The following is a 72,089-nucleotide window of genomic DNA, read 5'->3' on the forward strand; positions in this document are numbered from 1 at the left end:
ACAACGCAATTTTCTTGTCTTGTTTTCCCGTGTTTTGACCCTTGCCAAGTTTGTCTTTTGTCTTAGTCTGCCGCCTGCCTTTCGACCTCTCGCCTGATACTTTAACCACGATTCTGGACTGCCTTTATACAGTACATCTGTTTGTGTTGACCATTGCTTGGCTGACTACCCAATAAACTTGCATGTGGATCCTCACCTCAGTTGTCTCTGTCACTCCCTGTATTACACTGTTAAAGTTGTAATGGCTTCCAATTTGTAAATTCCACGTAGTGGTTCAGCATCAATAAATTATCCCATTTGCAATTACAGCCTGTTATTATGTATTAATGTGTTGTTTATGTTTGCACATTTAGTGACTTGTAAGACTTTTTTTAGTCTAAAATGTCCTGTCTAATTATTTAATTATGACTATCGCCATTGTCGAGTGCTGTATACTGAGTGTCAATATCTGTGCGTGCCTGGTTGTCAACTCATAATTAAAGTTCACTCGAGATAACAACCACTCATCTCGACATAATAGTATCGCAAACACAACACCCCCTTAATTGTTTGTATAAGAATTGTGTACATATGTACTTAGAAGTGCAATATTGATTTATGCAATGAAGTTATGATGAGGTGTCATCTCTATGCCTAGCTTATCTTCAATCTTTAATGCCGTCACATCAACTGGCAGCAAATTAATTAAAAAATGAAAATCCCAGCAGTTATTTACAGTGCTCTCACAATAAACCAACTTTGAGTTCGGATTGATTCCCTCGAAGCATACTGCATGTTGAGATTAAAGTCTTAATGCCAGATATGGGTGAAAGTTTTGTTGCTGGATCTATAATGGCGCGCATGTGAAAGGCTTGAGGCTGAAAGTAATGTGCTCATGTCACTGTGTCGAGTTTCTCTCCTTGTTCCCTGTGGAGACCAAGTTCACTTGAGGCCCCTCAGCCAATGGCTAATTACGATAAATTTTGTTGAATGACCTTATTGACTAAGTGTTGCTCAGAGCGAGGAGCTGTGTTCCGATGCTTTGGGTCATTTGAGAGCTCATTATATAGTCGCTAGTCTTAATGGCATAGCCTCTGGGTATAACACTAAGGAAGACATTTTATTATAAGGGTCCATATTGACTGATTAAGTTTGATGTGTCTTAACTTTTGACATGGCAGTCAAAAACATGTTTCTTAAAGTATCCCGTTATGCTTTTAGACTTTCAACTTCCTTTAGTGCGTGAAGTTGCTTTTTTAATGTAAAAGAAATCTGAAAAGTTACAAAGTCAACCCCAACGAGAGTTATTGTTTATATTATAAACATAATGTCTGAATCATTTCTCCTTCATTAAATATTTTTAGTTCTCTTCTAGGTTTGTACAAGACCTTGGGAGGATTTCTGGTTATGTTAAGAGTGTTTGGTTTCATAGATCTAATATACTGTACTGATGCACATCTGATTTCTTCCCAAATGTTTACATTTAGACATAGCCACATTATTGGATTTTGTACATTGTTTAGTGTTGTTTTTTGTTTAATTCTGTATAACTTTTTGGTAACACTTTTGCTTAAGTATCAATTGTCACCTTTAACTAGTGGCTTATTACCTGTCTATTATTATGATATTGGATATTTGTACTTTAAAAGTACGTACTGTACTTTTGCATGATCGTATTTTACAAGGCATCTCTGGCGCAGCTTAGATCTCTAATCAAATACCTAAACCCAATACCTAAACCCAACTGACAACTATTAATAAGCAACAAATTCTGAGTTTATTGAGCTGAAAGTCATAGTTAATTTTTTTGTTAATAGCGATAATTGTACCTTCAAATAAAGCGTGACAAATATTTTCTGTGACTGTTGATGTAAAAGAGAGATCAGTTTTACTGTTTACTGAGTTTTTTTTTTTGTGTGCTCAATCCTTGCTGATATTTTGTTTGTTGGTAATGAAGTATCCAAGGCATAAACTTTAGATGCTCCACTATCTTTTTGAAAAGGGGAGCAGCAAGCCATTTGCATTTATTGAGACACATGAAAATGCATTATATTTGCATGCAGATTTAACATTTTTGAATTTACTGAATTTGCAGCATTCAGTAACAGTCTACATTCACTAGTGATCCTTAAAGTATTTTGAGCTGAAACTTTCCAGAAACATTTTGTGGATATCTGAGACTCATATCTCACAAAAAGAGGCGCAACAATGAACAAGCCTGGAGTGTTTGGATTTTTGCATGTAGGTCAACTTATGTTTATACCAAAAAAGTAACCTTAACTTATATTCTAAAAAGCAGTTCCCTGCATCCTTAATTTTTTTTTTTTATATTAAATTACATTTTTAAAATTTAAAGTCATTAAAAAGTTTTTGTTTTTTTTACTTATGCATGTACCAAATTACACAACTTTGATTACATATCTGAATGCTTTACTGAATTTAAATGCCTACAGTAAATGATTTTTAGTATTCTTTCTTAATAGATTTGCTTGTTCATGAGATGATTTACAGCATTGCAGCATATTACATACTGTTTCTTTCTTGAAAGTGAAAGGAAATAATTTTAAGATGGCAAATATTGCCCATTCAAAAGCAATATTTGAACTGAAATTAGCGAGTTTAAGCTTCTTGTACAATAAGGTAATGTTCAGACAAAACAAAACTCCCGCAAAGAAACTTGACATAGAAGAACATAACCCACTGCCAACCAGCGTTTCTGAAGTGTTATTGCATAGCAGCACAAACAGCATGCTGAAGCATGTGATTGCACAGCTACCGATAAGCTACTCAATGCAGATGTATAAATCAGCCTTTAAAGTCTGAGACTGATTTATTCTTCTGTGGCCACTGTGCAGACACATGATCCCTGGTCAAGTAAGATGATGTACCCATTCTTAAACCTTACTTTGCACTAAATTATCGATGATTGTAAGCTGCGCCAGAGATGCCTTGAGACGGCTAATTTACCATTACATACCAATTATTGTTTACATTAAAATATTTGTTTACAGAAGATGCAAGAAATGCACAGTTTAAAACATTATTTTATTTAAAAGATACTGCTTATTTTCTACTTTTAATATGAAAAGCACTGAAAATAATGTATTTTATAAGTTATTTATTTTCACTTTTTTATAAGAAAAAAATTGACTGTTGGTTTTAGGCAGTGTGTGGTTTAATTTCAATTGTTCAATGTTGATGTTCAATAAATAATCATAGATAGTAGATAGTGTGTGTGAACCTGCGAGTTCTGAAAGAGATCAAGCCATAAGAAAAACACAAAAGTAATGCAAAGTAACTTCGAAAGTAAAGGCAACTAGTTACTTTTTTGGCGAGTGACTCAGTATTGCAATGCATTACTTTCAAAAGTAACTTTCCCCAACACTGAAGTGCACCATACAAAATAAAATGTAAGCTTAAACATTCAGACCTTGAGTTAACAGGCCCACTTTAAAAGGAGCAACCAAGTTTTTTCAACCTTGTTATACTTTTGTCCTTTGCAGAACCCACAATCACTCTGTAAATTACACAAAAGGTGCTGAAACGTGTGTTGGCCTTTGTTGATGTGGTTCAACTTACATCCCAGAGCGATTGATCGCAGACACAGTCTCATTTCAATCAATACACAGGAGCTTTACAGCCTTTAGCACTGCATTGCAATTTCATCGATTCCTCTTGAATTCCACAAAGGTTAAGGAGAAGAGAATCGTTCTACAGTCAGAAAGCGGCCGCGAAGTTGCATCTAATAAGCAATTTTGGCAGGAGACTTTGGGTGGTCTGTCATGAGCGCTTCAAAACTAAGAGTATTGTCATGATTATCACAATCAAACCCAGAGCTTTCAGAACTGTCACATCATCATGGATACAGCGGTTGACTCCTAACGCTGAGATCACTATGGTTCAATATACTGTATTCAGAATTTCAACATATTTCAAGTGGTCTTTGATTTTTTTTCTCTGCTCTCTTCTGTGTGAGCACACAAATGAGCCATTCAGATGGAACACGCTTTGTAAACTTTTGTGAAAGTTTGAAGTGGATGACAGAAGATCAGACAACTTTGATGTCTGCTGCTGTTTCCCATCTGTCACTGGTTCCTTTTTGTGAATTGGTGTTTTCTTTGAGGCTTGTTTGTTTGTTGTTTGGCGCGGCTCTACTGTACATTATTTGACATTCTTACTGGATGAGCTTTATTTTTTTTCTGTAACACTCATTACTAGCATTCAGTTTATTCTACTTGTGTAGCTTGTGAAGGCATTCATCCAGGGGCTTTGCTATATACCAACCTTGCTCCAGTCACATTAGGGCAATTTCCTGGACAAAAAACTGTACTGACGCAGTTTCAATTCACTAGAACCTCTATGTTAAGCAGCTTTGACACAATCTACATTGTAAAAGCACTATACACGTTAGGATGAATTAAATTTCCATAAACCTTATATAGAATTATCCATGGGATTTATTTTTTTCCACAAACAGCGAAAATGTACTAATCATGAGACTGTTTACTTCAAGAGGTCAAAGTAAAAAGTGAATGCTAAATGTGAGTGGTTTAATAAGTTTTACATTCACACTTTTTGATTTTTCAATGTAAAAATTTCTTTCTTTTTTCTGTGCATTTGTAGTTTTATCATTTCAAGAATAAACATCGACATTTTAGAGACGGTGGATAACCTGGACATTCATAACATTCATGCACAATTGTCCTGTCTCAAATCTAAATCCATTACTGTTGTGATTAAAGTGAAAATGAAAGAAAGTGTCAATGTAGACTAGGGCTGCACAATACATCATTTTAGCATCGATATCGCAATGTGCGTATTACAGTATAGCTGAATTCTAGCTGACCAGGAGCTACAGAACACATGTGAATTGTAGAGTCACTGCTATGATTAACCAAATAAAGGTTTATCATTTGCATGTGTTTTTAAGGCCTGTAGATGAGCATTTCAAGAGTTTAGAACATTTAAACACAAAATAATGTTGGTTTTTGGAGGTGTAACAAAGATTTATTTTATTCAATTATTTATAATGATTTATACAATTCATGCAAAAAAAAAAAATCTTCGATTTTATTTATTTATTTTATTTTAAAAAACAACATTTCAAAACAAAATTGTTTTACTTGTCCCATTTGCAGATAATTTTGCTTATTTTAAGAAAAAAAACTTTATTATGAAAACAATATTTTACATGAATTTTTCATAAGTTTTTAGATATTTGGACTAGAAATGAGGCAAAGAAAGAATTTCTGTACCTGAATATTGTTAAAATTCCCAGAAAAACGGTCAAATAGAGCTATTAAAACCATCTTATGAAACTGTACTCATATAACAATATTTAACCCAGAAAAATGAAATATTGCAATATCAGATTTTACCAATATCGTGCAACTCTAATGTAGACCGTGCATTAAAATAAATATTTTACAATAAGTCATGACAACAAATGTTTGTATGTTAATATAATTGTAGTAACTTTATCAGCTTTCAACGATATTTTTTTATAGAAAGTTTAACTTAATGTTACAGGAGGTGATCTGCCTAAATGCTAACCGGTTAGCATAATATGTTTGAAACACAATCTCTCCTCTGCCGTCCAAAGCCACGCCTCCGGAAATCACAAACGCACACATGAAAGATGACAGACACCCACTAGATCATGTCATTCGCCAGTTAGAAAATTTTTATAGTACTTTATAATACTACAATTCCAAATGCAAAACTGTATTATATCTAACACGTTTTAAGTTGTGTAGTTAGCAAGCAATACTTGTCATAATGTGCAATATTTCATGCATGTAAGGATCACTGACCTCACTCTCTCACACGCTTGTCCTAAAGCGACTACTGTATGCTTGGTGCTTGACTGGCGGGGTGCAGGAATTACACTAAGCCATACTTGCATGCTATTTTTAGACTGAATGTTCAGAGTAGCATGGTAAACAATATTGGGAGTGCTTCACAGGTTGTCATTTGTTCAAAAAAGAACCAATGTGAATATAAAAGCAACTTCACCTCAGTAAAGCAGGCTAGGCAGAATAGCGCTATTTTCTGATGTTTTCTTGTGAAACCAAATAAAATCTACATTATCGATGCTGTAAAAGGTCCCTTATGAAACAGTCACATCAATCTTTCGCCGGAAGATTTCAGTGGCTGAACAACACTTCTGTGCATGTAACCCATGCGTAACAACAAAATCTACATCAGCTTTGCATGACTAAAATAGTTTTAAAACATAGCATTACCTGTCTAAAAGAAATACTTCAGCCATGGTGTCATCCTTCCTCCAGCGTGCAAAAGTAACTCAAATATTGGTTCAGGATTTTTGTAAAGTTTTGATTCAGCATTTGTTTTTACCGCTGTCACTCATGTTTATGTGACTGCAGCATGCATGCACGTGCAAATGGCGGATCTGCGTGAACAGAGGTGCGCAGTTTTACAAATCTACATTTGTTGACAGACAGTTTGGGCTACTTATCAGAATTATGGGAGTTATCGACCCAACAATTTTTAATTGAATTAACATTTTTTTTGTCTTTTGTCTCACCCAGAATATAAAAATACATATAAATACATTTAGATCATTTACTTTAATCATTACTATTGGAATGTGAAGAGACTTTCAACCAAAACAACAAAAAAATGTGTCTGAAGACACTCATCTACTGCACCTTCAGTTGTTTCAGTCAGTTTGAGTAGAAATGTTCATCTGATTCAACAAAAAAATATAAGGCAGCATTATTATTATTATATATTTTTTCAGTGCATGCTGTATCAAATAATTACTTTTAGCCCTGAGGATGGCAACCAATCAAACAAGTTTCTGTTGAGCTTATGAACTCAATGGCTAATCATAAGCAATTAGATTAGTCACAGATGAAAATGTCAGAGTTTCACTCAGACACTGAAATCTGGACTCTCTTATCAAAAACAATAAACCAGAACTAGAAAGTGCAGATATGATAAGACCTTCATTTTGTAGCTTCAGTGATTTGAACAGTAGTTTTTGTGAAAGTGCAAGTTGTACTAAAATAAATGCTTTGTCTCAACAATAAATGTTCTTCCCTAAATGATATTGACAACAGAAATGGTTTTCAAGGGTCGGCCAAAGTAGCTGTTGGTCACAGACAGCAAATGAAGACATCACTCAAAGCTGTTATAGATCTACATAGATCAGTTACCAGAAATGAAACTGCTGTTTTCTGGCGACTCATTTCAGCAGTTCAGAATTGATTCTTATAGGAGGCAATAACCCTTTTTGTTGTGTATTTTGATTTTTTAAGTCTTTTATGTTCACAAACGGCTACATTACACACTGCATGAAGCCTAATATTTGAACAAGCGTATTAGGGGCACTTTAAGTAACAGTTTATCATCTAAAAGTCCTCTCAGTATTTAAACACAGGATTTGTACCTCCTAAAAAAAAAATTCAGTGCAATACCAAATGTGCCGGTTATGTCAAATGAATCATCCCCCGCTGGGAATAAAAACATGGTCAAACTGCTGCAATGTCTGTCACCTGTATGCTGGACATGGCGGGGGGGGGTGAAAGGGAGAGTGATTTTCTAGCCGGATCATAGCGTGATCACGCCGGGCAGAACAGACGGCTGGCGAAGGACCCGTAATGAGGCTGCCAAAGGTGCAGGTGTATAATGAGAGCTTCTTCATGCCAGACCTGTGCAGAGAACGCCAGGCAAGAAAGGCAATTAGAGAGAGACAGCTCAGCGCTATCTTTCCTCTGCAGCACTATAGGATTTCCGTCCATTTCCATTTCATCCTTCTCTCTCTCTCTCACCTACTCCTACACTTTCTGCCTTTTTTTTATAGTCTCTCATTCTCCAGGTCTCACGTAGCCAGACCTTTGAACTGACTGTGTAAGTTGTGGTTCACAGTGGAGGTTATTCTGGCCAAGAACCACTTAATCAGACAGGAAGGGTCTGCATGAGCTGTATACAGTAACAAGTGACCAACACGTTTCTTTTGTTCTTACGTTTAATGAATCAATAGAAAATGTACATCTTTTCATACAATTTCATGTATTTCTGCTCTGACATTCCGCACTGAAACACTTAAAGGGATTGAAAATGTATTCACTCTTCATGAGATTCTTTTTTTCTGTTACACATCAAAGAAGATAATTTGAAGAATGCTGGAAAAAAAATTCAACATTGACTTACATGTATGCTATAGACTACTGCATTCTTATATTCCAATATAATAAAAAACAGAAGTATATAATATAAACAGAAGAAAAAACAAACAGATTTGGAACAACTTCACTGAAAAAAAAAAAAAAATCATTAGATTCACTAAATTTTGATTAAAAAAATATTTGGGCTGAATTTAAACAAAATAATTAAATTTAGTAATTTTGAACTTAATTTGTTTGTTTAATTTTGGCTTATATAAATTGTTTGCAACAATTTGCAATGAACCATTTTTTTTCAGTGAAGAGGGTGACCAAATAATGATAGGATTTTATTTAATTTTTCCCCTTTAAGCTGTGCTTTAGATACTTTCAGGCCCTATCATACACAGGTGCAATAGGCGCAAGATGTGTTTGGTGCAATTTGTTGCTATTTTTAGACCATCACAACTTTAATTTTAGTTGAATTTTAACTTTAATTTTAGTTAGACAGTTTGCTTTTTTATAATGTTGTTATTATTAGTAGTATTATTTAATATATGCATATTTATTTTAATAATATATTTGTTTTAATCAAAACAAGTTTCGATTTGTCCACCTGTTGGGTTTTGGAGATGTATGCATCATCATATGGGGCATAAAAAAAGGATGTGTGTTTGGATATAACTCAGCTTTTGGACAACACTTCATTATTATTGTTCATTTATTCGTTTGCTGGAAATTAGAACTGAATTTAGAAATAGTTTTGAAACAAATATTTGTGCTTAACAAATGAAACTAAATATGTAGGCTAGGGATGTCTTCAGTGAAGTGATTTTCCACCTTTTCCTTACTCCACCAAAGTAAACGAGAAAAGTAAAGAGGCCAAATGGAGGAGGCTCGTCCTTTATCCTCACGCTGCAGATGGTCTGTTTAACTGTTTTCTCGCTAGTGACAACAGTTTTTCCACTTACAAAGTCCATTATGTAAATAGTAAATGTACCATGACGCAACACAACTGACTCGTAAAGGGAATGGGAGATAAGACTCTGATTGGTTTAATGCACGTTATGCTCAAAACACACCCATAACTTATTAAGAGAATAAGCACAACCCTGTTAGACCATGCGCCGGGGTGCAAAACATATTTTCTGTCCTTAAAATAGCAAAAGTGGATTCGGACACGCCCTTAATGCGTTTGCACCATACGCTTTAGATGTTGTGCTTAGATCATTAAAAAAGAGCCCTAGGTATTTTTGAGATCTGATGCAACTAATAATAATTACAACTGTGGCAAAATAAGTAACCAATACAACAAAGGAACAGAAAAATGGAAATAGCATGAGGATTTCTTCTCTTAGTTAGTCCACTGCAATATATAAATGTACATTTTTATACTCAGTCAAGAGCAGCAAGTGATTTTCTGCCGGTTCTTTAGTTCAACCAAAAATTTTAATTACCTCACTATTTACTCCTTCTAGTTATAAACCCTTATGCATTTCTTTCTTTTGTGAAACACAAAAGATGTTTTGAAAAATGCTGGTCGCAAGCACCCATCGACTTCTACAGCGACTTCCAAGACAATAGGTTCCAGCAATCAGCTTTTTATAAAGTATTTTCCTGTTTTTAACAGAAGAAAAAACTTAAAGAATTTGTGAAAAAGTGAAAGGTGAGTAAATGATGACAGAGCTTTTTCTTTGGTGAATTATCCCTTTTAAATAACACCAAACTTAAGTCTATGACCCAAAGCATTTAAGATGATGATGAAAAGTCAGAAATGTATTTTTTATCTGAGCCGAAATTATTTAAATTATTTTTTATATGAGCAAAATTCACAGCCAATATAACTATTGCATAAATTTAATTTAGTACCATAAAATCTCCTAATACATCTAAAAGTACAAAATATTAAATAATAACAATAAAAAAAACAGTATTGATATAATGTACATTTGTTTTATTGGAAAAAAAAGAGAATTCGATTTACCTATAGTCAGTCCATAAAAGTATGAAGTCAACACTTTAGCATGCTGTGTTCAGCATCTCAAGTCTGTTGTGTTTTTCTTTCAGCATCACCACCCATCTTTATCATTTCCCGACTTCTCCAGCTTTTCCATGTTTTCTCCACTTTTTGCACACAAACATCAGCAAATCACCTGTATCACACTCCCCTCTCCAGTACAAATAGAAGCTAATGCTCTTCAGAAGATTCCTTCGGTCCTCTTTGTTTTGCAGCGGAGGCCTCGTCTTCTCCTAATGAGCAGTGACAGGCCTTCACCTCTCCTCCGCAGGTCAGTCTGTGCTCGTGTTTCTCACCTCGCTCTCCAAACAGCAGGCTTCTGAACCCAGCACAGGCGCCGTCGAGCCTCTCTCATTAGCGGCAGGTTTTCGTGCAGCGTGCGGCAGATCCCAGGTCAGTGGAGTCCTGCTGTTCACCCTGACAGCTCCATTGATTATTCTCTTTGCTTGGTGCCTCTGCTTTAGCCACATGTCATCATGTAAAATGTCTCACTTTATGCATCCGACTTCTAATTGGGAGTGTGAATCCAAGATGACGCCCGTGTTATGATTATGAACATGTACGAAGTTGGAACTGCTATTCTGAATGAAGTGCACAGTGCATTTGTGTAGGCTTTCATATGGAAGCACCTGGGTGATAATTAGCGCTTAGTCAGAGTCTGCTTTGTTGCGCTGACGGAATCTCTACATTGTGGGTTTTATTATATTTCTGGAACTTTGAGCATTGTATGTATAAACAGTAAATGAGCACAGCTGTGGGTTGCCAGATATACTTGGAGAAGTCATTGTTTAATAAAGCGTGATGCTGTTTGAGCAAGTTGCAGTAGCACAAAGACTGAACAAGTTGAGTTGTCATCATTCTTAGTTCATTGATAATCTCTAAAGGGCAGTTTGGCTAGAGGCTTCTGTGATCCAAACTGTAGAATAATAATAATGATGATGGGGAAAAAGGTTGGCAAGATAGAAACGTCTTTGGCAGTTTTGATGCTCTTTTTATGGATGTAATTTTGTGTTAATTGCTGTGAAATTATTGAAGCATCATTTAACTATTGGAAAATCTGCAGAAATCCTAATATAAGAAATCTTGTTATTGGATGCAATAGGGCTGGCCGTTATCGGTAAACGTCTGTAAGTGTTAAAACAATATCTGAATTTATTTACCAAACACCATTGTCAATTTAAAAATGTGCCGTATAAAGTTTCGATAGTTTATAAAAATGTGTCTGCAGAGTCCTTAGAAGAATTGGCAATAAGCTCAGGGTTATTTTCAATCGAGGCGCACGGGTTGCGCGTGAAAATAGGGAGAGACACTCCAATGGTGTGCAAGCAGCGCGCACGTGATGTGCTTGTATTTTTCAGGAACACTTAAATTGAAAACATCTAATCTTTTCAGAATATCGCGTGCGCACCGTGATTTCATGTAACTAGAACTAACTGACCTGCTTCAGACTTGATTCAATTGTATTATATTGTATGGAATATACACATTTCAGTAATAATGGCAGACCAATTACCTCAGACAAACACAGCACATCCAAAAACAGCAGTGCTTTTTAATTCTCTTCATAAACAAATTGTGTATCAGAACCACAACAATGGTTTGTTCCCTTGTCCTCCTCTGAGAAAATGGTTTATTGTCGCCTAGTTATGAGAGACACCAGGGGAGCATGAGCGCAAAGCACATTAAAAATGGTCAATGAATCCATGCGCTCATGCTTTTCACGTGCTTTTAGACGTAATATGTAAACGGATGGCGGCTTATCAGTGCAGTGGGTAGCACTGTCGCCTCACAGCAAGAAGGTCACTGTCAGTTGCCATTTCTGTATGGAGTTTGCATTCTCTCCGTGTTGACGCAGGTTTCCTCCGAGTGCTCCGGTTTATCCTACAAGTCCAAAGACTTGCGCTATAGATGAATTGGGTAGGCTAAATTGTCTGTAGTGTGTGTGAGTAGGAGTGTATGGGTGTTTCCCAGTCATAGGTTGCAACTGAAAGGGTATCCTCTGCGTCAAACATATGCTAGATAAGTTGGCGGTTCATTCCGCTGGGGTGACCCCTAATTAATTAAGGGACTAAGCTGAAAAGAGAATGAATGAATGAATGAAGGTAAACAGACTCGGGTTGTGTTTCGTCATCGCCACCTCAGGTCAAAATAACAACACACGCAAATGAGTGCCATGGCCATCAGCAGTGAGGAGATTGTAAATAAAAAAAGTTGTAAAGGTGTTGCCAGAGTGGCTTTTTGGTTTCTTTTCTTGTGCATCCCAGCCACTAGCACCTCATCTGGAAGAGTTTTGAGCATAGTGGTAATGTAGTCATTCAACTTGTAATGTTGCAATATGTATTTGAATACTGATGGTTTTGAAAGCTCAGGTTTGATTATCAGAATTAGTTTTTGTTGAAAATGTTGGAGGTTTGCTGTATCATTGGTATTGACATCTTAAAGATGTTGATCTACTTTAAAGTTTGCTTTGGTTATTCAGCTTTACACTTTACCATTACACACACTTTGTAATATTTTATTTTACAAGTTTAAGAGTCTCTTTAACACTTTTGTTTGTTTTAAGACATAAGAGACGATGGATTTTTGTTTAAGTTTTTTGTTTTTGTTAAAACTATTTGCCTAATGTGGGTAAATTAAAATAAAGAGGTAAAATAAATGTAAAAATCCTAATAGTCCTAAATGGATTTTAAAAGAATAGTTAATAATTATCGATACTAATGATAATCATATGAAACATTATATCGTGATAATTTTTATTTTTTTTGCTGTATGCAACTTGATTTCAATTGTAACTTTTTATTTGTTTACTGTAAAATACTGATTATGAAATGTGAATAAATAATACTAGTTTATTGAAAAGCAATACAAATATTGAATCAGATATTGTATTGTATTTTACATTCATGCATTATTTATTTTTATTGGTAAGCTTTTTATATTATTATATTATATTATATTATATTATATTATATTATATGATATTATATTATATTATATTATATTATATTGATTTTTTTTATATATGATGGGTTTATTGCCAGATCATATATTTGTTTGTTTATGTATTTATTTAAACATCTTTTTTCTGAAAAGTTGTTTCTGAATGAAGTATTATAATGGCCCTCATAACTTCGAAAATGCTAAAGAGACATAAGCTTATACACATAAGGCAATAAGGCATTTCTGTGGTTTTGAAATGTAGCATTTGTTGTTATGACTCAATATGCCAAGCAACATTTCCCAAATAATCTAAAAATGCGGAATCCAGATCCCACACACCACTGGGTAATTTGACATTCACCCGAGGCTGTCATTTTCACATTAACACTAACTAACAATACAGAAAGCTTGCATATGTTTCCTCAGCTAATAACGCTACAGTAGAATGGCGTCAGTGGACATACTGGCGTCTGTTGGCTGGCTGGTGAAGTGCGTTGAGTTGGCATCAGGGGTTCTGACAGCGCATCTGCCCACTCTGTGTCTGGAGCTGGAGCTTGTCAATGGGAATCAGGGTAAACACCTCACTTAGTCTCAAACACAGATGCTGGTAAAACCTCTAGGTAGTTGGTCTGTTTTTTAAAAAAAAGAACAAACTTTGTAATACAAAAGTGTACACTGAAAAATTTTGAGTTTTCGTCTTGTTTCTTGTCCAATTAACTAAACAAATCTTAAAGCAAGCAGCATTTTCTAGACAAGTACAAAATATTGTCTTGTTTTTAGACATAAACTGTCAAAATCAAGCAAGTTTTTCCTTAAAACAAGCAAAATAATCTGCTTATGGGGTAAGCAAAACAATTTTATTTCAAAATAAATACCAGATTATTTTGTTTTCCCCATTGGCAGATTATTTAGCTTGTTATAAGGGAAAACTCACTTAATTTTGATGCAATATTTCTAAAAACAAGACAATGTTTTGTACTTGTCTAAAAATGTTTCTTGAAGTATTTTCTTAGAGTTTTTGTCTTGTTTCTAAGTAAGAAAAGGATTTTTTTTGCAGTGTAGAATGCAACATTTATGTTACGAACCCCAATTTATAAAGCTCGTCTATGGAGGAGTCAGCAAAAGAAAAATGACATGCAAGTCAGGGAATACAATTCTTTATTTATTTAGAGACAAAATACCTGTCTTTACAAAAAAAAGAACTCTATTGACAACAGAAAAAAAATATATATATAAATATCATTAACTTATTGACAACTTTATTTCAATCAAAATAATTAAATAAACAAACAAACTTAACATAGATCAACATAGAATAAAAAATCAAAACAATACAAAAATCAGCATGGCTCCTCAGTGGCGGCTGCACAGGACTCTCAAACCTTCATCAGGACAGCAAGATACATAGAGAATCTGAGCTAGTACGGATTATGCTTGTGACAGAGCAAAAAAGGACTGGCCAAACACACGCTGGAAACAAAGAGCCTAAAAGGTGAAAAAGTGTGGTTTGGTCATCTACATAAATGTCAATTCAATTACTCATCTATTTGTTGGCATTGCTGGTTAGTAACTGATTGTGGGTAAAAACCGAGTCAGATATTGAAGTCTGCATCTAATCAAGTTCGCATTTTATATACAGTGCTTGGCATATATGAGTACACCCCATTTTGAAAATAAATATTTTTATCCATTTCTCAGTCAATATGGATTATATATATATTGGTGCATTTGAACAAAACAGATTTATTAAACAGATATATTTTTTTAAATAATATTTTAGTCACAGAACATCTATAGAAATGGAAAGCTAATACAAATAAATTCATACAAAATATATATTAAAAAAAAAAATTCAACATTTCAATAAAATGGTATATATTTATTGTTTTTCTTGAGCTTTGCTATTTTTGAAAATTTTATTAATTATTTTTCCCTAACACATCAATTTGGGCTACTAATTTTTGACCCGTGTAAGTTATTTTGTTAGATTAGCTCCAGATTTGGCTTCAGTACTGACTAAACTAATGTATATGCACAAATAAAATATTGTAAAGCATCCTACAGAAAATATGAATTTAAATGAGTGATTTGTGAGGGGTGTACTCATATATGCTGAGCACTGTACATAAAACCTGTTTTAAATGCAAGTGTCTACTTTTTCAAATAAAGTTTATGAGATTGAAATGTCAAATTAAAAGTGAAATAATGTACACTTAAAAAATTGCATTTGCTTTTTATTCAAACTGCTTATTTAAAATGAGCTAAAACAACACAATTCTTGATTTTTTTTCAGGACAACTTAATTGTTTTAAATTCAATCCACTTAAATAACTTAAATAACTTAAATAAAACTAATAATAACTTAATTACTTCATGTTGTTCAAACAAAGCAGTTTTTACTCTGTTCCTTCAACATTCAGTCTACTAAATATTGTCAAATTAAATCTTATCATGATTTGTGCTTATTAAAATATATAAAAAATTTTGCAGTGGCGCAGTAGGTAGTGCTGTCGCCTCACAGCAAGGAGGTCGCTGGTTCGAGCCTCGGCTGGGTCAGTTGGCATTTCTGTGTGGAGCTTGCATGTTCTTCCTGCATTCGTGTCGGTTTCCTCCTGGTGCTCCGGTTTCCCCCACAGTCCAAAGACATGCGGTACAGGTAAATTGGGTTGGCTAAATTGTCCGTAGAGTGTGAGTGAGTGTGTATTGATGTTTCCCAGAGATGGGTTGCAGCTGAAAGGGCATCCGCTGCGTAAAACATATGCTGGATAAGTTGGCGGTTCATTCCGCTGTGGCGACCCCAGATTAATAAAGAGACTAAGCCGAAAAGAAAATGAATGAATGAATAGTTAAGTTACCAAAATATTTTTTTTACAAACATTTTAAACTACTAAATTTATTAATTTAATTAATTAATTTAACATTAATAAAACAAAAGGTTGAAGTCAGAATTATTCGCCCCCTGTTTATTTTTTTCCCCAATTTCTGTTTAAAGGAGAGAAGATTTTTTCCTTAACATAATAGTTTTAATAACTCATTTCTAATAACTGATTTATTTTAACATGATGACAGTAAATAATATTTTACTAGATATTTTTCAAAATCCTAGTATTCAGCCTAAAGTGACATTTAAAGGCTTAACTAGGTTAATTAGGTTAACTAGGCAGGTTAGGGTAATTAGGCAAGTTATTGTATAACGATGATTTGTTCTGTAGACTATCGAAAAAAGATATTGCTCAAAGGGGCTAATAATTTTGACCTTAAAATGGATAAAAAAAAAATTTAAAACTGCTTTTATTCTAGCCGAAATAAAACAAATAAGACCTTCTCCAGAAGGAAAAATATTATCAGACATACTGTTAAAATTTCCTTGCTCTGATAAACATCATTTGGGAAATATTTAAAAAAGAAAAAACTTCAAAGGGGGATAATAATTCTGACTTCAACTGTATGTTTGATAAAGTATTTAACTTTTTAATTTTGATTGCTCTTTTATCATCATTCATTCCTTTTTATATCTGTTAATTATTAATGTTTTGTCAAGTTTTTGTCAATTTGGGGTTACTTATATCTGCCATAATACAAAACACTCCTGATCTTCTGAAGTAATCCAATAAGAGTTAGAATGTTACTTAAATCGTGTAATTCCTTGCTAACTACAGTTTGGTTAATTAATTCGTCATGTTCTGAATGTGGACATGATTATATAATCAGCAATACACTACAATTTGTAGTAATCTACTTAACAGTCACTAATAAAGTGAACATTTTACATATGAATGGATGTCAAGGCAAGTTCAATCTTCAACATGCCTTCTTAGTGATTGCAATTGATTACAAATATCAGAGACAGGACATAATGAGATTTAGCTGTAATCTAGCTGCCACTTAATGATGCTAATGATGCAATGCTAATGGAAAAACCTGCGACTCAAGGTGAGCAATCTGTTGCTTCCTCCATCTGGCACCTTCATTTCCCCTTCATCGCTCTCTTTATCTCCAGCTTTCCCGCTCTTTTACCCTCTTTTCAAAGCGACTGAGGCAAAAGGGAAGTGCTGGGCTTTGTCAGCACCCCTGCTGCCCGTTTGACCAGCGGTGAGGTGGGCAGTCCTCCAGTTTGGATTGATGGACACTGGGTGGGTTTTGTGGGCTCAGGTGCAGACGCAGCAGCAGATGTTACAGGTTTTGTTTCAGTTCTCACCGCTGTGCCAAAAAGCCTGTTGTCTGCCTGAGTGTCTGGGCTATATTTAACACCTCTGGGGTTAATTAATAAGCTTCTATTAATAAAAATGAGAGCAGTTCCAGATCCTCCTCTCTCATTTCTTCTGTCTCCCTTTTTTTTTTTTTTGGAAGTGAGCAACAGCTTTGCTCCTGCCCTGTAGCCATTCCTCTATTCATTATTGATGTGGCGGATGCTGCTTTCTCACTCTTTTCTCTAAGAATTTTATCACTTGCTTGGTTGTGCACGCTTTCTGCTTTTGGGTCATTCTATAAAATGGTGGCTGTTTGTGTTTTATATATGCATGTTGTTAAAAATACTTTATGGGGTGTAGGTCAGATGGAAATTACAAGTCTGCCATCATTTACTGTACAATGACGTTTTCATATAAAGGTTTTACAGTCAATTATAAGGAATGGGAACTGGAGCTTTAAGTCTCTTAAAGTTCAAAACCAACTGTTGTCATCTTAATCAGTCAATTTTATCCAAATTGGCTTTGCAAAGAAAAGATTGAATTCCAATTAGTTTTAATGTAAATAATGAGGAATTAAAAAGAACCACATTTAACTTAAACTGGATTAAGTCAAATGTGATTCTCATCAATTCCTTGTTATTTAATTGAGTTTAAATGTTGAACTTGTTAAACACTTATTTATTAAATGTAGTTTTAAATTGTATATAGTTTTAAATACATTTTGTACTACAGTCATTATTGCTTTTATTACTATTACCACTTATAATACTAATATTAATAATACTAATAATAATAATAATAATAATAATAATGATGATGATAATAATTAATATTAGAGTGATTTCTGGAGGATCATTTGACTTAAGACTGAAGTAATGAAGCTGAATATTCATCATTGAAATCACTGGAATAAATGATTAAATTGAATTATAAAGTACTTTTGAACAGTTATTTTATAGCGCAATAATATTTTACAATTTCACAATTTGTTCTGTAATTTTGATTAAATAAATGCAGCTTTGGTGAGCAGGAGAAGATTACTTTAAACATTTAAAAATCCTACTGACCCCAAACTTTTGACTGGTAGTATGTGTATATATATATATATATATATATATATATATATATATATATATATATATATATATATATATATATATATATATATAATGTGTTTGCGACGGCTATACCTGCAAAATGCGCCTGCAGCTTTTGAGTGGTGATTTAACTATTGACTTGGTTAGTTAAAATATCAACATGCAATTTTCAACATGGCCAGCTTTGCCTTTTCAAAATACTAGATGACAGTACTGTATGTGGACCGTATACACAGGTAATGTGTGTGATGTCATGTGTTCAATTAAAACGTAATATTGTTTGATTGTTATGGTTTCCTCCATAATAAACGTGCTTTTGCACTATACTGTATGTTTTAAAAAAGATGTCTACCATACATGGTGAGAAACATAGCCCAAAGGCTGCAAATATTAAGCAAATATAAGAATTAAGTTCTTTAGCCTTTTTAGTGCCCTATTAAATTGTGTTGGTCTGAAAAGGACGTTTGATTTCTAAACCCTTTAGTTTTTATTTAGTTATTATTTTATATTTTTCTGTCTGTCCACATCCTGTCCCTTTGTGCCCCTAAACACATTTTCGTAATCACTTTTGCCCTATTCACACGGGGCTTCAGCGTCAACGCTTGACAGAGGGTGTGTCTGAAGTTGGGGTTGACTAGATCGTCATTTTAAACTGACTGTATATCTGTATTCTCATATTGAACTTTTTTGTAGGCTGTGTAGGTTTTGTGTCTGTGTAAACTGCAAAAATACAACGGTGTGATGTCATTCATTACGTTAGTGTTAACACATCTTCAATTACTGGCCCAGCATCCATAATACGTCCGTCCTTTTGTTTTAAGTGGTTACCAATCTATGTGAACTGGGGTTGTTTTGACATCACTGTTGTCTTTATTTGAAACTTTTCTGTTTTTAGTGTCTTGTGTAAACATACCTTTACAAAACAGACCAAATGTATTGCATGCAGATTTTTTGGACCGTTTATTTCCAAGATCCATCTTGCAGTACTAGAATTGTGCAAACTCTCTAAATTACTGGATTATACTGTTACCTTTCTGAATGTATAATTTAGCCTAAGATAAATTAAGATATTAATTTAGCCTCAGATAGCAGAATGCAATTATTTATGTTTATTCAAAAGTTTAAATCCTGTACTTACAGTATTCATAGATGAAATCCTAAAGGGGTCATTCTCTCTCTGAACCGTCTCTCTCTCATCCAATACTAGATGTGTGTACATTGACGCATGCACAAAGCTAACAAAGGTTTAAAGGAATGAAAACCAAGCTTTGGTGTGCCAGGCATCCCGTGGAGTCCTTCGAACCATGTAACAAAAGAGCACAAAAGAGGAACCACGGAGCCAGAAATGTAATCCACTAGAAGAGCCATGCATCAAATAAAATGCAAATGCTGATTATCGAGCTACAATATGAGTCACAAGTTTACGCTACACAAAAAAACATGTCCTCAGACTCATTGTTTAAGGCTTTTAATGGAGTTCACAGTCACTTTTTTGACATCACTGACATGCTGAAAGAGATTTGGTACTAATTTGTAGCTTGGTATGAAGTCAATGGAAATCGTTTGGAGAGAGGCGTTGTGCAGTATGCCGTTTATTGTGGCATTAATCTTCCACAGCAATTGATCCAGCGTGGAAAGCGCAGGCGAATCAGCAGATGTGAAATAACATCAACTGAGACATTTACATAATGGAGAAAAACACACTCACCTTAATGCTGTTGTGCCATTATTTATTTATTTTTGGATATTGAAATGTGGTTCTACAAAAGCAGGACATGTTACATTTGCTCAAGTCTCACACCAAGTAACGTTTTGAGTAATGAATAATTTTCACAATACTTTGGACATGGGATGCCATTGACAAATTGTGCAAGCAAAGCAGCAGATTATAAACAGGACTCCCTGTGTACTGGGGGCTTGAATGGAAAATTTCCGCTGTGTTGGAAGAAGAGTGAATGCATGACTTAACCCCAGCGCTCGTTTCAGCTCCCCAGGAGATAAAAGCAAGCCTTCCTCTCACGGTTTGAAGAAGCATCAATAAACCGCCTGCAGCCTGCTGAACTACTGTAGCAGAACGCCAAAGTACTCTTAAGTTTCTCCTGCTTTAAGAAATACACTCCCCTTCGCTTCCGGGGACATGCACCGTTCACTTTGAGCCAGTTAGTCTCTCTAATGATCATTACAGGAATATATTTGTTGTCAGCAACATTTTGAAATGAACAGTGGACATTTAAGTTAATGGGTCGAGTTAAACATTTGAGAAAACTGCCAATATGTATTCATTGGTGTTCATTTGGTTTTGACCTCTATTCCCATTTGGTTTGGCCCAATTAGTTAAATGGCCAATTTTGCTCGCACTGATGCAATCCCTCAAGACTTCAACGTAAATTATAGAGTGGCAAAACTGGGAAATCATTATGCATGCATTGAATGCATTTGCTATTCCTCAGGCATTTCTACAGAGCGCAGCTTAACCTTTAAAACTGTAAGGTACTGTATTTCATGCTGTTGTTGTGGGCTGGTCGCAGAACATTTGCACAGTAATGCTAAATCCCATTTGTTTTGACAGCGATCAAGGCAAACTATCTAATGCTCTGCACTATAAAGAGATGGGAATAATTTTGGGGGCTTTCAAGAGAGTTCAGATGAATTTTCACACCATCTGTGTGGCTTGGCTGAAAAGTCTAATGCAAAATTGATTCTTTTATGTGTATTTTTGTCTTGCTTCATCACTAAAATATATTTACGTGACTGCAATAATAAATATTTACTCCAGAAAACAAATTATACACGATATCAAGATTTTTATTATGAACTGACACCTTGTGTACTAAATATAAAAGGTTTATTTATGTGGTTTTGGTATAAATATTACTAATGATGGAATAATTATAATACTAGCCTGATTTAGCCGTTTATGTATATGCATATATATATATATATATATATATATATATATATATATATATATAATTTTTAAATTTATTTTTATTTTTTATTATTATTATTATTATTTTTTAATTTATTTATTTTTTCTAAAAAGAAAAGGGCGCAGTAGTGATCAAAGCTGATTGTGCAGTGTTTATTTTAGGGCTAATACCTTATTGATAACTTTTTCATTAACATGTTAACTTGCTAACCAAGTTAGACATTTCATACTAAGCTATAAATTATAGTTCCACGTTAGAGATGCGCTAAAATAAAAATTCTGGCCAAAACAGATAACTAATTTCTGGATGCACTTGCCTAAAAACCAAAAATGTTTTGTAATGTAAAAATGATTATTATTTATAATTGTATTGAATAATATAATTTAAACTACTTTTTTATGTACTGTAACTCAATATTATAGATCAGGCCTGTAGCCAGCCTTGTGAAAGGGGGGGGGGGGGGGGGGATCTCTTTCTCTAAAAGTGGACCTTTTTTTGCGTTTTTCCCTCTACATTTTCTATTTGATTAAGAACTTTAAATACAGCATTTTGGTGAAATTATATGATATATATTGTGCTGTCTTCTGGAGTCTTGGGCGTGCTTTTTGCAGTAACAAAAATAATGAGTCCAAACACATGTTGTTTTATTTTTATTTTTATGCGGATTTCCTACAGGTTTTCTTAACATGCACAGGTCAGATTTTCTCTAAGTCATTCGTCTAAAAAATATTAGACCTGTCTAGTTTCATCTGGAATGCATCCCAGACCACTTTCTGAAGTGATTTGAGCGATCAGAATAAAACGAATTAAGTGACCAGGTGTAAACGGCCTCAAAAACTCAAAGTAGGTATCACTGCAGCCTTGAGACTTCCAAGTGGGAGGGATTACACCACAAGTAGGTTGGGTGACCTCTAAGTGGGAGGGACCACAAGTAGGTTGGGTTTAGGTGGTGTTGCTTGAGCAGATATTAATAAAACACATCAGTTTACTGTGAGGTTAGGGTTTGGGTAGGTGTAGACATTCATAATGCACAATATTGGACTCTGTCATGTACAAGACAATAAACAAATCAAAACTCCAGGTTTGTACAGCCCACTTGGAGCTCAAGTCCAACCCACTTGGAGCTGGCTCCGACTTCCTTTTATACCTTTCTCAAAAACACGGACGTGACTAGATTAGCTCCTTTTGCTGTAAAGTGACAGCGTTAAACATTACTGCTTGGTGAGTTATGTCATGTGACTTGGGTCACATTATTGTGGTTGTAATTTAAAAATAAATTTTAAAAATACATAAAATAATTATCAGGACAAATTCTGGACTTTTGGCCGTGGGGGTGGGTCAATCGAACCACCCGAACCCCCCCTGGTTACAGCATGTAGATTATACTGACTGCACAAGCCAATAAAACAACCACATTTTTTGGGACAGTGAACAAGTTTTGATGCGTCATTTGACTAGCATTGCCATGACAGCACAGTAGTGCCACTGCAAGCAGCAAGAATTTTAACTACAGTACATAGTAAGTTGTTTTGGTGAGTGTGTATCAAAAATGCCTTTCCAGCTGATAATGTTTGGCATTCAAAATTCATGCATCTTTATTCCAAATCTCTCTTAACATGTCTGTGCTGTGAAATAAAACAATTGTGAACTCCATTAAAAGCCTTAAACAATGAGTCAGATGCCACTTTTTTATGTAGCGTAAACTTATGACTCATATTGTAGCTCAACAATCAGCATTATATCATCCATGCTAATGCCCTCCACTTGGGATCATCAGTTGTCTTTAAAACAATGTTTAAACAAGATGGCAGTGATACAGTCGAGACTGGCAAAAAAATGGAACTAAATAGATCTTTTGGCAATTCACGAAGCACAAGTACAGTGTAATGAAATATGGTCTTTCATGTGTTTTATCAACACTGGAGACGTATCGGTGCAATTACGGCACAGTCAACCATATCTGGAGAATTTCTTTTAATAAACAGCGGAGGTGTCGATTGGCAGCCGGCGTGTGAAATGTTAATTGAATGGAGCCGAGTGTCGTAGACAGAGAAGGCTGAATATTAACTGAGACTGAAGCCTTGATGATGATCAACATTATCATCATCTTGGAAAACGGAGCCATTCGCTCATTAGTGATGCGTGATAAAGTTCCCAATCAATATGCAGATGAGAGGCACTTCAAATTGCATGGCTGTCTTGCTGTCACCTCCTCTCCTCCCACTTTGAGCGATGGGACGGTTCAGGCCTCGCTGTCAGTCGCCGAGATGCATATCTGTGGCACAGTCACTTCTCTCATTACTGTAGTTCCTGTCAGCTCCGCTTAAAAGAGCCCGTGGAAGCTCCTCACGGCGTCTGCCACCGCAATCCTTAGGGGACTCGGGCAAGATTCTGGGCACTTTATTTTGATTCCCGCGTTTCAAAAAGCCTGTCACTACCGATAATCTCGACTTGTGAGAAGAGTTTAGAAGGTCGCTGAGAGATTTGCACAGTTTCAGAAGTTTGGGTTCCGCTCTCAAGAGAAAACACGTTATCTATTGAAGTAATTATCAGAAGAACATCTTTGGATAATAGACAGATTGAGCTCGTTTTAATTATGATGTTGGATGGGATTTAGATAAGAATGATTAGTTTTTAAGCCACGCCCACATCTGCTGCGTTTGAACAGGTTTATGTAGGCAATTCACGTTTAGAAAGAGACAGTGTTCGAAGCAACTCAGTACAAACATTGATTCTGGTTATCTGTGTTTTTGTTTTGCTTTGCCATTAAGGAAATGACTACATGACTAAAACTAAAAATGACTACAAATGAAAACATGACGAAAACATTCTAAATTTACTTTAAACCAAACTATAAGTGGTACTATGACTTCCTTTCATACCACTTCCTTTCCTTTGTATAAAGCATGTAAAGTATTTAACATTTATTTTTGGGTTTATTGTAAATATTTACAAATGCTCAGGCACACTGTAAAACCCAAACAGTCAACTTTATCAAATGAAATGAGTGTAGTTAACTCAAAATTGACTGAAAGTTAATTCTACTCATTTGAAAAGAGTTTTCAACTTAGTGTTGAAGGTAATGAGTTAATTAAATACCTCATTACTTTAAATAAAGTTCACAGTACTCATTTGGATTAGTTTTTGAACTTAAATGATTTGTTGCAATCGGTTTCCTCAAATGGTTTGAGTTACCTTAACTTTTTAGGTTTTACAGTGCAGTATTTTGCAGTCATACTAAAAAAAACCCACTAAATTTTGTTATCTATAATCCATATTAATAAATCTGGTATACAGTGGTCCCTTGCCATAACCCAGTTCACCTTTCGTGGTCTTGCAGTTTCACCGTGTTTTTTTTTTTTGTGTGCAATTTGACATGCTTTTTTTTATTTTACAGTGCATTGTTCTGCATCCTAATTAGCGCATTGTGTCCTAGATTCTGATTGGCTGTAGACTTGGCATTGGATGATGACTGTTTTCAAGGTATACTGCAGTTTGAAAAAGTCAAGGTTTTAAAACCGCCAACGTTTTTTGCTATTCTATTCCTAAGGTATGTGTGCGCTTTTTTTTTTTTTTTTTTAATTTTAAGTTTTTGAGGACAACGATGTCTCCAGCAGAAAAGATATCCAAGATGCCATTTTAAATTGTAATGAAATCTGTGTTTTGGAAACTAATAAAGACAGCAGAAGTCAAAGATTCATTTGAATTATTTAGCCTGACATGTTTACTGCTCCAAATATGCTTATTTTATTTATTTACCCAGACATTTAAAAAGAACATATTTTAGAGCAGTAATCACTATACCAATAAACTGTGATATTTTTATACAAAGTTTTCATACCGTCAGAATCATATACTGGCCCATGCCTACTGTAGACCATTGTCAATCAATCTTCTCAGTGCTGTTTCTCTTGTACAGTACAAAATGCATTCAGCTTGCCAAATTGACATAAATGTTCGATCGCTGACAGTGTGACTCTGAAGTGCTGTACTGTATGTTTGCAAATTTTCTCCCCAACAAACCTCACAATGTTGACAAAACGTTCTGCACCTTCGGTAGCACCCAAAAGGCAGAGGAAGATGCTAGCCATAGCACAAAAAGGACTTCTGGAAATGCTAGGAAGGTGGAAGGTAGAAGTTATGCGAGTGTTTAAACAAGAGAGAAACGTGTGAAAATGTTAATGCCTGTCTGAGAAAAGTGCAAAAAGAGTGTAGTGAGGGGTTTTACAACCCTAATACTATATAATAATTGTAAAAAATGTACTACTTCATAGATTTCACCTATTCCAGGTTATTTTTAACAAGGAACACCTGTAGTAGTCTCACAACATACTTTCACATCTGTCACTCGATGACACTCGAATACCCTGTCAGAGAAGTCTAGTGGCTGGGAATTACCTGTTTGGGGGTGGGGTAAAAAACAGAATTGGGATTGGGGCTTAATGCTTGCCTTATTTAATACTGTAGATTTATAGCAGTTTGAATTTTTTCCCTGTAAAATCAAGGCATAAACTCAATCAAAGCTGTTGATGCACTGTTTGTTTTTTAGTTAAAACAATATTGAAAACGGTTTTATTTAAATGTTACATTAACTGGCATCCCTCTATTTGAACTCAAATCCCTCAAAAAATGGTATATACCCAAACTAAAATGAATACAGGTTATTAAAAAATATATCTTTTATTATTCATTTATTAATTCAATAAATTACCTGTCAACCCTCCCGTTTTTCCCAGGATACTCCCGTATTTAAAGTTCTATCCCACTATCATCACGTCTAGGTATTTTCCTGTATTTCTCCCGAATTTTCATTCTTTCTCTGAAGGGTGGCAAATAAACAATAAAGAGCGAGCCTCCCCATACGCAACCCATACCGCCGAACCACCAGGGGCCGCTCCTTGCTCTTAAATGTGAGTCTGTTCTGTGCTTGCACTTTGTTTAGGCATGAAAACACTTTGAAATAAATATAAAAATGGCGGGATTCCCTTTCCTTTTCATTACAGGTGCCGTCTCCCCTTCATATGCAATCCTCAAAACAGTTATATAGCAGTGCATAACTGTCAGCTGACGTGCTCCATAGTGATAAATAGACACTGTTTCCCAAATGGATTCTGTACACGCAAGCAGAGCGAAAGTCTGGGTTTTGGGTGCGTGTTTGAACAGACATATACACATAATTAATAATAATAATAATATCTAAAGATGTCGATCTTGGTAGGTTTTTTTTTAAACACAACTAATTTCATCCTAAATGAGCATAAAAAGTTAGGAAAGCAATCGAAAGCTTTCATTATAATGTTAGATGTGTGTGTTTTTAAAGTGACACCTGTTATTTAATGTAATCAAACGAAAAATCCAAACAAATTAGATTCATGTGTTGCTCTTTAATCAGAAAGTTATACCGTGAAGAAACGGCTAATAAGATTTGATAGCTTGATTCAATTCCATTATAATAGCTGGTAATTTTAATGAGCTAAACTGTTTGCTAATGTATTTGCTACTAATGTATACTATTTAATTTTTCTTTTGTAAATAATATTAATAAAACATATTACTGACATTTTAACTGTTTATTTATAATGAAACTGCTCCAAATGAACATATTTAGTAATTTGGGTTTTTTTTTAAAGGGGAGGGGGGGATATACGCCTTATTTTCATGTATATCCCGTATTTCAATGTTGACAGGTATGGTCGCCAAAGTGGAATTAACGGCCAATTTACAGCATATGTTTTTACACAGTGTATACCCTTCCATCAGCAACCCATCACTGGGAAACACCCCTACACTCTTATTCACACATACACTATGGACAATTTAGCTCACCCAATTCACCTATGCAACATGTCTTTGGACTTGTGGGGGAAACCCTGGAGAACATCCAAACTCCACACAGAAATGCCAACTGACCCAGCCGAGGCTCGAACCAGCAACCTTCTCGCTGTGAGGCGACAGCGCTACCTACTGCGCCAACACACCGCCCCATATTTCATTATATGTGGATGATTTAAAAATTGTTTGATCTGACATATGTTGAAAACTAAGCAGAATAATGCATTTTGTTAATGAATCACAATATATTAAATGCCACATAGAAATACATTTATAAGTAACAATGATGAATTCTTTAAGCCACGCCCACATCTGCAGCTTTATTCATAGTCTGTGCTGGCTGGTCACGTTTAGATGAAGATTGGTGTCCATTTATTATGTCTGTGAAATAAAGTGGCATCATTTTTGTCCTTTAGTCAAAGTTGAGATTTTACTTTAGCAAGGACTTACTGTGGAGCATTATTAATGATGTGATGGCCCTGTCCCGTGTGCTTTTTTGACCCTGGCGTCCAGCAGAAGTGAGCCTGCTGTACTGGTGACTGATGACCCCTGTGGAGGCGACACTGGTTAAAAGCATTGACAAGGACACTTCAATGAAGCATCTGCCAGTAAAACTGCCAGTGTCACCCTGTGACATAAAAATAAAGGCTGTAATTACTCTTTCTGGCTGCTGTCATGTTAAGTTTTAATTAGTTATCTGAATAATTTATTTCAGTACAAACAATCTTGCTTTCATCCATTTTAAGATCATAGTCGTGATACCTTTTTCTGGGTAGATTTTCTGTGTCTAGTGGTTTATATTTTGTTAGTTTTCATACATGTTTGTAGTTGTATTAATCATTTTCTTCTTTATAAGTAGTTTTACTCTTTACATTTTGCTAAAGAATAATGTTTAACATCAGCTTCCTAGTGCCCTGCTACTGGGACATGCTATCTAAAGAAACCAATGTGTTATAGATAGAACTGTGCTTTTTTTTTAGAATAAACACATTTACAAGGTATGTGAAAAACGTAACAGATTAACATATGTAGCAAATTAGCTACACGGTAATGGAACTATGAATACTTTAATGAAGCTGTTTGTAATTAATTCAGATTAGCTGTATGCACTCTCTTGAGGTTTCAGTGTTAAATTTCTTTTACTTCTAAGAAATGTTAATTTCCTGGTTGTGCAAAGTCACTTTCTTACTGTACAGTACTCCTGTACAAAGTATTCAGATATGACCGTAGCGACATGCAAAACTCAAATGTGATGCAAGTATGACTCTCATTCTTTTAAGATTTTTCTTTCTTTAAAGGTTCAAGACCCCTTGGACTACTTTTTTAAGATTTTTACAGATCTGTGTGTGTTGAGCATCAGTTAAGACAATGTTAGCACCTGTCAACTTTAATTGTGGGGAAAACTGGTTCATTTTTAGCTTTTGTCAGCTAATTCCATCTTCTGGGTTTAAAATAATTTTTGGGTTGAGATCAAAATCGGTGACGTAGCGCTCATCTGCTAGGGGATTAATGATGCATCGGTTTCTCATTATTATTCATAGCGGAGTTTTCTTATCCTATGAGAAGACCCTGCTTCTTTATTATTCATGAGAGGACATGCTTTCCGAAGGCAAGGCAGACCTACCAAGCTGTGAGACCCAATGACTGGGTGAGACCACGTCCGCACACGGCACTTAGTATTTAGCCGTTCATGAATGGTCGTATGTGTTTGTTTCCATGTGGTTTGTTAAATTTTTTTCCCAGTGATGCTGTGAGGGCCGATACAGCAAAGCTGTTGTTTGGCAGCAAGCATTTTTGTTAGAAGAGCTGTACTAGAATTTGAGAATGGCAGACTTTGTCTTTTATCAGTTGAGTTTGTTACCATTCAGACACGTCACCTATCTATGCTGCTGTGTTCGCCTATTTTTAAAATCCTCTGGATTTTTAAAGTCCTCCTCATCTAGAGTGTTTATGTAAATATGATTATCTTTATGATAAAAAAAATTATTGTGGTTATGTGTATATGAAATTACAAATAACATGTGTAACAGGGCATTAAATTACTTACGATTTCTTTTTTTTTCGCATTTTAACTTCGTAAACCATAAAATAATGGCACTCCTCATGGTTTATCTCATTTTGTGAGTTGTTCAATCCCCTGTTTCTCCCCTGCTCTGCTGGCCATGCCCACTCCTCCCTCTGCTCGCATCGCTCCACGCCCATCATAAAGCATTTTTTGAAACAATTCTGAGGTAGACTTGAACTGTAAGAGCGGGGTTTCATTGGCCTTTAAACTAAACACTGGGCTTCTAGCATGCACAGATTTATTTAAAGCTGAATTGTTATGAAGTATAGATTTATAGTCTAAAAGAAACTCACTTTTATTACAAAATTCAAACAGTTTGTGAAAATGTGTAAAAGCGATTGGGGCATTTTCATTCCTGTAAGTTGTTTGATTAGTTCTGAGACCAGGATTAAAAACGGTTTCTTCTTTGGTTTGGTTGATTTATTTTCACAGTGCAATATTTCCCATGGGACCAATATGTTTCCCATCCAAGAAAACTCTCATTGGTCAGACCGCACATACAGTAAGTTCCAGGATTCAATTCAGTCATTCATCAATCAGTCGATCAAATGCGCTGCAGGCTTATTGAGGCTTTGTAGATGCATTACTTATCATTTTTGAGCAAAAATCAAGGCTTCATTTAAATTTTATTATGTTTTAGACAGCTGTTCTGATGTATGTTCCGTCAACCAAATTTAATTGTGCCAATTCACTTCTTATTTGCTTCAGCATAACCCACAATTAATTTTGAGAGGCATTAGAAAAACAAACACTGTTATTTATCTCTCAGTATATAAATAATAACTTATTATGTATTGTGGTAGCCTGTATTATTGGCCACTTGGATTGGAGTTCTTTCGTATCATTAGTGAACCACTCCAGGGTTTGTTGTCGATTGTTTTGGCGTGAATGCATTTGAAATGTTCACATATGCCCAAAATGATACCGGAGAAACACACCAGGTTACAAATGAGACTGCTTTGAAAGAACACTCAGTGTATCAATAATAAGACTAAGTTTAATATATGCACGCCTTACCTGTTTGAAAAAGAGTCCTGATGCAGTTTGATGAGGCTTTAGTTGATCTTCTCTTAAGAAAGAGCCAGATTGAGTCAGAGGATCTTTGATGAATGGATAGATTAAGCTGGAATCTGGCACAAGCTTTGGGTATGTTGAAAAAGGGCTGGACGATATGGCAAAAATTAATATCATGATATATTTCCTAATTTCGGTCGATACGATATAATTCCGATTTAGTTTATGTGTGTTTGTGTGTTGATTTGGGTGTATGCAAGGATCGAGTTTATATGTATGTGCGTGTGTTAATGTGGGAGTATATGTAAGGATCGAGTTTATATGTATGTGCGTGTATGCATGCATTAAGTTTATATATATATGCGCAAGTTTCATACATGTTTTGAACATAGAATAGATTGATATGCGAGTAATTTATAGGTGTATATGCACCTGTTGATAAGCAAAGTTTGATTTAAATCCTACATGGCGGCTCATGGCTTGTGTTTGCGACACCGCTGGTTTCAGTGTCGGGGAGGTTGGCTTAAACTTTTATGATGCCTCATCTTGTGGCTCTCAGTAGGTTTTGTTGGGTGGAACAGATTTGATGTGTTCCCTCTGCTAGTCAGTACCACTCTCCGGCACATTTTGCGGAGCACCGAAACTATAAGTTTCTCAGAACTTAAAAAACCGAACCACTTCTACACCACTGCATTAGTCTTTCCTCTCTCATCAACTAATTTGTCTGCATTCTTACTTGTGGAAGCTTGTTTATTCACATCTGTATTCGGCACTCTCATTTTGTAGCGAAAACTTTCCTGCGACAGAGCGAACTACTGAGCGCTGGTAGCAGTGTGTCTGTGATGTATGTCATCATGCAAGTGACATCACGCTCTTTTTGACTGCTGAGCACTGAAAGTCATTCAGTGACAAATGATACCCCGATATATATATAGATAGATAGATAGATAGATAGATAGATAGATAGATAGATAGATAGATAGATAGATAGATAGATAGATAGATAGATAGATAGATAGATAGATAGATAGATAGATAGATAGATAGATAGATAGATAGATAGATAGATAGACAGACAGATAGATATTAAAATTTATATCGAAAAAACGGAAATGGGTTTTAAAATCATATCACCGTTATTAAAAAAATCTATTGCAATATATATTGATATAGAATTATTGTCCAGCCCTATGTTGAAAACATTTAGCTCAGCATCCTTTGTCTGATTCATTTCTGAATCCTAGAACCCTGGACTTGTGTAATCTGTGATATTTAAAGTGTGAGGATGTCACACACCAAGGAGGCTAGTGAGTTATAAAACACAGTGTACTTTCCAAGAGCAGGTTTTTTTGCATTTGAACTGTGATAAGGTGTTCTTGGAAAAGTTAAACATTCATAAATACTAATACAGTAGGAAACAGAGTTAGACAAACAATGTCAATGAACTTTCTGAGCATTAAAACTTTTAGTACACAGATATACATTTGATTTTGTTTAACTATAGCAAGCAAAATTATACTGAAACATTCATTAATAGATAAGTAAAACACTATAAAAGGAAAAATGGGTGACATGGTTTCTATTTCATAGTGAATCAGATAATGTAAGTCAGGTTAAACATTCTTTATCCTGTGTTTTGACACACAGACACACACACATCCACAAAAACACTAACCATTGATTTAAATAGTTGGGAAAAATTTTTTATGGAAGACAATGATTACCATTTTCAAACATTTTTAAAATAATTTTCTTTAGTGTTCAACAGAAGAAAGAAACTCAAACAGACTTGTGACAAGTGAATGGTGAGTAAATGATAACAGAATTTAGCATTTTGGGTGAACTATCCCTTTAATTTCTAAAAGTAAAAGTAGTTGTCATGGGTTTCATGAAAGACGAGTGAGCGAGGACTCAAATGCAACATAAGATGGCTTTTATTTGCTAAAAACAAAACAAAAAGACTACAAAAACCATCCAGAGGGGGAAAAACATAACTAAACAAAAAGGCACAAACGTAACTGGGCTCGCAAGACAAGACTGGAGCAGGAACACAGGAGGGTATAGACAACAAACTGGCACAGGACAGCAGACATGGGGAGACTATAAGCAGAAATAATGAAGAAACAAACAGGTGAACATAATAAACTAATAATGGGTTAACAAGGAGGGTGGGACTAGACACTAGACAGGAGAGCACTTGACACAAAGGCTGTTTCTCAATATGCATTCTTCAGCGGTCATGCGTTCTCGTGTAACGTCATCATCAGCTGCCAAAGTTCAGTTCCAATACTCAAGACTGCAAGGACGGAGGATGCGTGAAACTTCCCGGATGTGTTCTTGATATCGAGGACACACCGATGCAGACTTGAGCACTGATCTTGCACTAGAAGTCCCAGAAGTCATTGCTACTGGAGGTGGGAAGCGCAGCATTTTATTTAGATTTATTATTAAAGTTCAGAGATATCACTTATTTACCTCAGGAGTTTCCCTAAATGAAACGGTAAAAGTAAACATTACCATGGAAATCTTAATAAAGGAATAAACACATTAAGGGTTTTTGTTTGCTTGTGCAACATATATTTATAATGTTTTTATGCATAGTATATATTTTGAAAAGGGGAAAAACAATAAGTCGTTGTATGAATTCTGTGATGTTTAAATAATTCTCCATAAAAAAAACGCGTAAAGGTCACGTGACCATCAGGAAGAACGCAGCATCTCATTTCTCAAATGACGCGTTCTCTGTTCTCGTGGTCTCCCAAGTTCATTCTTCCGAGGACACCTGGCAAGACCGGTCTCCACAAGCATGCAAGTTCGTTCTCTGCGTTCTTGGAATTGAGAAACAGCCAAATAAACAACTCAAGCTATGTGCTCACATAAAATGAGACTAGAACACGCAGCCAATGAGAGAACTCATCACATAAGACAATAAAGCATGTGGCGCATGTAAACATGTACCACTTGCTAAACACATCACCACAGAAGACTGAATGCAAGACATGAATACACGATAAATAAAAACTCACCATGCACTCACACATGCAACGTGCTTGCTTCATCCGTGTGCCAACCAAAACTAACTAAACTGAGACGCTGAGAATGAAACACCACGCTGCAGACAGAACAAACACCAGGACAAGTGCGCACATCCCAAGTGCACGACCCAGACCTCGCGCACCCGCATCAATCGGGAACGCGCATGGCCCAATCGCGGCCAAGACAGTGCTCATACAAAAGACACACAATGACAGAAAATAAGTGCTCGACCCGAGAAAACTTGAACCAAACACCACATACAATACAGGACTAGTGTCTGGACTCTGCCACTAAAACAAGAATGAACAAGACCGGAGTGGCAGAATCCTGACAGTAGTATAATTGTTTCTATTCCACTGCAGTTAAATTCCTTCACAAAGAAAACCGAAAATCTGCCTCATCAACTCTAAAAACAAGTGACTAAAGGCAGACAGGCAGAAGTACATGAGTGGCTCTCCACAGTTCTCACTTCCCACTGATCTGCTGGAAGTGGACTTGTCTAGGGGGTCTGGACTGTTTCCCAGCTTCAGTTAAGGCAGGATCTGGGGAAAGAACAATGTCACATTACTATGTTATATCCAAGCAAGGCCACAAGGGGAAAGGTTCGTTGACACCAGCCCTCGCTCTCCTGCAGTGTTGGCAGTCCGTCAGCAGAAAATCACCCAGTGTCCTTCACATTGCAACAACAAAGGCAAAAAAATAAGAGATGTGGCCTACATTAGCAAAGACCCCATAAGTAACTTGGCACATCCAAGACATGCTCCATATTGCATATCGTCATTTTTCCTGTGTCATTGAACTCCATTAGGAAGAGAAATCTGGACTCATATATCACAGCAGGTGTTCTGACTGATAGGACCGCAGCAGGAAATGTGCCCACTTTAGAGCTATGCCATTTACATGAAAGATTTTTTTGTGTGTGTGTTTATGTGTGCATTATCTGGAATGTGCATGAGTCAGCGATATATTCAGAATGAAGAAAGCTTCTTAGAGATTTATAAATAGGTGCCAATCAAGATGAAGTTGCAAACTACCTTAAAAAAAACTATTTTCTAGGGCAACATGGTGGCGCAGTGGGTAGCACAATCGCATCACAGCAAAAAGGTCGCTGGTTCGAGTTCCAGCTAGGTCAGTTGGCATTTCTGTGTGGAGTTTGCATGTTCTCTCTGTGTTTGCGTGGGTTTCCTCCAGGTGCTCCATTTTCCCTCACAGTCTAAAGACATGTGGTATAGGTGAATTGAGCAAACCTAATTGGCCGTAGTGTATGTGTGTGAATGAGAATGTATGGATGTTTCCCAGTACTGGGATGCAGCATGAAAGGGCATCCACTGTGTAAAACATATGCTGGATAAGTTGGCCATTCATTCCTCTGTGGCAACCCTTGATGAATAAAGCGACTAAGCTAAATGAATGAATTAATGAATATTTTTTTTTATGAGGGACACAAAATCATACACATTTTAAACCTTGTAACACACACATACACACACATATAACTATTAAAAAAACAAACATGTTTGGGTTTGGGCAGCAGGTGTTTATTTGTTTATTACTTAAATTGTATAAGTGTCAAATTTTTTCACATAATTTTAACTGCCAACAAACTGCATATTTCAACACTTAGGAAAATCCCTAAGACTTTCATTTTAATAAAACACCTAACACCTTAATATGCCATGAATATAATTTTTAACACTGTGGGCCCTATTATGCATTAAGGCACAATTTTGACTTGCGATATGTTGCTATTTTCAGACTAGAGCTACCGTAATTTTTACATTTTGCACCACATTGTTTAAATAGGAAATCCATTTGTGCCACTTTGGACTCATGGGTGTTCTGGTCTAAAAAGAAGGATTGTTAAGGCGCATTGTTGGCACGTTAATATTTTGAGGAACTGAAATAGACTGTGCCATTGACCAACTAAAAGCTGGTCCAAAGTCCAGACGCGGATGGTCTGTTTAACCGTTTTCTTGCTAGTGAAGCATTCAGATTTTCCACTTACAATGTCCAACACGTAAATTACAATTGCACCATTGCACGATGCGACTGACTCTTAAAGGGAATAAGAGATGAGACTCTGATTGGTTTAATGCATGCTATGCTCAAAACATCAGAACTCATTAAGAGAATAAGCACAACCCTGTTAGACCATGCACAGGGGCGCAAAGCATATTTTTTCATCCTTAAAATAGGAAAAGTGGATTTAGACATGTCCTTAATGCTTTTGCACCTTGCGTTTTAGACTTTGCACTTTGATTTTTAAAATAGAGGGTCTTTAAAGATGTAAAGTCGAAACACTAAATACCATACTTTTACTTTTTCAACTACAAATGTGTTTTAAAACTTCTTATGTTTTCTTTGTATTTCAAAAAACGGTTTTATTTAAATAAATGTTTTATTTATATAAGGCAGACGAGAGATACAGTAGGAAGTCTCATCTCGACCCACACTGTATATGGCCAGAAGAAAAATGCTGTATAGGGTTGAATGCCTCATAAAATCAGCTCTATGTTGCTATAAACCACCAGAACTCGTTAAATAGCTCTAGAGCTCTATATCCGCTGGCCAATTCTGGGTAATGTGAATCAGTAAAAAGCATCTTTTTATCTGAAACAAAAACTTAGTCTTAACCCCCCAAAAAACAGGTGCATAAGCTGAAATGCAGATGGAAGATAAACAAGTAATAAAACGCTAAGCAGAGGAAAAAGTACAGAGTGTACCTATACTGTAATTTCACATCAGGTTGACTCTTCAAGGACTTTTTTGTATCGTAAAAACTTCTTGCCTCTTTACTAACTAACTTTAAAATAACATTCTTGCTAAAAAAACAAAGGTTGCAGAACAGTAAATAAATTAACTTCAAAATGAGCTATCAATGTACAGATCAACTTCATGAAGTGTATCACACACAAAAAATAGTACAGCTTAGTGTCGTGGCTTGATTTTCTTTTCTTATATTCTCCTGACAGAGGCTTGGTGTACTGTAACGGATTACCATCCTGGTGATGCTAAGCAGCACGTTAGCAAAACAGCTGACTCACTGAAATGTACATAAGCATGTGATATACCCATTACACTGTATATTTGCACATCTAAAGACTCAATCCTCAGGCGACAAGGTTTTTTTTATTTTTTTGTGTGTGTGCTTGGAGGTGCCACAATGCTGGGTAAAATGAAAGGAGTTACACAAACTGACAGATGACCTCAACATATATATAACACCCACACACAGTGATTCTCTAGAGAATTGAATAGAAAGAAGCATCTAAAAAACCTCTGCTGACAAACTTAAAACATAATATAGTAAGTAAACTCATACAGTAGATCAGCTGTTTGATGAGAAGAGTTGAGGCAGCCAATAGCCCCTTTTAAACAGTGATACCGGTAAATATCCAGAAAATTTCCAAAACGACTTTACCGGTAAAGTCACACAGCCAAGAACGTTCCGGACTTTTTCCAGAAAAGACCATTCACACATCAATTCCAAAATACAGGTAAATTCTGACATCAATAACCAGAAATAGCCGCTAAACAGCTATGCATATATTTGTAAGTTAGACATTTCACGCCAGCATGTTCAAGTAGATATCTCAAGCCAGCACGTTTTAAATGTGAACGTGCTCTTTCCAGCAATTTTCCTTCTGCATTCACACATGCAATGCTACAACTTTTCTTTCCGGAAAATCTCCGGAACGAATTTACCGGTATTTTCAGAAAGGGCCTATTCACACATGATCCCTTTGCGGAAAACTGCCAGTAATTTTCCGGTAAAGTTTGTATGTGTGAAAGAGGCTAATGAAAATGAAATAAAATACACATTATCATCTTTAACTTGCTTATTCGCCAAAAAACTCCAATTCCATGATTCTTCTCTGTGTTCCTCAAAAGGTGCCATAATCTATTTAATAAACCAAAGTGCAATACAAATGCTAATTTAAAAAACTATCAACTTTTAGCCTAAAATAATGGACTGTGGAGGATAAATCATCATAGTATGAAGGTAAGACCTCATTAGCATAGCAGATGTTTTCTCAGTCTCCTTTGTCTTGTTGCCAGATGAATCCTCACTGAATAATTAAGCCAGTGGAACAAAGAGCCTTTATTGTGGAATATATGATGTGTTTTGTCAGCCAGTTTCAGATGGCAGGAGAAAAACTGTGCTGCATCAAAAAATGTAAAATTGAATAAAAAATAAAAATCAGAAAGCCATGTTTTAGATAATCTGCTACACTATACATTGCCTTCTCTAGCTGTGCATTTTATTTACATTTACATTTAATCATTCGGCAGAAGTTTTTATCTAAACTCCACTGTAAAACCCAATAGTCAACTTTGTCAACTTTGAGTGTAGTTAACTCAAAATTGACTGAAAGTTAATCCTACTAATTTGAAAAGAGTTTTGAACTCAGTGTTGAAGAGAATGAGTTAATGAAATATCTCATTACTTCAACTTAAATGGAGTAAGGTCACAGTACTCATATAGATTAGTTTTTTAACTCAAATAGTTTGTTGCAATCGGTTTCCTCAAATGCTTTGAGTTGACTTAACTTATTGGATTTTACAGTACTCAGTTGGTTTGAGTTCTCTTCATTTATTGGGTTTTACTGTGCTCAAATTGCTTCATTTACTCAAATAGATTGAATATGAAAATTTGTGAGCGTCAAAAGTTGTGGATTTGTTTGGCAAAATATTTGACTGCGTGTCACAGCATCCCAAATGAAATCTCCACTGTGCTGAGCGAAAGCACTTCTCTTCCTGTTAAACTGAACAGTCGCATCATGAATGACCTTAGCGTGCTCAGGTTTGGAAGGCTAAATGCACTATGAGTGCAGACCAGTGGGGGATAAGGGAGTGAGGACAATCGTGTTTCAACACGGTTCAAGGCAACTGTACCTAGTGTGAGTACATTGTAAGTCAATGAACTATGTGGATAATCATAAAAACTAAGCCAGCTTAACAGCTTTTTACTTTTTTAAAGTAAAGTAACTAATTGCGTTTTACAGTAAACTTGAGTGCAAACAGTAAATGTTCATTTTATTGTGAACTATCCCTTTAAGAACCTCACAGTTTCAAGAAACAATTTATATGCTTCATCTTATTCCAAGCTCAAAGCAAAATACGTTTAAATGTCTGTTTAGTCTTGCTGCCAGAGCGTCATGTGTCTAAGGTTAGCATTCTTGCTTTGAAGAGTCATGGAGTCATCAGATTATTTTACCATAGCATACATTAGCATATAAATTCCAGTGCACTTTACAGATCAGTCTCCCTGTATGAGCTCTTTCATTTCTTTTGCAGTCAGCAGAAACTCAAAGCCATGCAAAAGAGATGCTTTAAACAGGAAGTGACACATTGTCTTCTCACAAGAAGTAACTGAATCTATTAGTAATCGATGACACGATCACTGTGGGGTGTTCTAATAGATGTTACTGGCTGAATTACAGCCTGACACTCCATTTGTAGGAGTCAGAATATGACCGGAACAGTACAGTCCCCTGAATCCAAATCTTTTCTGATTGTATATTATTAGATACGTCAGAAGGGAATACAGCAAAGGTTTACTATCTCTTAGTAATTTGGAATTTTAGAGTAATTTTCTCGAATGACGCAATCCATTTTTTTTTTTTTTTGACGTTTTTATTAACTTTTTGCTCAATAAAACAAGTTTCAAAAAGATTTGAAGAACAGAGACAAATTATCTTTGCTCCAACAGAGCCCCCCGCCCCACTGCACCATTTCTATACAATATATTATGCACATTTTTAATCTGTTTTACATCATGTCATAATATATACATACAGTCAGGTCCATATTTAGACACTGACACAATTCTAACATTTTTGGCTCTATACACCAACACAATGTAACTGAAAAAAGATGCGCTTTAACTACAGACTGTCAGCTTTAATTTGAGGGTTTACATCCAAATCAGGTGAACGGTGTAAAAATTACAACAGTTTACACATGTGCCTCCCACCTAAGGGACCAAAAGTAACGGGACAGAATAATAATCGTAAATCAAACTTTCACTTTTTAAATCTTTGCAGTCATTTACATCCTAGAGCCAAGAATGTTAGAATTGTGTCAATGTCCCAATAATTATGGACCTGACCATACATACATACATAAGCGATTACAGGTAGATAAAAGTTCCCTTAAATTTTCACTCATGTATTGTACAAATATATACACAATAAATCACAATAGGCTTAGAAAATATAAAATTAAGAAAGAAAATAAAGAAAAGAAAATAAAACAGAGGAAAGAAAAAAATGTGAGAAACATTAGGTTTGTTAGAAATATTAAGTTTGGATCCATTTGCATAGTAGATGTCAGCACTGGCTGCCAAATAAGATCAAATTTTTGAGTGCAACCTTTGGTAAAGTACCGAATCTTCTCCATAGTAAGATGGTACACAAGCTCCCTAATCCAATGATTAAAAGTTGGAGGAAATGTGTCCTTCCATTTAAGCAGTATAAGACGTCTAGCAATTAATGTTGAAAAGAAATCATAAACTGGGATCTGTAATTAAACCAAATATTATTATATACTACAATAGGGCAAGGGTCAATTGATACATGCAAAATATTTGAAAAGAAATTGAATAGTAATTTCCAGAACTTGGTAAGTTTAGAACATGACCAAAACGTGTGTGTGAGCTCTCTCCACTTCACATTTATTACATAAGGGACTTATAGTAGGTGAAAATTTTGCTAATCTTGCTTTTGTCCAGTATAGGTGATAGACCACTTTAAATTGAATAATTGTATCCCGCAGACAAGTTGAAGTTGAGGGAATCTTATTTATAATGTAATTCAAGGTATTTGTTTTTTTAAGCAAAATATTTGTGTAATGCACTGTAAAAATATTTTACAACAAATATTTTTATGTTGCATTAACTTATTTTAACCAGGTTTTAACAAAAAAAATTAAGTTATACAAAGTTTAACTTAATATCTTTAGTCAGTTTGATTGATGTGAGTTTAGATGACAAGAAAAGTTCATTTGATTCAACTACAAATTTAAGGAGGCATGAATTTTTTTTTAAAACCCAAATCCCACCCTAAAGGAGCACAACATCAGGGACTTTCTCCTTTTATGTTCCCTGTTGGCGAATACATTTCTGAGTAGCAAGCAGCCGAGTCTTTAAGCCATGGTGAAAGATGCATATTTCGTCAACACTAGATCCTCTAAAAATAGCACGTTCTATTTATACTTCATCACTTTGTTCTTTATCTGTCCTGTTTGTTTGTTTGTTTAAACAACAACAAAAACATCACTGCATCTACATGCTTTTCTGGATCTGTATGTGCTTTTGAATTTGAAGTGCTTCTTTTGCCCTCATCGGTAATGTACTGTATGCCATCTTAGATAAATGGATCTGCAAAATGAATAAATAAATGTAAAATCGTAATAATCACACAATTTCAATTGTGGCAATGTATTTTTCTCATATGTATTTTGTTGATTTAGAATTTCATGGACCTGCTGTTTAATATATTAAACTATACTCACAGAAGTGTATTAATGATCATTTATTAAAAGTAGAATAATTATTAATACTTTATTTATTGTTACATTTGTTAATGTTAATACATTTTGATAAGGGAATTAGATTATTTGCCGTGAATCTGATTTTTTTTTAATGCTGACGCATTTAATAAAATGTAATAAAATTCAAATAATAATAAAATAAAAACAGAATTATGAGATGTATACTTCTGATTATATTTCTTGCAACTTCTTGTTTATAGGCTTGTATGAACTTTACATCTTACATAATTTCACATTTCTGACTTTCATACAGTTCAAAGTTTTTCAGTTCTGACTTTTTTCCTTTCACATTTTTTAAGTTAACTTGCAGTTGCAAACTTAAAATCTCACAATTACAAGAAAAGAAGGTCAGAATTATTGTGAAACAAAATTCAAAACAATCATCAAAAGATGCCAGTTGTTAAAAAAAACTCCCAATTTAATTTCTTATTTAGCAAACCATTTCTGTGTTGAATATGACTATATTTGTAATCATAATTACTTTTTATTTGTCTGCCATAGTTAAACAGAAAACCTCCATTAGTAAACATACATTTGCTGTATTGTCCTTTAGTGATTTGCATGAATAATTGAACCAGAATGACGTGTACATACTCATTGTCCTGTTTACATTTCTCAAACAGTTTAGCCAGGCAAGAACAACCATTAGACAGGGAATAAATGAGCTTTAACATTATATATGAATGTGTAATGTAAGTGTGTGTGCACACATGTTTGCTCATTTGCAGACATTTGCAGATATGTGCAGTACATTGTAATTATCTTGAAGAAATGTGAACACGAGATGAATGTTGGGAGAGACAAAATAGAGAGCTAAAATGATAGACTCGAAGCAAACATGGGAGGAAAACGAGAAAGCAGGAACATCCATTTCTGTGACTGGCAGGCAGAAGGGCAGGTTTGTTTATTATTAGTGTGGAGTATGATGACAGCATGTCATAGCATGTGTTATGTGGATTTTTTGCTGAGGATGGTAGTTACGAGAACAACACACAGAGCTTATGTATGTCAAAAGACTGAACAGTAGAACAAGACTTAGCTGAAAAACACTGAAATCAACTGAATAAGGCTTTAGGTTGTAATCTAAATGCTTAAAAAACTCACTATGCATTTATGAAGTAGAATACTTTACATAATCTTATATTAAAGAGTAACTTCATGCTTTTTTTGACATTTGAAATATTATATTAAATATCTAGAATAAACTAGACACTCTTTAAATGTCAAAGCAGTCCTTTTTAAAAATTATATATATTTTATGAGCTGACATTGGGCTCTTTTAATCCAAATTTAGGTCAAATATGTAGTTGACGCCAGTTTCTGACCCTACCATCCAAATGTTGCTGCAGAAATCGAGATGCATCAGACCAGGCAACATTTTTCTTATCTTCTATTGTCCAATTTTAGTGAGCGAATTGTAGCCTGTTTCCTGTTCTTAGCTGACAGGAGTGGCACCCGGTGTGGTCTTCTGCTGCTGTAGCCCGTCCGCCTCGAGGTTCGACATGTTGTGTGTTCAGAGATGCTCTTCTGCATACAGTACCTCAACTGTAACACGTGGTTATTCTGTTACCTTTCTATCAGCTCGAACCAGTCTGGCCATTCTCCTCTGACCTCTGGCATCAACAAGGCATTTGTGCCCACAGAACTGCCGCTCACTGGATATTTTCTCTTTCTCAGATATTTTCCCATTCTCTGTAAACCCGAGAGATGATTGTGCATGAACGTTTCAGTAGATCAGCAGTTTCTGAAGTACTCAGACCAGCTTGTCTGACACCAACAACCATGCCACGTTCAAAGTCACTTAAATCACCTTTCTTCCGCATTCTGATGCTCGGTTTGAACTGCAGCAGATCGTCTTGAAGATGTCTACATACCTAAATGCATTGAGTTGCTGATATGTGATTGGCTGATTAGAAATTTGCAAGCAGTTAGAGCAATGAATGTACCTATTAAAGTGGCCTGTGAGTGTATATGGGAGCAGCAGTCAGTAACATTTGGAAATGAGAAACTAAAAGTCTGTAAATGGTGAAGTGCACTGAATACACTTTAAAAATAAACACTTGGTTTGAGAAAATTGTTCTCAAGCACGGAAGCAGAAGCAGTGTTTCATAGGTAAAGGAAAGTGGTCTCTTGGTAGCTGTACTGATGACATTTGTCTGGAGATCCATTTTGTTCTTTTGAGCCATTCGTTTTTCTCCCCTGCTTTAGTTTCAAAAAGAACCAAATCCCTTGAGTTAGTCAGTATTTATTGTTCACTTCTGACTCGGCAATGTATTTTTTATTTGTGTGTTTTCTACAATAAATGTTATTTAGTGTGGTCCCAAAACATATTTTCAGAACATGAACACACATAAAAATGTATGAATATCTTTGCACAATATATAATCTAGTGACATCTGCTTTAAAAAAGTATAGCACAAGCGTTCAATACATTTTTTAGTTAGACTTTTGCTGAAAAGCAAGAAATGGTTGTGGTTGTCAAACGTTTGTGGTACTGTATGTCCTTACTTATTGTCATGACATAGGCAAGCCAAGGAAAGTTAATTTATATAGCATATTTCATACACAATGGTAAATCAAAGTGCTTTAGATAAACAAGAATAAAATAAACAAAAAAATGTAAATGATTAAGAGAATTAAAAGGGCGACGCAGTGGCGCAGTAGGTAGTGCTGTTCCCTCACAGCAAGAAGGCCGCTGGTTCGAGCCTCGGCTGGGTCAGTTGGCGTTTCTGTGTGGAGTTTGCATGTTCTCCCTGTGTTCGCGTGGGTTTCCTCCGGGTGCTCCGGTTTCCCCCACAGTCCAAAGACATGCGGTACAAGTGATTTGAGTAGGGTAAATTGTCCGTAGTGTATGAGTGTGAATGGGTATGTGTGTGGATGTTTCCCAGAGATGGGTTGCTGCTGGAAGGGCATTCGCTGCATAAAAACGTGCTGGATAAGTTGGCGGTTCGTTCCTCTGTGGCGACCCCAGATTAATATAGGGACTAAGCCGAAAAGAAAATGAATGAATGAATGAAGAAAATTAAAAATGATTAAGACATAAAAACTGATTAAAATGTGTTAAAGCAGGTTATAAAAGAATGAAAAAAGAAAAGAAAGACATTAGCGTGCAACCTGTCAGACGTAGCGCAGTACTCATTCAGTAAAAGCACAGCTAAACAGATGTGTTTTAAGTCTTGATTTGAATGTACCTAATGTTGGAGCACATTTGATCATTTCTGGAAGCTGATTCCAGCAGCGGGAGGGGGGTGGAAGGGTGTAGTACCTGAAGGCCGATTCACCTTGCTTTGACTGAACTCTTTTTAATTTACTTGATCCTAATTATCTGAGTGGTCTGTTCAATGAGCATATCTGTAATGTATTGAGGTCCTAGGCCATTTAGGGATTTTTAGATAAGTAGTAATACTTTAAAATCTATTCTGAATGAAACTGGGAGCCAGTTTAAAGACCTGAGGATGGATGTAATGTGCTCTGATTTTCTGTTTCTGGTCCTCTGACACCTTCAAACGCCACCGCGCATTCACTGCATGTCAGGATTGGCTTCTGAGGCCCAAGTCATTTATTAGATGAAGAAAAGATTGATGCAGCTTCTCGTACTGCAGCAGATTTAGTTTTTACTGTAGATATTTGGCGCCAGTTAATCAGGAAGTGACTATTTTGTTCACTGTGATTCGTTGGATGGAAACGCTGCTTTATTCACATATCTTTTATGCAATAATCCAGTTTTGCGCATAAAGTTCATTTGCATTTTTGGATGGAAAGATAGCTAGTGAGAGATAAATGTTTTTTAAAGCAGTGTTTTGTTCTCGTTTAGACCATATTTTCTTAAAAAATACAATAATATTGAGAAATATTATTACAGTTTAAAATAAAAATGTTCTTTTAAAATTTGTCTTGTGATTTAAAGCTGGATTTTCAGCATCCAGGCTTCAGAGTCACACGATTCTTCATAAATGCATCTTACATGATGATAGGGTTGTCATGAATCATTTATTATTATGATAACACTATGCAATGGCTGTGCATGATTAATCTAATACCTAAAATAAATATTTAATATGAGCTAATGATGAGTTACTAATCAAGAACGGAACTTAAATTTGAAATACAAACCCTTTTAACACAAACAGCAAACATTAAACAACTAAAAAACTAGACGAAAACATGGGGATTAAATACACAGGGCTAACAAGATAGCAGGGTAACAAGGGGGCGGAGACTATTAGAAACAATAGCACCTTAAAATTGTGTAGCAAAAGAAACGCAGGGAGGTGAACACGGGGAAACAATTGGAATAAAGCAAATACAAAAAAAAAAACAAAAAAACACAAAGCAACAGGGATTGTAACAGCGTTAATGGGATAGTCTACCCAAAAGTGAACATTATATTTACACACCATGCATACAAGACTTTTTGTGCCACTGAGTTAAATGTTTTCCTGAAGGAAAACCTAACCTTCATCTTGGATGACCTACGGGTGACTAAATTAACAGCAAATTTTAATTTTAACTGTCTCTTTAAGGCCCAAAAGACATTATGATGAATTGACTTTTTTATATATTGACCCACTGTCTTTATCTTTGTCAAACTTTTTATCCTCATGTTTATTTTTTAATAATTTTTTGTCTTTTTGTTGATTTAAAAAAAAAAATAATAATATTTATTTCAAAGCTGAAGGTTTGGAAAGGTTTTTTTTTGCTTCTCTTGTTGCCACGCTATTAAGGTGAAATAGTTCTTTAAGGTATTAAAAGTGAAATCTGGTTAAAATCACCTCTAGTCATGCATGTGTGAATGTTTCATTTCTAATACTTTTGATGTCACTTTAATGAGCTTTGAGCCCATCCTTTAAGCTGGACACACTAAAAGTCTGTTTGAACCTTGAGTATATGATCATTAACCTTCCGAGCTATGAGATATTTATCTCTTCCAGCATGTCGAAAGCACACTGACCCAGTCTTACCTCTATGCTTTATTCTATCTATCAGAGAGCATTAAAGACAACAGAGAAAAGAGAACTACCAGCAGTTATTTATTCGGTTTTACAGGCGACATGTTCTTAAACAGTGCATTGGCGTCCTGCTGGCTTTGAACTTTAATAAGCAGAATGGATTCTCTGGCAGAAGGACTGAGATGTTGGAAGAAGAATCGTGTGATTGTTTGACATTATCAGCAGAAAAAGCTTCAGTGCAGATGGGAACGGGGGTTGCATTATAGCAGAAAGGCCAAGAAATGTATTGTATAACCTAAAAGTTAAAAGGTTAGTTTACCCAAAAATCTAAATTCAATCATCATTACTCTACCTCAAGCAGAGTTGGGTGTAATGCGTTCCACAGTAACGTGTTACTGTATTCTAATTACATGTTTGTGTAATGCAGTTTGTAACGAATTACATTTTAAATTTGTGTAATTTGATTACAGTTACTAAATCAATGTAATTTCGTTACTTTTGTTACGAATATAGTTTTTTACTGCAACGTCAGTGAATAAGCATGTGCTTTTAACTAGCTGGAGAACGTTAGCTGAAATGGTTGCTGACGAGAGTGGTTGCTTCTTCAAGTGGAAATACAGACATTACTTTGACTTTATTGAGCTTAAAAACAAAAATATTGCTCTGAAATGCAGTCTATGTCCAGTCTCTAAAGAACTTTTGACTGCTTTTAACTCAACCAGCAGCTTCTTCAAGCACTTGAACAGAAAGCATAGGATGACAACCCTCATCATCAAAGGAGGACACCGGCACCCAAAAACACAGCGGTCCAACTTAGCCTAAACAGGCTAAAAGTAATTTTTGTGCATGATCGGGAGTAAAGGTAACTTCTGAATGTGAAGAGACATGTAGCTGCTTCACATATTGAGTTTTTTGCGCTTGCAAGATATTTCCAATAGAGGTGCTTGGCCTGCGCACACATATTCGGAGCACATATTGTGCACACCCGCATTTTCCAGCGGCACCAGTTGAAAACTGCAAGTCACGTGACAAGAACTAACCGATTAGCTTCATGTTTTGTGTGGAATATATACATTTCAGTAGACTAATTACCTCGGACTAACATAGAACACCCAAACACCGCAGTGCTTTTGCAAAATATGGATGTCAGTGGTTACAGGTATCCAGTTTTCTGGATAGAAACGACAAACAGGTTTGGAACAAGTGAATGATGAGAGAGTTTTAAGTTTTGGGCAAACTCTTTAGGTCTTTTGAACATGTCAAGATGCTGTGATCAACCCATTGTATTGTATATATATATATATATATATATATATATAATGTTTTAAAAGTAACTTCAACATAAAGTAATTGGTAATCTGATTACTTTTTACATTAAGTAATTAGTAATGTAATCAGATCACAATTTTCCAGTAGTCAGTAATTTGTAATCTATTACTTTTTAAAGCAACTTACCCAACACTGCCCTTAAGTAGAGTTAATAATTGTTCTTAACTGTTATGTTTTTCTGGCTATCTATAATCTCACATTGTTTCAATCACATTTACACACTGTCAAAAAAAATAAATGAATACAATTCAGATTGGACAAGATTTTCTGCAAACATACATGTCAAAACTTAAATTCGTCTCTCAGCAGAGAGCACTTTATGACAAAGAAATTTCATAATATATGGAATAGAGTTTGGCAGATGATTGCAGAACAGTATCAAACTGAGCCACTGACATCTTGAAATAAACTTTAGATCTCTTGGCATAATCCTGCAGCTCTTTGATAAGGAGGAGGAACTCTTTTTTTTCTCTCTGCGCAATCTAATAAGAATCGAGTGGATGCAAAACTTTCCCTTTTTTAGGAAGAGAGAAGATGATTTTTTTGTGTGTCGGAAAGAGATTAATTATGCATCAGACTCAGAGTGGAAGTTTTCAGTGCATGACACGTGTAGCATAATGAATATAAAGAAAAATGTATACAAAAACCTTTAATCCTTTACACCTTTACTCTCTACTTGACTGCTTTGTTAAATTAAATATTTTAATTCTTTACTCTGCAAGACTGCATTGCACCTCACTTTTTCTGCACCAGTTTATTTCTGCTCCAGAAGAAGGGATATTGACAGCTGCATGATATTGAAAGTACTATGTCTTGTATGTTTTGCCCTCACACACCCAAACTGGTAAAGGAAGCTAATTATTGTGAAAGTAAGTGCATCATCTGCAAGTTGCTAAATCACAAAAAGCATAATACGTGAGATGAGGGACATGAACTAAATTAAGCTGAATGATGGCACTACTGTAAAGGTTTACATATGATTAACATCTAACATGGACAATTGAGTTGAACAGATTTGAATCATCACTGAACTGACTTACTGAACTTTCATAGATGAACAATGCTGCCTGTTGTAGAACTGCTTCAAGTAACTTCTGTGCAAGAAACTTCACGCAGTTTATCCGAACGAACATAAACTATATTATTACTATTGTATCATATCCATTGTTGAGTTTGCATAATTTTTCAGCTATTTTTATGTTTATTTTTGTGAAGCTGCTTTAAAACTATATATGTGCATTTGCATTGTTTAAACAAATGTGACTTGACTTGATATGGCTTTTACTTTTACTGAATATTATTTGGATTGCTCATTATATTCTTTTTTTATATAACTTTTTGAAGAATATTGGTGTATTTATGGATTTTTTTAAGGCACTTGAGATTATCTGATTAAGACTTGAGTGTTTGTAGACGTTTAAAGGGGTTAATATGTCAGTCTTGATTTATTGGAACATTGAGGTGTTTTTATTTCTATTTTAGAAAATAGACATGACTCACAAATCAGCTGTTTTGTTTTCATTGGCATCACTTAGGTGTGAGGAACAAGTGCATCCTTAAGCCTAAACATTCAAATGAAAACATGCTAATGTAATAAAATACGTAAGTACTGTGAATCATATTACAGTCACATTCTCTAAGACTTCTACTTAAATGATACTGTTTTTGTTGACTTGTAACTTGTGTTATGTCTGTAATGGAAGTAGCTGTGCATTTCTGTTGTATTTTCAAGTATGTTTTTCAGAAAGCCTTTACGTCTCTTACTAACATCTCCTTCCAACCCCATACACTGCTAAATGTTTTCTTAGTGTTTTGTCTTATTTTCAATCCAAATATCAAAAAATTCTTAAATCGTTTTTTTTTTCTTGACAAGCAAAAAAAATATTGTCTTGTATTTAGAAAAAAGTCAAAATTAAAAGATTTTTTCCTTAAAACAAGCTAAAATTATATCTGCCAGTGGGGTAAGAAAAACAAGTTCAAAGTGAAAACAAGATTATTTAGCTTTCCCCATTGGCAGATTATTTAGTTTGTTTTAAGGAAAAACTCACTTAATTTTATTATTTCTGAAAACAAGATAATAATATTTCCTTGTCATGAAAATACTTCTTGATTTAAGAATGTTTAGATATTTGAACTAGAAATAAGAGAAGTAAGAAAAGCAGTTTTTTTATTTGCAGTGTAGGACATATGTTGATCTTTGAAACACAAATAGAGATTTCTGTCTCTTCATTGAAATTCTGTTCACCCAAACTGACACTTCAAAACAATAACAAATAAAAAACTGAGCAGTTAATTCTAAGTCTGGGATTCTTTGTGCAAAAATAGGCTTTATTTACATATAAAACTGATCAATTTACAATGTCCCAATGAGGTAAATTTTTGCAAGTCAAGCTTGTTTGAACTTATGGTTAATGATATTGTCATGATCACCATCGATCCAGCCTGTGCAGATCAGTGGTATTCACACAGATCACTAATGGACTACAAATCCACCATTTCAAGAACTACAAGTTCCAGTCATGCACCACACACACACCGGTTCATGATCCCGTTTGATTACACTCACACAGCTGAAGCTGCTCAAAGACTGATTAGTTGGACTGTTAATACAGCACACAAACACACATATTTTGCTGAGTCTTGTTTATCTCCCTTTGTGAACACTACAATGCGTTTTCCTGGTCTTGTCCTTCCGTGTTTGATCTCTGCTTTGTTTTCTCACTTTGATACCTTGCTAACTGTACTGACCGTTTGCCTGTTTAATGACCACGACTTTTAATTTGCCTGCATACATCTCTTTGCTACTGATTGTGATCGTTGCTTTCTAATAAACCCGGGTTTGGATCCGCACCTCTGTTGTCAGCGTCCCACTTCACATTACAGATATTAAATAAAAAAACAAATTTAAATCTGTTGTTGATCATATAAAGCAGTTGTGTCCCATATAAGTCTGATGATGAAAATCTTATTTTAATTTTGTTAAAGGGATAGTTTACCCAAAAATGAAAATTATACCAGCATTTACTTACCCTTGACTCGTTCCAAACCATTTTTTTTACATAAAAGAAGATATTTTCAAAAAAAAAGTTGAAAACAGGTAGCCATTGACATAGTAGGGAAGAAATAGGGGGGGGGGGGGTAAATCAAGGGTGAGCTTTCTGTTTCCGAGACACATTATTAGTGTAATAATGGCCTCCTTGTTTCTACAGATGTGATGTTCGGCCTTCAGGAAAAGGTCATGTAGTAGCAGTTTAGTGCTGTATTTGGAAACAGCTCGTAGAGGTTATAGCAGTTTATCACAGATATCCAAGAGCACCCAGTCAATGCATAGAACATGCTGCCCTTTTCCAAAGCCTTATAATATTACAGAAAATTTCTCTCGAGCTCAATCCTCCTCACAAGCGATTTAGCCTCATTTCTACAGACGCGATGGCCTTTTAGTGATGAACTATTCTTTCTATTCTTATCCGCGGACTTGTGACTATGTGGTAGCTTTGTTTTTTTATGTGTTTTTCTGCTGTCCTGAAGTCACATATATCTGCAGAATTGTCTGGTACATTTACAGATGGTGCTTTCAAAAGATTACATTGGCATACAAAATGGTATATAACGCAGACCCTACAGCTCACACATGCATACATTGCGATTTAACTGCCAATCAATCACCTCTGACAGCAGGCTCGACTGGGGAAATGACAGAGAACTAATGTTATTGAATCTGCATGCTGGGAAGAGACACTGATGCTGTTGGCGTCCTTCAGGGTAAGATATTGCAAGCTGTAGATTTTGGTGTGTATATTCAAATGGACTAGGGGAAAAGGGTGTAGAAACAAATTTCACTCTGGAATTGCTAAATTTAACAAATATTTAAAGTAATGTCAAGTAGCATATTGAATTTTATATACATAAATAAATATATATATATATATATATATATATATATATATATATATATATATATATATATATATATATATATATATATACAGTTGAGGTCAGAATTATTAGACCCCCTAAGTTATTAGATGTCCCGTTTATTTTTTTCCCCAATTAGTTTAAAGGAGAGAAGATTTTTTCAACACATTTCTAAACATAATAGTTTTAATAACTCATTTCTAATAACTGATTTATTTTGTCTTTGCCATGATGACAGTAAATAATATTTTACTAGATATTTTTCAAGTCACTTCTATACAGCTTAAAGTGACATTTAAAGGTGTAACTAGGCTAATTAAGTTAACTAGGCAGGTTAGGGTAATTAGGCAAGCTATATAACGATGGTTTGTTCTGTAGACTATCGAAAAAAAATAGCTTAAAGGGTCATCATTTAGGAGCAAAGATGGGTCATCATCACCAGAATCATCATTCATTTATTAATCATCATTCATTTATCACCACATGGGCTCAAGACTGCTTTGGCAAACCTTTTTTCAGTTACCACAATAAGTAGTTACTATACATCCACAAATTCCAGTAAAAACTGTACTGTGCCAAAAGAAAGCCCTATGTTGACAGTGTCCAGAAGCGCCATTGACATCTGTGGGTTTTGGAGGAATCTGGGATGGACCATTACACAGTGGAGACGTGTAATGTGATCAGATGAATCCGTATTTCAGGTATTTTTTGGGAGAAATGAATGCTGTGTGCTCCAGACCAAAGAAGAACAAGGATCAGCCAGACTGTTACCAGCAACAAGTCCAAAAGCCAGGGTCTGTCATGTTATGGAGCTGTGTCAGTGGCCTTGGCAAAAGTAACTTGCACTTCTGTGATGGCACTATTAATGCTGAAAAGTACATAGGGATTTTGGAGCACATTTTGGTTGCATATTTCAACAAGACAATGAAAAACTACGTTCTGCACACATTACAAAGTCCTGGCTATGGAGGAGAAAAATACAGGTACTTGACTGGCCTGTCTGCAGTCCCAACCTGTTTCCAATAGAGAATGTGTTGTTCAATTTGAAGCGTAAAATGTTACAATATATACACATGAATGTTACAATACCCCACATGAATGGGACAAAATTACACCTGAAACACTTCATCACTTGGTGTCCTCAGTTCCTTAATATCTTTTATGTGTTGTGAAAAGGAATGACAACATTATGATGTTTACAATGTTTAATATGCGTTAATGTTCCAACTTTTTAAAAAATGTGTAGCAAGAATACATGTTTATTTAGAAAAAAAAACAAAACAATAAAAATGATGAGGAATACATTAAATAATGTTTGTTGTATTGTCTGCAATGAAATACAAGTCAAAGTAACTTTAGAAATCATTGCTTTCCTTATTTATTTGCGTTTCCATACTGTCCCAACTTTTTGTAATTTGATGATCATACATCATACATTTTTCTGATCATACATTGATCAGGTTAGACAGCATATTGAGTTTTACACAAATGAAAATGAGGCTGCGGGGAATAGATATTTACATTGATGTGCACTATTACTATTTTCTAAAAGACTTTAGATATGCATAAACCTCTTAAATAAACAGATTAAACCTTCAAAAAATACTGTAAACAACGTTTATTAATAAGCTTATTCACACTTTTAATACTTAAGGGTGGTCATGATTATGTGAAAATGTGTCTTATCTGTCGCTACATTTAACTTTGCTTGCTACGTTGCTATCTTATTCCCCACACATTAGTTAGCAAGAGATATAACTAAGAAAAATGAGTGAGCACTCAGAACTATACATTACAATACAAAGGTCACATACAGTGCAGAGACATATTAGTTTAGCCTAACAATGCTGCTTCCCCAAAGTGATGACGTAAGATATTCCAAGGTAAGAAACTCTATCAAAATTACATGCTAACTTCCTTACTAATTAAGAAGAGTGCAGCTCTCATCTTCTCTCTTTTTCTCTCTCAGTGTGAAATACAGCACACAGGTAACTTTACAAGAGGAAACTGTGAAGATTAATTAGCAAATAATGAGCAAAGGTACTATTCAGATGTGAAATTGAAATTCTGACGATGAAAGTGTTGGATCTTGTTTCTTTCCATGGATGAAAAAAATGATGGTATTAATATTTATGGTAAAATTCTAGGTTCTGTAGTATTTTCTTGCCATTTAAGTTTGACCCTGATGCTTTGTAAATGTACAGTAAGGATTTATCCCGGGTATCAAAGAATTGTGGCCCAAATTTGGCATAAAGCTGGCATAGCAGGCATTTGTCCAGCACTGGCATACAGTATGTGGGCTAAACATGGCCTGGGTTTGGCAAAGGTGGCACCGTCTTAAAGGCAGCACACAATACTTGGGCTAGATATCAAATGTAGTATTTGGACCAAATGTTAATTTTTTATTTTTGCCACGTAAGTTTCTTGACAGTTAACAGTTTGGCCTAGAGCCCAGTTATGTGTTATTAACTTGGCTGACACTTGGCCCAGATATGGTCCAAGTTTGGCCCTTTTATGAAAGCGAGACTTGGTCCAATCATGTACCGTAATTCACTGTGGCATGTTAGCCAAACAAAAGCTGATTGTGTGGGCCAGATCTGGGTCAGAGAAATTTTGCTTTTCATCTTACAGTAAAGTAAATGTGTTTGCCATCTCCAGGTTGGAGGAAAGTCCATACCCCAGGTGGAGGAGCTCTAGTATCTTGGGGTTTTGTTCAGGAGTGAGGGAAGGATGGAATGTGAGATTGACAGGCGGATTGGTGCAGCAGTAATGCGGTCAATGTATTGTTCCGTTGGGGTGAAGAAGGAGCTGAATCGCAAAGCTTTTGATTAACCGGTCAATCTACGTTCCTACTCTCACCTATGATCATGAGCTTCAGGTCATGACTGAAAGGACAAGATCTTGGATACAAGCGGTCGAAATGAGTTTCCTTCGCAGGGTAGCAGGGTGCACTCTTATAGATAGGATGAGGCGCTCTGACACCCGGGAGGAGCTCAGAGTAGAGCCGCTGCTCCTCCACATCAAGAGAAGTCAGCTGAGGTGGCTCAAGCATCTATTTCGGATGCCTCCTGGACGCCTACCTAGGGATGTGTTCCAGGCATGTCCCACCGGGAGGAGACCTCGGGGAAGACCAAGGACACACTGGAGGGACTATGTCTCTTGGCTAGCCTGGGAACACCTTGGGATCCCCCGGGAGGAGCTGGAGGAAGTGTCTGGGGAGAGGGAAGTCTGCGGTTCTCTCCTAAGACTGCTGCCCCAGTGACCGGGCCCCGGAAAAGCGGTTGCAAATGAATGAAAATTTTCACAATTTATGAAGGTATACTGTCAAAAATGGGAGAAATTAGCTCATATAGGGGCCAAATTCTGGACTTTGTCAGTGGGGGGTGGGTCTTTTGAACCACCCGAATCCCCCTGGCTATGGACTTGCCATTGAAGAAAGAATTGATGCAGCTTTAGTGTTAAATGCATGTGTTATAATACTAAAATAATTATAGACTGTGTAATTAAATTTTGTGCTCCAGCTCTATTTTCTCTATTTATTTCTTTCTGTTAAGTATAAATAACACAAGCAAATCTAAAGCGAATACATTGTGTATTACTGAAAAGCCTTCTCCTAGTCCATCAGTAATAACAGAGCAGAGCTGGCGAGACACTAAATGAATAGTTGTTTTCTGCCAAGGTTTTTCGCGTGGTCATTGATTGGCTCCTCAGCTCCTCTGGCCTGACTCTCAGATGTCCAAAAGTCTATTGAATGATTTTGTTCTAGGTCTGAGATGGATCCAAATGGACCAGTGCCATGTCAGGGTGTTTGAATGAGCTTGATGAGGTCCATCGGAAGGGCCCGGAGGGTAACAGTGCACTTAACTGATTAACACCAGCCAGCCACCGTGTCGAGGCATAAGACCCTACCCGGGGTTATTAACAAGAGGTGATTTGCTTGCTCCATCTCTTTCACATTCCTCCCGTGTGTCATTGCTCACAGTAAAAAACCCAAATTGTCCCAGCGTCCTTTCCACTTCATTGCAGATCATTATAAAGTCTGTTGGATGAGGATGCTGTGAACGGGGCCGAAACTGTTGCTATACAAGCCAGAATGTGCATGAACTTCCTTGACGTTTCATCCTTTGATGCCTTTTTTTTTTTTTACTCGCTTTGCCAGTAGCTGTTGCCATGGCCACAGAAAACTTCTTTCATTCGGACTGCTGCTCTACCACTTTGCCAGATGTCAGTTCCTGTAATGAAAGCCGCAAGATAAATAAAGGAGACATCATTAGCCACTTATTATTGTGCGTGGATGTGCTGTTGTGTACTGTATCTGTGGCTCCAGGCTAAAGTGATTTAGCTGTGCGTCTGACAGCTGTACATCATAACAGTAATAGCAGGGGCATCGCGTGTGTTTGGTCAGGACAGCGGGGCCATTGAAAGGATCCATAAAGCGCTCTTTCACTAACTCACTCTCTCTCTCTCTCTCTTTCTCTATTCTAGAGATTAAAGACGGGCTGAGAGAGTTGCCAGTCTTCTCACACAGAGAGACCTGCAGCTGGACACTTCTTGTGCTCTGATATGAGGACTCATGAGTGATGGCTGTGTGTGTTTCCTACTACCCTGACTGAAAGCCGTTATCATTCAGCTGACATATAGTAAGGCATCCAGGTGAGGAGACCATTGTTCTACCCATTTGAGACATCATATGGCTGTTTATAAAAGAGAACTGTTGCGTAGACAGACTTTTGTCTTGCGGCGTAAAGTCTGGTTCGGTTTGTAGTTCATTCTAACTTAGAACTGCCAAGGGCTCAAGGTATGTCAAATTAATATGGCTCATTTAGCCCCCACTGGTACATGCTGTAACTGCACCATCTGGCAGTAAAAAAGTAGTCTGTATTAATTCAATTTGTTTGATAAAATGAAATAATGTTATATAAATATAGCTACATTGTAATTTATATTATATTACATTTCATTACATTATATGGGGCAGTTGTGATCAGTGGTTAGGGAGTTGGACTTAAACAAAGGTTGCAGATTCCATTCCATTCCAGGTTCCTAGCAGGATTTGAAGGTGGGTGAAGTGAATGAACCACACTTTCAGAATCAATAGCTGCCCACTGCTCTAGGTGTATGCTAACAGGGTGTGTATGTGTGTGCTGTCACTCTTTACTCATAATGTGTGTGTACAATTTTATGGGTCAGAAGCCGAGGACCAATTTCAAATGAAAAACAAAGACCATCATATCATTTCATATCATATCATTTCATTTCATATCATATCATATCATATATCATATCATATCATATCATATCATATCATATCATATCATATCATATCATATCATATCATATATAATATCATATAACAAATCATATAATAAATCATATCATATCATATGATATCATATATCACACCACATATAACATATCATATATCATATCATATTATATCATATATCATATCATATCATATCACATATATCATATCATATTATATCATATATCATATCACAAATAATATCAAATCATACCATACCATATCACATATAATATATCATATCACAAATCATATCATATATAATATCATTTAACAAATCATATCATATATCACATCATTTGATTTCTCATATCATATCAGAAATCATATATCACATCACATATATCATATCATATCAGAAATAATACATCACATCACATATATAATATCATATCATATATCATATTATATTATATCGTATCATATCACAAATCAAATTATATCATATATCATATCAAATCATACCATACCATATCATATATAAAATCATATGATATATCATATCATATCATATCATATGATATATCATATCATATATTATATTATATATCATATCATATATCGCATATCATATATCATACCATATCATATATCACATAATATCATATATTATATCATATATCATATAATATAACATATAGTATCATATATCATATGATATATCATATCATACTATATATCATTTCATATCATATCATATCATATCATATATCATATCATATCATATATCACATATCATATCATATATCATAACATATCACATATCATATCATATATCATAACATATCACATATCATATCATATATCACATATCATATCATATATCATAACATATCACATATTATATCATATATCATAACATATCATATCATAGAGAAGGAATGAGCTTCAGCTATACATTTGCATTCACTTTGCCTCCTGCTACAAAAACCATACATGAAACTGTGATACTTCTTTCTCCACCTTTTCACCCATTTTTTGTTAATTCTTTCCTCTGTTTGACGATGAACATAATGTTCCCATCTGATCAAAATAAGTCTAACTTGATTTCATCAGTACACTTTGGAGCTGTTCCCTGTCCACACAACATGGTTAGTTTAGTCTTTTGATTCTCTCTGCTGATGAGAGGTTTGTTCAGTGCAGAAACAGTGTTTTCAGTTCAAATTATTTAAATGTTGAGACAATGTGTGCTGAGCCACATCCTTACCCTGTTCAGAGCTAAGCTGGAGGGCATTTGCAGCAGTTGTTGAACGAAGGGATTGATCACTGAGACTTTCCTGCATTTGCCCTTTGTGAACAACAAGCCTTTTTGGGGAAAAAGTAATATCGTAATGATGCAATAATCACAGATTTGGAACAACCAACTTGTCTTGCCATGGCTGAAAGGGTCATTTTTCGGCAATTATCAGGACAACTTGCTGTTGGAGGGTTTCAGCCACAATAAAACAGCCCACCATCTGGCAATGTCGGTGTAAACTGGAAATTTGGTTTCCAGTAAAACAGCCCCTTTTCACAAGATAGTTATGATGTTTGAAATACTTAAAAAATTTTGTTACTTATAACAAAATGTATGTACATTTATTGATCTATACTTTGTATTATATCATCTTTGCATCAAATTACATACAAAAAAAAATTATTACTAAATATGCAGTGTCTATGTGCGGGACAGTAAATTAATTTCATGTCATTCTCTCATGCCATTATTAGTCTCACACTCCCATACCAACCCCCCCCTTTTTTTTTTTTTTTCAGAAAGTCTTTAAAAATTATATATTTGTTTTACTCTCCCATTTATTGCGCTCTAAATTTACCTAACTATGATGAATTTTGCTGCTGGAAAAAAGCTGCAAATGCGAAAAGTGTCCATAAGGTTGGTCAGATAATTAAGGAAATCAAAACCAGGTGCCAGATTAACACCAATGACAGAGGAATCTGAAAATATTCTGTAATTTTGGTCTGTGTTTTTTGATTTAACAGTAAATATGTCAATAAAATTCCTACAGAGTGATTAAGAATAAAAAAATCCCTCTTTACTATGTACTATTTATTTTTTACTATTTAAAGAATCCCTATTATGCATTAAAAAATGTCATATTTTGGTTTTGAGTGTCTCCAACAACATGCTGATATGCGTGCAAGGTCAAAAAACTTTTTCATTAACTTATAATATGCATTTATTTTTACCTAATTATCCCAACGACTCCCATATGATTTCAGCAATTTATTTGTTCCCAAACCCTTCCTTAGCGCAATACAATCTGTGCTGATTGCTCCGATGACCCAGTCTTTTGGGATTGGTCGACTGCGTTCAGCGTTAGACATAGAGAAACACCCACCACAGCTTATCAACATTGTGGAAGTAGCCAGAGTGCAAAGCAGATTATATGTGAGAGCCCAATGCAGGAGTGCGTTAAAGCAGTTTAGTTTAACACCAGCATATTGCTCTGTTCTTAACCATAAGTAAAAGCAATGACACACATTCAGTATCAATCCACACAGTGGCAAAAGCTAAACTAATTTGAAACTTGACCGCCGCACATGTGTAGGAACAGCTGACGGCAGCCATAGCAACAGTAACAAAATGGCAAAGGATCGCGAGCTCACAAAAGCATTTAAATCCGTGAAGAAAGCGGCATGCATCACATTATCAATGTGGCTTTAGATGTTGATATGTGAATATAAAGAGTTAACCAGGTACAATACAAGCCACGTGGAGCAATTAGAAGTAACACAACACTATTAAATACATATTTTGCATGCTAGAGAAAAGAAGGAGGCAACCATTTTAATTCCACTTGCACTTGTGAAATGGGGGAAGAAACTGATCCATGAACTGTGTACTGATAAAGTTCTTATTAAGCTCTGACAAAGTCCCATACATCATTAGTCTTTTCTGATCCTTCCTTTAACAAACAGCCGACAAAATCTAGTTCATTAATCTTCACTCATCTTTAGTCATGATCAGTCCCACATGCACTCTCGCTCTGCTAGTGTTTGAAGGGAAAGGCGTGTTCACATTTTACCATATCCAACACTTCATATTTGATCTTGTTTAGTGTCGATGTCGATACAAACAGGCAAAAGATCCAGACAAACGAGTCTAATCTTTTATTTAAAAATCTTTAAACAAAATGCGCTTTCAGGTTTAAACATCAACTGGATGTTTTTATTCACTTAGAGCTGTGTTGAACATTGTATGGAAGGTCATTTCAAAAATCCATAATAGGGGCTCTTTAATGTTAGTAACTTTGAAGTTTAGGAAAATGTTTGTTGTTCTCTAATATGATCTCCACTGTAAGTAGCATTTGCCATTTTTGTGTAAAATATGCATTTCAGAGTAGGCAACCAGGCAGTTGTTCTGCATTTTAATGTTGCTTTTTCCCCTGAGAACACGAAACATTTGCTATTGTGCGCAGCTCTGCTTAACATTGTAAGAAGGATGTATTTGCCCTTATGAGATCGTTATGGAGAAAACAAAGCTCTATCTTTTCCATTTGATTTCTTTGCCATACAGGTATTAGAGAACACTTCTTTGTGTGCATACACTTTCATGACTGACTGGCCCACTTTGCTTATGTTCTGCTATATATAGAGCTGTAGGGTCCATTCATCACAAGCGGTCAACCCGAGCGTAATCTCACTGGTAATGAAACATCTGGGTTCAGAGGACCACCCTGTGCCACACACACACACGCACACACACACACACACACACACACACACACACACACACACACACACACACACACACACACACACACACACATTGCATACGCTTTATTCTCAGAATGAGGCAACAATCACCAAGGCCAAGATCATTAGCTCCTCTTTTCCCCTACGGGGCTGGACACAGAGAATAACGTTTCTCTCTCTCACTCTTGCTTTTCCCCTCTCACTTTATGATTCATTTTTTTTCCTTGGCATCTGCAGATACTTGGTTAAATGAAGACATACAGCCACCAGGTCTGCCTGCCCGTTCAAGGTAACCTCTGCTGTCAGTATGCGTTTACTAATGTTGGCTCCCAGCACTTTTCACAAATAATGTGCCATGGAGGTAAAGCCTAATACACGAAATAAATTAATTTTCATAAGTCAAATTACTATCGCTGTATGTTACCTCGGGTCCTTGGCTGTGTAGATTACTTAGCTTTTTTGTCAGTTAAATCAAACATTTTTGTTCAAGTATAATACTTTTTTCCTGGGAGAACAAGTAAAAATTGCTGAATAAGTAAAAGCTAGTGTTTTTAAACATGTTTTTAGGAGAATTCTTTTCTTCCAACCAATGATGATCAGAATTTACAGTCCAAAATGATGATTTGTAATTTATTAGAGTGATTTTATAGCATCATAACTCATTGTCACTTGGACTTTCAGAAATTCCTCTAATATGCTTATTTGCTGCTCAAGAAACATTTCTGAATATTATTTATGCTATGCTATTCACACTATTAACTACTGGCTTAATACCTGCCTATTATTAAGTTATTAACTGTTTATTAGTAGTTAAAATATGATCTTATTTTGCTTCCCTAAATCTACCCAAAACCTAAACCCAACTTTTACCTTACTAACTATTAATAAACAGCTAACTAGTAGTTTATTAAGCTAGTAGTGTTAGTTAATGGTTTGTTAATACCGAGAATTGTGACCTAAACTAAAGTGTTACCCACACATTAAATTGATGAAATGTTAAGACTTTATAATGTTACAAAGGATTTTATTTCAGAAAAACGCTGTTATTTTAAAGTACAATATATCACAGTGTCCAAAAGTGTGAAACTTTTTTTAGCATTGATAATCAAATGAATCCTTTTTAATGATTGTGCACCAATAATAACTAATTATAACAGAGCAGTAAATCAGCATTTACATTTCTTTGAAGGATCATTTTAATCAACATGCATATTTACATTAATAACTTAAAAATCAAAAAGTATTGAAAACACTTTCACTTTAAAAGTTCCCTATAATGAAGTAGAATAAAAAAGGATCAGTATATGGAAATGGGCAAACTGTGAGCCTCAGACACCACTGTTTCCTTGTTCTCATGTAAATTCCACAAGTGTAAAACCCCGGTGGACAACAGGCAAATTAGAAGAACAAACTGTTACGAGACTCATGGACCATGCCCTCCTCATTTGCATGTATACCTACTTTAGGTCATTTATCTGGACCTGATGAACAGTATCTCATCTCATATTTCATCAAGTGAACACGACTCGTATGCAGCTCTGAAATTATAAAAAAAAAAAAACTCTGAGATCATTAATATGCTCACCTCAGGTAGCTTGATAAGCCAAACGTTTTATAGTGATACAACAATAATAACTTTCCTCCCTAAGTTTATTTTAAGTGTATATTTCGCTTACTATGTATGAGGGACTTTTATTTTGAAAACACAAGCACCAAATTTTTACTGTGCACAACGACAGCACGAGGCATGTTCAAACTGGCCTCTGTATGCAAAATGCAAGATTTACAGATTACACATTTATTTATCTCCACAACGAAGAGGCATAAGGTATGCTTAGTTGCATCTTTTGTTAATTCATCATGTTTAGTATGAAGTTTGATGTGTGTTTCAACAAACACGTTTAGACTGTATCGTGTGAAATCACTCAGCTCAACTGTCGTATGTTCATGCAGAGGTTGATATTAATTCCTGGCTGTGTTATTTTTTACTGTAGCTTCAAAATACAACACAATACATCTCGATTACTTTCTTTTGTCATGTTTAATTATAATTTGGCCTTTATCCACAACTGATCTGATGAGCAAAACAGGTTAACGTTACTGTGATGGGTTTATATTTGTCTGTGCTCAGCATACATCATGCTCTGTCTGTGTCTGTAAGAGCAGCATGTCAGAGCTGAGCTCATTAATATTCAACACACAAACCATATATGGTCAATTATGGACCTTCTGATTCTATGGCTGTTTTATCAAGTAATAAATGGGCTTATAAAACCATTTCTGGAGTTTTTTTGAACTTACCGAAGCCATAAACCTACTATGTAGACATCAGAGAACAATTTAACTTATTAAACCAATGCAGTTTATGGCATTTTTAAAATAACATTGAACAAAATTACAGTGTTTATTATGTTTTATGACCAAATAAATGGGAAACTCTCAAAAAATTATTCAAAACACCCCAATTTTGGAAAAAATAGTATATGTTTTATGGAATTCAATTTGAAGAAGAGAATTTGCACCAGACACATGAGATTATCACATTAAAAAGTGATATTTCTCACATGTATGGTGTTATTGTTAGTGCTATAGCCGAAAAAACCTGACTGAATCGCATATGCTTGCACTCTTTGCGTGCTGAACTCTGCTGTGACTGAGTGTGGAAAACTCCTAGTGTGTGTGAGAGTGGAGGCCTGCACGCATGGTTAAACATGTTAATGAATGCCAAAAGATTTTCCATAACGGTGCACACACACTTGAACAACAGTTCAGACTCATAAATGCTGCATGTGAAAAAGGCACAATGTGAGCACGGATGGCTCCTGGATATCATTTGAATGGTTTTTGTTTTTTCACTCAAGCGCTTATTTCACGTTCCTCTTTTGTTTTGGTTATCTTCATCATCAAAATCGCTCACACCGTCATTGACATTATTATTATCATTGACATTATAATTGTCATTATCGTTACCGTCATAATCATCATTACTTTTTCCAACACTGTGTGTCCTGTTGATAGATGAGCAAGTTCTGGTGAACAGCAGGTTATGCAGATGGAAACAATAACTGTTGTGCATTTTGTCAGAGATATTTTTGGGTTCAGATATCTTCAGAACATACTATTTCATAATGTAAAATTCATGCACAAATTAAAGTTTAATACCAGATCACCAGATATACTCTTACCTAACATGCCATTTTTTTCCACACACACAGTCGATCTGCATTCTCAAAGTATGCTCCATCTGTATGGACTGAGCTTCAAGATATAATACATATGAAAATACATATGAAGACTGTCAATTTAGAACTGTGCACGTTTTAAAAATTGATTATGGTTTATACTGTTTTTTTGTGTGTCTATGTGCTGTGACAATAATATTGTATCTCAATGGGACATTCCTGGGTAAAAAAAACAAACAAACAAATAAATAAAAAAATTAACAATAATACAGAATGCTTATATTTCATAGGCATGTACACACGAAAGATAAATTAACGTTATGAAGTTGTAAGCTTTATTTTGAATCATTCAAGGACAATTGTGTCCTTAAATGGTCTGGCACCACCTCATTTATCAGATCTCCTACATGTATATAGTCTTGGTAGGTCATTAAGGTCGTCAGATCAGTCTTTTCTTTCTGTACCAAGTGGCTGGTGTAAACGAAGGGGGAATCAGGCTTTCACTGTTATCGCCCCAAAATGCTGGAACAAGCATCCACCTCACATTAGACAAGCTCCAACTTGACTTGTTTTTAAAAACCTTCTGAAATTGCATCTTTGTTATTTAGCATCTGAAACTTTTTAATGTTGAGGGGTGCGACACAGTGGCACTGTGGGTAGCGTTGTCCCCTCACAGCAAGAAGGTTACTGATTCGAGCCCTGTTTGGACAGTTGGACATTTCTGTGTGGAGTTTGCATGTTCTCCCTGTGTTGGCGTGTATTTCCTTCGGATGCTCCGGTTTCCCCCACAGTCCAAAGACATGTGCTATAGGTGAATTAAATAAGCTAAATTGGCATTATTGTTTTTGTGTGAATGCAAGAGTGTATGGGTGTTTCCCAGTGCTGGGTTGTGTTTGGAAGGGCTGCATAAAACATATGCTGGATAAGTTAGCGGTTCATTCTGCTGTGACGACGCCTGATTAATAAAGGCACTAAGCCGAGAAGAATGAATGAATGTGTCAAGCACTTTGGGCAACGTTGTGTTGTAAGAAAATGTGCTATATAAATAAACTACTAGCCTACTACTACTACATCTTAAGTTGTATTCGTTAAACAAACAAAACAGTCATTAACACGAGACAATTTTAGAAAACGTTTGCAATATTGTATTTTATTATATTTGTTGTTTAAAACTAACTACTGATAATCTGAATGTATTTACAGTTGAAGTCAGAATTATTAGCCCTCCTGTGAATTTCTTTTCTTTATTAAAATATTTCCCAAATATGTTTAACAGAGCAAGATATTTTTTTTTTAATTATTTCCGATAATATTTTTCTTCTGGAGAAATATCATTACCCCCCAATGTTATTTATTTTAATCTTTTTAAAAGATTTTCTGCAATAACCACCAATTTAAATTTAATAATTAAAAATATATTGTGAAATATACATTTACATTTAGCCATTTAGCAGACACTTTTGCCCAAAACAGCTATACAATATATTGTTGTTACCATTCATTTATTTTCTTTTCTGCTTAGTACCTAATGAATGAACCACCAACTTATCCAGCATATGTTTTACGCAGCGGACACACATACACTACGGCCAATTTAGCTTACTCAATTCACCAATACACAATCACTCACACTCATACACTACGGACAATTTAGCCTTCCCAATTCACCTGAACTGCATGTCTTTGGACTGTGGGGGAAACCGGAGCACCCGGAGGAAACCTGCGTGAACACGGGGAGAACATGCAAACTCAACACAGAAATGCCAACTAACCCAGCCGGGGTTCGAACAAGTGACCTTCTTGCTGTAAGGCAATCTTGCTACACCGTGCTGCTCTCTTATAGTGAATGCATTCATCTAATTAATCTGTCAATATTATTAGTCCCCTTAAGTAGTATTTTTTCTGATAGTCTACAGAACAAACCATCATTATACAATAACTTGCCTAATTACCCTAACGTAAACCTAATTAACCCAGTTAAGCCTTTAAATTTCACTTTAAGCTGAATACTACCTTGAAAAATATCTAGTCAAATATAATGTACTAACATCAGGGTAAAGATAAAAGAAATCAGTTATTAGAAATGAGTTATATGAAATCATTATATTTAGAAATATTGAAAACAATCTTCTTTCCATTAAACAGAAATTGGGGACATTTTTTTACAGGGGAGCTAATAATTGAGGAGACCTAATAATACTGTACTGACTTCTTCAGCTGTATGTGTGTGTTTGTGTGTGTGCGCGTGGGTACCTGTGTATACAGTATAAATAATATAAATATTGCTATTTTTATATATTACATCAATTCATATATTAGGTACTTATTCACTTGCTGTGTGAACTTTTTATTATTAATAAAATGAGTGTACTGTATTTATTATTATTATTATTAATTTTCAATCTTTCATTTTCACCATTTACACAGCGCTGTTTACATATTTTGGCTTGCTTCCCTTGATGGGAGATTCAAAGCGCTAATCTAAATGATTTTCTTCCTGGAGACCTAGACTACTTTATGAATTATTGCTGTTATTTAATAATATATTGATTTACTTATTTACATGTATTAGTTAATAACAAATCCAATTAAATGTTCATGAATGAGGGTGTAGTGATGAAGAGATCCCTGCAGAATGGCTGTTTACTGCACACCCTTGTTCGTTTTTCTGTGTTTGTGTGACTCCAATAGTTTCATAGCACAGAGCTAGTGAAAGCGGAGATGTACAGAAAACGGAACATGTCATGCGAACAGAACATATAGCAACTAATGCAGTTTCAGTGTTCGTCTCCTCAAAGTCATCGTTATTAAGAGCTAACAGACCCTGGTCTTGTTGAAAGGCAGATCTTTGTTTCACGCTATCATGCATTAAGTATCCGGCTCCTGTAAAAGCAACGTGTCCATTCATTTTTTAAGAGCACTTCACTGAAGAGAGCGCCATCCAGATCAGTGTTTTTTGCTCCAGGACCCATATTTTACATTGTGCCAGTACCATTAAATACATGTATACATCTCATTTGTTTCGCTCTCCTGACTCTCCTGACTATTTGAGGAGTTGTGGTTGATCATTTGCATTTGCCCCATCAGAACAGACCTGCGGCCCAATTTTGGGTGGCGACCTACCAATTCAGAAGCACTGATCTAGATCAGGTGAGAGATAGAGAGCAAATACCACATAAGGCTACTTGTTCTGCATTACCCGTCTCTCTCTCTCTCTTTTCTCTCACTCCCTGTTTCATTCCTTTGGGAGGTAATTAGGAAAACCTCAGCTGAGATGCAGCCAAGGCTCAGCACAGCTGCTCAAAACAAGCTCCACTTTTCACAATCTATTGTACATTGACGCAAAGCAAGAAAAGAGAGACACTATGTTTGAAAGATGAATAAATAGGCCTCCAAGTGAAAGAGTGGTGGGAAATGTGCACTTTAAATCACAGTGTTTTTGTCCATTTTAATGAAATAAACAAGGCGATCTGTAACAACACGGCTTTAACAGAAGTACCATTAAAGCAGACCTATTATAGCCCCTTTTACAACATGTAAGATGAGTCTCAGGTGGCTCCAGAATGTGTCTGTGAAGTTTCAGCTAAAATATCTCACAGAATAGTTATTATAGCATGTAATAAATGCCCTTTTTTTCGGTGGATGCAAGAATATGCTATTTTTGTGTGTGGCTCTTTAAATGCAAATGAAGTGATTCTTCTTCCTGCCCCCATTTTCACAAGATAGTGCTGAATTTACAACTTGTGCCTTAGTGTATACTCTGTTAAAGGGCCACGAAACACCCCTGTCTCAGCAGGGTGTTTTTACACCTCTAGTTTGAAAAGTGGGTGAGTCTAGCTCTGTTTAGGTGGGAGTGTCGGGGTAGGGATAGAGGGAAGATTTTGCATAAAAATTTTGCAGTTTCACGCGCTAATTTTCACAGAGGCAAAACAACACACAGACAGAGGTAGAAAGACAGTGACATGCGTATTTACATACACATCAGTAATCGAATTATTTGCCAAATCATTAATTTGTCAACTTTAACTGCAGTTCAGCACTTTCACTTTCATTCAAGAACTTCATGCATGTCCCCCATGACAAACGAGATATTGGATGCGAGGAACTGCTGGAAGAACGTAGTTTTAATGCAATGTTTGATAGCGCACGCCGTATGAGAGAAAAAAATCCTCCATATTTCTTGGTAACTTAGAAGCACTCGGTAGGTAGTGTCAGAAAGCCATGTGTGTCTAGACTATCCTGTCTTAAAATGCGGTGAAAATCCTACACGATGGTAATAATTTGATTAAGGTGTTTACATTTGAAGAGCAGCGTTTACAGCGGATCTTTCAGTCCATAATATTGTTGTGAAATTAACGTCCTGTGAACGTAGTAACTTAATCATTTTGACTAAGGTATGTCTTTAAAAACTGAAACTGAGTACTGCTGACAATACTAACTTTACCTCTGAATAAACATATACAAAGAACACTGATCACACACTTGTGATCACAATCAAAATAAACTGGAACCGCATCTTTTTTTAAAAGAAGACAAGTGGCAAATACGGATTTCACCATTTCCAGATGTGAAAGGCTCTCGGGAAAAAATGTTCCTTACCAACGTATTTTTGACGCGTGTTAGCAGATCACTGTAATCCACACGTGAGTCCAGCTGCAATCTCATAGCGGGGAGTTAAAAACAAAACCTTCGTTGCAGCACATTTATAAATGTAGCACTGATGACCCATGTCTCCAAACATTTTTTCTTCTTCCACTTGTTTTAATTACGGTTGGCAACACAACATGGCGTCTCTCTGCCGTCTGAATACTGGAATAGCTAAAAACAGTCTTCGGAGGTATATCATACATATTAATGAAGTTGCACCTCATACACAATAAAGCTCGCTGATTGGTTCAAACCAAGTCTTTCTCATGAATTAATGCTGAAAGCTCATAGAGGTCACGTTGTACTCACCGGTACAGACATCAGGTCTACACACTGGAATATTTATTTTGAAAGAACTAATTTGCTCGAAATAATGCATAAACAACCAGTTTTCAATTATTTATGAAATATATGTGTCCTAATAGTGTTTTTAGCAACGTGGGACACATAAAAGACTGTCAACATCTCAAAAAAACTCTTTTTTGGTGGTTTTGGTTTTCATCTGTTTTCTGCTTTTGTGCATGTTCCAATTTCTTATCATTTTAAAGCCAGTTTAACTTTTGCTATACAATTTTGTATAGTGTTGGACTTTCCCAAAGCCCTCCTCGTGCTCAAAAAATGGTCATAGGCATTAGATAAATTCAGTCTAGTTTAAGTTTTGGTTTAACAACTTGATTAATCCCACCAGGGGCATCATACAACAAACACAAGAGACTAATCACTTACAAACAATATAAAAAAACACAATCCAGCATGCTTCATAAATTGTACAAAAAATTAAAACAATAACACTAGGACCCATATACACAGTAAAAATGCTGGGTTCCACACAATGGATTTGTGTTCGGACAACATGAAGGACTTAAGTTAACTTATTAGTTTTTATAAATTTAAGTGGATTAAACATAAATTAATTAGGTTATCCCAACAAAATCTCAAGAATTGTGTTGTTTCAGCTGATTTTCAATAAGTACTTACTAACTTACTAATAAGTACTTACTAACTACTTACTATATATATATATATGTGTATATATATATATATATATATATATATATATATATATATATATATATATATATATACATATATATATATATATATATATATATATATATATATATATATATATATATATATATATATATATATATATATATATATATATATATATATATACATATACATATATACATATACATATATACATATACATGTATACATATACATATATATATATATATATATATGTATATATATGTATATATATGTATATATGTATATATATATATATATATATATATATATATATATATATATATATATATATATATATATATATATATATATATAATAGGTATAATTTGTACTTCTGGTTATTTATTGGGGCCCCCCAGATTTCCTGGGGCCCTAGTGGCCACTTATCTTGCTTATTAGTTAAATCCACCCTACTCTCAATATAGGTAGTATAAAAAGTTCTTAGTATATTTTGTTTCTACAAAGAGAGAGTTCGGTTTCCTAAGAACATACATTCTCTGATGCACTTTCTTAGTAACAGCTTCTGAGTTTTGCTGGAACTTTAATGTGGTATCAAAGATTGTGCCATGATACTTATATTCCTGTACCCTTTCAACTTGTTTTCCATTAAAATACACCAGTTTCACCTCTAAGGCATTTCTTCTAAAATCAATTACTTCTAAAATCTTTCATTTTTGTGATGTTCAGTTGTATAATCTTATGTTATATCAAGTGAATAAAGTTTTCAGAGCTCTGGGAAATGGAACACCATTCAATCAGGCAATCAAGTAGTCCAAAGCACCCTTCACACACATTCACACTGTATTTATCGCCCTCTCTTTTTAGCCCCTCCCAAGGCGCTTCATCTGATTTCTCAACCAATGGCAGGTCACCTATCACCAGATGTCAGGCAGAAGAGCCCTCAACAGGTTTCTCTGACAGTTTGGAAAATTCTGGTTTTCTGCACAGAAAAAGTTACACACACACATAACAGTGCACACAGAGTGAGCCTGGACCCCTCCCATCAGTGTTCTCCTCCTCTACATTCCTGTTAAAGAAAGAGTTACATTTTGCTGAGAGCAAGTTCTCAGAATGGAACTTCTCCCTTCTATCATGCACCCTGGTTATCAGTCACACGAAGCCACAGCTGTTATGGAGCAAGGTTACATGAGGTTAAGCACACAAACATAAGTTCATATATTTGATTAAAACAGGATTAAATTATTAATGCATAAAACACAGTTAGAAAACATCATAATTCCTGCAATAGCTAATGTACATGGTGTGTGCAAAGTAATAAACTTATAAAAGTAGCTTGATGTGTTGGTCAGGGTTAATGAATCTGCCCCAAACACACCAATCAGATATCCAAAATACAAGTTTTGAGCTGCCTGCATTAATGCTTAGCAGTGCTACTTCAAGAAGTATTTATTGCTTGGATTTCAGCTAAAGGCATTTTAAAAAAGGCTTAAAACATTGTGATTTACCTCATAGCTAGTTTGTTTGGTTCATGACGTACAATGTTACAAGCACTGAATTAAAGCAATGAAATACTTGAAAATCAGGCAAAACGTAGAAAGTACAAGACTGTGTAATTACTGACTTTAATTAGGGAAAGAACTACAGCCCCATGCAATCAAATGTGAAAAGACAGAGAATTGTAAAACTGTTCATTTCAAGTTTGTATTATTATGCCATTCACATTGTTAGGCAGAGCTAATGATCTTCTAATTGCACAGTTTGCTTGCTGTGACTATCCGATTGGTTGAAGTTTTGTTAACCATCATGTAGTATCATCTTCCTGCACAAATTCTACAGTTAAACATGGCTGTTATAAAAGCATAAGTTCAGTTAATATGAACAGATTGGTTCAACTAATTCATAAACTGAACATAAACTGTAAAGGTTTATCAGTTAAAGAACTGTTAAACATCTATTGTTTTTACTCTAAATACCCAATTGCTGTGCTGTATTGTACATTACCTCAAGTTAATATTAAAGGGATAGTTCACCCAAAAATCTACTCACCCTTCACTTGTCACAAATCTTTATGGGCCCTATCATACACCCAGTGCAATAAGGCACAAGAGGTGTTTGGCGCAATTTCTTGCTATTTTCAGGCCAGCACAACTCTAATTTAAGCATAACTTTTAATTTTATTTTTAAAAGGAGGTGTGTTAGGGTGCATTGTTGGCACTGCTATTTTAGGGAACGGAAATAGGCCACACCATTGACCAGCTGAAAGCAGGTCTAAAGTCCAGCACAGAGCGTGTTAGTTATGCGTCTATGCAGGTCCAAATGCTTACACATTGCTTAAGACACACAGGATGTACAGCAACACATAAATATCTTTGCATATGAAAAAAATTAAGCAAAAAATGTTACAAAGATTATTATCAGATCAAAGTAAATTTAAGATTTTACAGTTTAGCTCTGCTACTGTTTAAAAATATGTCATACTCAGGAAGGAATGCATTTGATATTTCAAAAAGGTCATAATTACACTCATGGTCATCCAAGATAGACAATCAAAACAAAAAGTCACAGCTCTTGCGTTCCATCTTCACATAGCATAATCACATTCCATTGCTGAGGCAATATTCAAATGAGCCCTTGCCCTCCTCCTCACAGGCCGTGCCCATAATGTAATAAAAGCTGGTCAGAGAACGCATGATGAATCTTCATCTGTATGGGCTTTGATGCTTTAAATGTATTATGCTGGCCTGGGGACACATACAACTCTCTGTGATCACTCACCATCCTATATGACTTTCACCCCATGTTAAATATCCATCCCTTGGTTCGGGTGAATTAAAGTGACATCACATTCCCCACACAACAAAACCGCATAGAGTCATTCACAAAGCGTGTGTGAAGAATTTCAGCTGCTGCGAGGAACAGATCAAGTGACAAATGAAAACACATGTTGCTCACATATGCGCACACCTGCGGATGGAGCATAATTAATATCTTTTTGCGATGATCTTAAATAAATGGCCGTGTGATGGTTGATATGTTAGTCTGATCATTTTGCCAGGCAGATGTAATCCGTATAAAAGAACACTGTAAAAATTGTAGCTGCCTTAAATTTTTAATTTGAATCAAAATAACTTTGCAAGTCATTTTAACTTACATCAACTAAACTGACTTATATGAGTACAATTTTGTTAAATTTGTTAAAGTAAAATTTTATATAAAAACAACAACATAGCTCTTAGGACTTTTTTGTTGTTGTTTTTTACAGTGAATTAGCTAGATGACATGAT

Source organism: Danio aesculapii, chromosome 8 (assembly GCF_903798145.1).
Source record: "Danio aesculapii chromosome 8, fDanAes4.1, whole genome shotgun sequence".
Lineage (NCBI taxonomy): Eukaryota > Metazoa > Chordata > Actinopteri > Cypriniformes > Danionidae > Danio > Danio aesculapii.